The sequence below is a fragment of the Polypterus senegalus genome, chromosome 13, assembly GCF_016835505.1.
Source record: "Polypterus senegalus isolate Bchr_013 chromosome 13, ASM1683550v1, whole genome shotgun sequence".
NCBI classification, from domain to species: domain Eukaryota; kingdom Metazoa; phylum Chordata; class Cladistia; order Polypteriformes; family Polypteridae; genus Polypterus; species Polypterus senegalus.
The window spans coordinates 143,436,428-143,508,516 of record NC_053166.1 but is presented as its reverse complement, the minus strand read 5'-3'; the positions used below and the strand labels follow the sequence as shown (position 1 = coordinate 143,508,516).

General features: G+C 40.9%; 1 protein-coding gene across 1 annotated transcript; it reads left to right on the top strand.

Moving 5' to 3' along the window:
• The first annotated feature begins 23,545 nt into the window (after positions 1 to 23,545).
• On the top strand, positions 23,546 to 62,208 carry atf7ip2 (activating transcription factor 7 interacting protein 2). Its single transcript, XM_039775046.1, has 11 exons — positions 23,546 to 23,740; positions 30,374 to 31,044; positions 35,768 to 35,898; positions 37,857 to 37,991; positions 43,364 to 43,468; positions 45,966 to 46,030; positions 51,048 to 51,121; positions 53,089 to 53,156; positions 53,667 to 53,724; positions 59,525 to 59,592; positions 61,731 to 62,208. The coding sequence occupies exons 2-11, from the start codon at positions 30,414 to 30,416 to the stop codon at positions 62,142 to 62,144; spliced, it is 1,749 nt and encodes a 582-aa protein (XP_039630980.1). The 5' UTR covers positions 23,546 to 23,740; positions 30,374 to 30,413; the 3' UTR covers positions 62,145 to 62,208.
• Positions 62,209 to 72,089: the final 9,881 nt, after the last annotated feature.

The following is a 72,089-nucleotide window of genomic DNA, read 5'->3' as shown; positions in this document are numbered from 1 at the left end:
GACATGCCATTCTCCCATAGACAGTCACACAAGTGAACAGGCTGATATACAAGTTGAACAAAAAGAAAGGTACAAAAATGATAATACGAGAAAATGTCTAGCTGTTTTCCACTCCACACACACACACACATCTTCACTCACGTTTGTCCAAGTGAATAATATAAGAAATGAAAAATTAGACATTCAGTTGCCCTGCACAGGACATGCAAACACAAAGTTTTGATAACAGCAGCGACACTCTAAATGAGTAAATGAGTACTGCTATAAGTGAAATACGGGGCCAACACTGTAGCAGAAAATTGCATTTATTTCTGCAGAGTGCATTGGATATGCACAAGTGCCTTTAATTACTTTGGCTATATTTAGGGGAATAAAACAAAAGACCTTTTCTTTTAATTGTAGCTTGAGCAAATCTGTTTGAGGGAAAAGGGATAGATGGGAGCAGGTCTGGAAATAGAATTTTACGCGATCTTGTTTTTGTTTTATTCCCAGCAATGTTTTGACTAGATTAGCCTTTGCAGGCTCATGCAAGATGACATCAATGGCTTGGAAGGGAAATAAAGAGATACTTGGCCCGCTTTTATTTCAGCTTCTAAAAGGGGAACCATTAGAAGGCGGAGTTGCTTTGGAGCGAAGCGGGTGGAATTAACAAAGCCGATTAACGTTCTGAGAAAACAGCTTGCATTTGACATTTTATTTCAATGTTGTGTGCGTGTGTGTCTGTGTGTGTGTGTGAAGGTTTGAGTGCCTTCCTCCTGCATGTTCCTCCTGCATGTACTTCCACCAGAACAAGTTCATCACAATTCTCACCACGTCGAAATGAGGTCCTTGTGAGTAGCCAGACTTTGAAACCCCAGCGTGACACAACACTTATACAAGGGAGCAGACTTCACAGCTTGAATTTCCAAATGGAAAGGATGTGGCCAAAAAGAAACCTTTAGTTTACTGTAACTGCCAAAGGAAGTGATAAGGTCACAGCAAATATGTGGACATAATCCCATTGCTGCTGTTACATAAAGAATCTAATCATCTCGAAAATTAAAACCTCTGGCCCCACTGCTTCCCACTAGCTTCCATTTTTTAATTTTGGTTTATTAGCTCATAGCGCTCATGTAATTTTAGCTGTTCAAGTTTATTAACATGTGCCTATACTATCAACACCTTTGGAATATTGAAAGCAATTATCAACATATTTGTATATTTGTATTTTATGCACTTCAGCCTCTCTGGTAATTAGAATAACAACAGACTCTAAATGCTGTGATCTGCTGTTTGCTCAGCTTCCCGAAGAAATTGAAAACCCATCTGAGACTTTAAAAATTGAAAACAGTGGCAAACTACATTACAACGAGAAGCATTGGAAAGCGCTTCATATGTAGGGAGACCAAGCAATGGACCAATTAATAATAAATGAGCATGGATGGTCCCAGCACACATGGTGTATAGCATGGCTCTTAGTTTCTATGTTATGTTAAGTTGCCGTCTGCTGTCCTGTTTAATGCCATGCCGCCTGCTTTTCTGCCTAATGCCATACCACGATATCTCAGCATTGGAAATGAAGAGTAATCATTGAGGACTCATTCTGGCCCTGATATATTTCCATTACTGCCTGGACTGGGTCCCATCTGTGCTGGGTGGTGGTAGGTAGCTGGATTTACACAGGCTGGAGAAAAGTCTGATTTCCCCTTCAAGTAGGAGTCTAACAGAACGCATTTTATGATGGTGGACGAGACGAGATGCTGCTGGCCACACTAGGCATTGGGAGGTTTTGAAGATGTGCTGTTATAGTCACACAGTGAGCTAGCTACACACTAACACATTGCTCATTGTCTCAACACTTCACTGCAGCCAAGCATTGGTCACATTTTCATCAAATCACTTAACCTGTGGCCTTAGGTAGGGGTCAGTCTCATTTATGGCAACCCAAGGCAGGGTGGAGGCAATTCCTTCAAACTCAGGATCATATAAATATTCAGATAGGGGTCTTTTATTTAAATCTGTATTGTTCATTTTTGTCTAATTGTTTTATATTTTATACATTTGTTGCATTTTATTCTTAGTTTCCAGTAATCTTTCCCTAACTATAATATTTTTACGATAGTTATGAAGTACGTTTAGATGTCCAAAGGCTTGCACACTGTTTGCTACAGGCTGTGATCTTAATTACTAGAAATGTGATGATATTGTGCACACTAGCCCTCTTATTTTAATGTTTAGGGCACTTTAGAGTGTTTTTTTCATGAATGTTTATGGTTTAAGCTATGGAAGCTTGTACCTGTCATTCAAGAAATTGCTCTTCTTCACAAAAGTAATGTTATTTCACAATAATAATTGTAATATTTCACAAAAGAATGATGTCATTTTGCAATATTTATTTCACAATGATATTGCCTGCTCCACTCATTCTGTGACAGCTAGTGAGGGAGAGGTTCAACATCTGCATATTGCACAGTCACATGACAAGAACTGAACAGATGTTATGTTTAATCCTGCATGTGCTGAGGGGTAAATTTAATCCACCAACTTTAGGGTCACACTGAGGCAGTGATTACCACAGCAGCCTTGAGTGTAAGAAAAGAAGCAAACATGGTGGACAATACACCAGCCCTGTGCAGGATTCAATTACTCAGTCAATCAGAAAAAGAGTGCACTGTGTACAGTCTGGTAACAGAGTCCTATAAATAAGTTTAGTTTTAATCAAATTATTTGCAAAAAAGATATTATGACCAGTAGGTGACGCAACTGAGCTACAAGCCCCAAACACACCAACACAGATACAGGTCCTGGGTTTGAATAAACATTTTATCTCTCTATTATATAAAAAAAATCCTGGGACAAGATAAGACTTTTTAGCCTGGGACGAGACGTCACTTTTTTAGAGAGATAATTTCATGACCCGTGAGACAAAACTTGTGCCAAGAGATTAAACCATGCCCGGGGCTGGAAATAAAAGACAAAGAGTAGATGACAAAGTAGAACGTCATAAAGGGGTTCAAAAGCGTTGGTGCGATACACATGCAGAGCAGGTTAGAGATAATGAAAGTACGAAAATATGAAAGTCTCCAAAAAAATTATAGTAAAGATCGGATTAGCGCAAACAAATGGAAATTATTACTCGGTGAAATGTCGGAACAGTGAAAAGAGATTGAGTATATGGACATAGGCATAGGCGGTTTTACACGGGGGCCAACAGGGGCCAGTGCACCTGTAGAAATGGTCCTGGCCCCTGTTATGGCTCCTGTACTGAAGAGATAAAATTTTAATTAATTACTTACAGTGATGTTCTGTGCCCCCATGAGAAAAACATTGGCCCCACCCTGGCTCCCCTGGTAAATCTGGTCTGGAACCGCCACTGGACATAGGTGATATTTCAGAAGTATGTAGATATTGTTTGGATTTAAACTTTAAGTTGAAGACTTGTAGATGGTCTAATTAGTGTTGCCATCAGGGGAAAGTAGTGTTTCTTCCCAAAGAAGAGGCGCATCCGCGAGAATTAAAAGATTTGTTTTTTGGTGAAAGTGAACTCCACATACGTGAGCTGCAGAGATGTGAAGTGGCTGGCACGTAACGCAAGCTGGGAGTTTGGCGAGCGAAGCGAACAGGGGGTGAGGCCCTCTACTTTTCCATAAATACCTCTCACAAGCTTCTCTAAAATATTGCACAATGTGCAAAATCCAAAAAATAATCTTCTCTCCCATTTTTGACATTCCTCCTTTTGTTTTATCCCCCTAAATATAGCCAAAGTAATTAAAGGCACTTGTGCATATCCAAAGCACTCTGCAGAAATTACAGTGTTGGCCCCATATTTCACTTATAGCAGCACTCATTTACTCCAGAGTGTCGCTGCTGTTTGACTCCATGAGTGAAGAGAAGTGGCTTCCTTTGTACCAGGCCGAGGAGTACTTCTGGTGCCACCACACTGCACCCAGGAAGCACTTCCGGGTCAGGCAGAAACTTCCCCAAAAGGTGGAAACCTCCTCCCCACAGCTCCCTCTAGTAGCTCCCAGTAGGCTACGGGTGGCATTCTCCTTTAATCCTTCCATCAAACTGGCCTACCAGCCATGTAATGAACCTTGAACTATCCCAGCCCAGATGCGATTTCATGCTTGGTGTCCGTGACAATACGAAGTTAGACACACAAAAAAATATTTATTGATGAATTATAGCATTCTAAACATTGTCACCTTCTACATACTCCCCCTCCCGATCTCTACACCGCTTCATACGTATCTTCCATTGATTGAAACAGTGCTGGAAGTGTTCTTGCTTGAGGATCTTCAACATGCTTGCCATTTTTGTCTTCACTTCATCCATTGAAGAAAAATGTGTTCCCTTCAGGTCACTTTTGATTTTCGGGAACAAGTAAAAATCACAGGGAGCTAAATCGGCCGAATAGGGAGGATGATCGAGGACAGGAATATTTTTGTCAGTCAAAAACTGCTTTATGAAAAAAGAGAAAATGCACAAGAAATTTGATGTTGATTCACTGTTCGATTTTTTCACCCAACATTATCACGGCAACTCATGTAGCAATTGTTGGGCATTACTGACTGGGCTAATCACAGGGATATACCTATCCGATCGGCGGTTTGAGAGGGCGTGTAGGAGGGGATATAGTTCTATGATTCACGTCCGCTCGACCTCCAGATGGTTTTCCAGGAAAGCCCCAAGCTCAGTCCGGTTATTTTTGTGTCTCACCACGTATGCTGAAATAGTGTGATTGTGTTGCATAGTGGCATGTGTTCATACTGTAAATCTTCAGGGGCTCAGGTTGGGGATAAAAAAGGGGATGGATGATAATTACTTTACAACAAATGAAGGACTAAACATATTTTGTTAATTCAGAAGTATTAGTGGCACATTACAACTACTCAAGCAGTCATACACAGTTAAGAATACTCACTTATATGAATCAGTCTATGAATGCGCAGGGAGAACATGCAAACCGCATGCAGACTGCAGCACTGTAAGGCAGGAATGACAACTCTGTGCAGCCACTATGCCATTGTTAAGACACCTGTACTAAGCATCCTAAAATGTAAGCTGATTAAGGCTAAATGTATGCCTATAACTTTTGTTAACTTCTTATCACTTTATTGCAGGCGACACGTGTTCTTAACCTATCCATCAATAGCTGTCACCAGATGACAGAAGCACACATGTGCACAATGATAACAGCAGCAGCAGGCAATATCTTTGTGAAATAACACAATATCTTTGCAAAATACTGCAATACTTCTTGAGTGACAGGAGTAAGTCTCCGTATTAAGTCTCCATAGTATTATGAAAATTATTTTTTGTTTTGCCCATGAAATGTTTAAAATTATCAAGGGAATTAGTACAGTGGATCAAATAAAATGAGTTCATCAAGAACACGGGGACACAGTTGTAAACTTGTCAAGGGTAAATTTTGCACAAACATTAGGAAGTTTTTCTTTACACAAAGAACGATAGACACTTGGAATAAGAGACCAAGTAGTGTGGTAGACAGTAAGACGTTAGGGATTTTAAAGCTCAACTTGATGAAATTAGTGGATAGGACAAACAAGCTTTGTTGGGCTGAATGGCCTGTTCTTCTCCAGATTGTGCTAATGTTCTAATGACATTTTTCTCTTTGTTTTGGGTTGCAATTGCAGCCATTGTGTGTTTCTTATCAGCATCCATGGCTGTTTTTCTTATGACATTGTTGCAGCATGTTCACTGCATGCGATGACATGTGATGTCGTTTACTGACAATTAATTAAGGGCAGTGACAAGTATCGTTCCTTGTCCTTGTTTCTAGGTAAGATCAAAACTTTTTATTGAGACTAAGTAGTAACTTCAGTGAATTCAGACTTTTTTCCCTTTTTTTGGCTTTGATTTTGCTTAGCAATTATTTGATTCCCATCAAGCACACATTTTTCAGAAACCTGATAAAGAAATTTTAAGTAATGCCATCAGTGACTATTATTTTTCATTTATGCTATATACTGGGTGTAACAATAAAGGATAATATGGTGCTATTAGATTCCAATTAAATACCTCAGCCATGCATTGTCTAGGACTGAGGACATTTTCAGCTTTTCCCATGACTACTCCTCAGACATACTGTCTATGTTCCTTAAATTATCCACTCCTGCAACTTTGTCTTCATCTTTCCTAACCTGCCACACACAACAAAGTAAATTGCAGTGCTATTAGCCTTCAGATGTTTGCCAACTATACTGACCATAATTGCATTCAAGATCAGCAGCCAACTTGCAGTATGTGGGAGGGTTAAGCAGTTCCAAAAAAACTACACAGGCCAGCAAAATCAGGCGCAAGCATTGTGTAATCTGCTAGACAGCCCAGGTACACTTTATTATCCGGGAAAGAATACAAATATAAGTGACTAGCTGCTAGTGAGACCCTACATGGGCAATTTGTCTTTTATTCCATTTCATGTTTGATTTTGCACACATGCACTAGGGAGATGGTCCATGGGCTCAAATAGTGTTATTTCTCAGTCGGACCAGAGGTTGGCGCTGTCATCTGATCCTCTCTCCTGTTGGTCATCTGAAGACCAGGTGAAGACCATGCCCCCCAATGATGTCACCTCCCGCCCACCCTCTGATGACTCATCTCCGATATCCAGAACCCACCTACTGAAGACATCACTTCCTGTTCTGGCCTCCCTGATTCCACCTCTTCCTGCCATATATATAAGACCAGACTCACACTGTTAGTTCAGTTCTGTATAGACGTGTTTTCTTTTGCTCTGCATTTTTTCAGTACAGTGGAACCTCGGTTCACGAACGTCTCTGAACACGTACAAATCGGGTTACGACCAAAAAGTTCGCCAAACTTTTGCATCTGTTCACGACCACACACTCGGTATACGAACAAGCCAGCTTCCCTTTCGGTTTATGTATGCTGATGATTTCCGCACGTGTTCAGTCTATCCCTGTGCATTCCATGTTCAGTGAGCAAGAGAGAGAGCGAGAGCGACACACACAGGCAGACGCGAGAGACACACAAACACACACAAGAGACATACACACACACACGAGAGAGAGAGCGAGAGCAACACGCACAGACAGACGCGAGAGACACACAAACACACACAAGAGACATACACACACACACACGAGAGAGAGAGAGCGAGAGCGACACACACAGACAGACGCGAGAGACACACAAACACACAGACACACACAAGAGACATACACACACACACACGAGAGAGAGAGCGAGAGCGACACACACAGACAGACGCGAGAGACACACAAACACACAGACACACACAAGAGACATACACACACACACACACGAGAGAGAGAGCGAGAGCGACACACACAGACAGATGTGAGAGACACACAAATACACACAAGAGACATACACACACACACGAGAGAGAGAGAGAGCGAGAGCGACACGCACAGACAGACGCGAGAGACACACAAACACATAGACACACACAAGAGACATACACACACACACACGAGAGAGAGAGCGAGAGCGACACACACAGACAGACGCGAGAGACACACAAACACACACAAGAGAGAGAGAGAGCGAGCGAGAGAGAGAGAGGGCTGGCCGTATAAGGTCATGAAGGCAGTTAAAGAATGCACTGGCTTGTGTTTAAAGAGACAGATTCAAGCATTGTTTTAACCTCGTTGTATTTAATGAGGACTTTTTTCTATTGGATTTTAACCTCCACTTCACTTCTGTTTACAGCAATCGGTTTGTAGCGTGCATTTTTGCAATGTTACTTTTCTTGGCAGTTTATTAAATTACAGATTTTTCAAATGTTAATTTTTTTCCCTTTGCTTAAAACTCATTAAAAAAAGTGTTTTTAGTGAGTGGTTCGTAGCGCTATAGCGCAAACTCTTGCAATGTTAGTTTTCTCTGTTGTTCCAGGTTTTCTCAATGATATTCAATGTTTTTGCATTTAGTTTACTATGACGCTGTGCATTCTATGGTATGATTAACTATATTTGTGCTTAAAAATCTTAAAAAAATATATATTTACACACAGTTCGTACGGTCCGGAACGGATTAATTGTATTTACATACAATCCTTTGGGGGAAATTATTTCGGGTCACAACCAGAGTTTTGGAACGAATTACGGTCGTGACCCGGGGTTCCACTGTATGTGGGGTGGTGATCCCCAAACCTTTTTACATCTACTGCCTTTGCTTTTACGATGTATATATTTTTTTGATTGCCTTTTTATATTTATTGATACCTCTATTATAATAGTTCTCTTAAACCAGAATGACATGAACATCAAAGTTACAAAAAAATGATGAATTTTAGCCACACTGCCCATTTTGTATCAGGTCATACATTTCTCCTTTTATCATGCTTTACTGAGACATCCAGCGATGTAAAAACTATCTTGCTATCTTCTTGCTCTGAAAGGAACCTTGGGACGATGCATACTGTTATTGGAGCTATTAGAACATTAGAAATATTACGACAAGAACAAGCCATTCAACCCCACAAACGTGTCAATCCTGTTCACCTAAATTGTCCAAGTTAACTCCAAGTCGAGATATGAAGGTCCCTAAAATCCTAGCAAATTTATGGTCTTTTGCATGAAGTAAAACTTTCTAAAATTTGCATAAAATCTACCTTTAACAAGAACAATACAGTATAAGAAAGATTGAATAGTAGAGTGCAATGAGTATTCTATTATAATGCCTTTTATTGTTGCTGAACATAATGTTCTGCTGGCGTGTACTACTGTATATTGTGCTGTCTAGTTAGTGTTATTTGTGAAAGATAGGGGGCATCACTGAGCCTCAAATCTTGGACACAACTGGCACAGATAAAGTCACAGGTTCAAATACAATGATTTCATTCTATAAAACACACCACAACAATAAAGATTTCTCCTTTTTCTCCGCCCTACTCCTCATCCTCCAAGCAAGTGTTGTGCTTTTCCCCTCCAAACTATGACTTGCCTGGGTGAGGTCAAGTGGATTCTTTTATTTATGACCCAGGAGCACTTCAGGTGGTTCGAGCATAGCCCACTGGAAGCACTTCTGGGTCAAACGGAAGTCCCAGTTTAACAATCCCAGCAGCTCCCCATGGCAACCCCTATGGAACCCCACAGGGCTGCCCCTCATAGGACAGGTGTCCATGTGGGAATTCTAATTCAGGGATGCTGCCATCTAACATAATCCAAACATGTGCCGCGCCAGCCCGCTCGCTAACATCCCTTAACAATCGCTTTCTTTACCTTCGTTACCGTCTCTTCCTTCATTAGCAATTATGCGTCTTGCTTGCCATGGTCTTAGTGAATTATATATATAGATAAAATCACTGCACTGACTGAAATTACGTCCACAAACACATGTATCTGGGCTCTGACTGACGCTTACGAACGCTCTCGGCTGTTTGTTTACAATCACACAAGCAGATACACGTGACTGCATTGTGTCCATGTGGGAATTCTAATCATCTGATCTAACATAATCCAAACATTATTGTCTCCCCGGCCCTTTCTATTATATTTGCCTCACTGCTGGGTAAGGATTCCTCTTCTTTCCTGGCTGGAAAGCAAGTCTGTCAATTTTCCTTTATTTTAACTACCAGCCAGGCAAGGAATCATCCCCCACTCACTTCAGGATGCCTATCCATCCACTGTGGTACACACACACTTTTGTGAAGTTTATGGCTGCAACATGAAGTCAAGTTCTTGGACAATATGTTTCCGTACAATCCCATTTTAAACTAATTTCACCGTGCTGCTCACTAAGCATCACATGTATTTAAACAGATTTATAAAACATGCATTTATCCATTTTCTGAAGTTACTTAATTCTGTTTATTGTAGGAGTAGGTGCACAGGGTCTGATTTATATATGATGCGTCTAAAAACAACCATGAATGAATTTGGTTTAAACGTGGGTGCAGATAATTAGCCCATTCACTGAGTGTGACATTTCTAAACCAATCCAACCCCTCATGAGGGTGGAGCTAAAAGTAGGGGAGGTGACATAAACAGCAAGGAGCAGTGGTGTGCTTGTCAGTATCATCTGACTAATAACAAACCATAATCATCTCCTTGTTGAATATGTCAGTGCGCGTCAAGTGTATGGAAACATTCTACATGTGTTAAAAATAACATAACCTGCTGCAAAGGGAAAAATCATTCATCTTTTAAGCCAAATTATATTTTGGCATTCAAAGACATCACTGAACTAGTGGTGAAATTGAACAATGCATTGCCAACTGCCAATTGTCTTCTCTCTTACAGTTACTACAATACAGGTAGAAATAAATGGAAGCCATATATGGGAAAAGATGAACTATCGACTGCACATGTGAGCTAAACACTGTTCTTTTGTACCCAGTTAAAAGGTAGTGAAAAGAACTCCCATTACACAAGGTCTTTTTGCAATTGATAATGTAGTACAGAAGCAGCCAGCAACCATACCACCGGCACTTTAGAACAGGTCATCTACTTGAAGCTAAGCATGTTTAGGCCTGGCCACCACTTGGATGGGAGCCCATCTAGGAAAAGCTTTGTTGCTGTTGGAAGCGGTGCTGCTGAATCCAGCAAGGGGGGGGCTTACCCTGTGGTCTGTGTATGAATCCCAACGCCCCAGAGCAGTGATGGGGACACTGTGTTGTGAAAAATGGTACCATTCTTCAGATGAGATGTAACACAGAAGTCCTGACGTTCTGTGAGCATTAAAGATCCCTGGCATCTTCTGAAAAGTGAAGGGTGTTTCCTAATTAAATTACCCATCATAGCGTTGTAAATTCTGCCCCATAATCATCTCTAATTGGCTAACTATCTCTCTTACCTCTTCACCACCTAACAGGTAATATGTGGTGAGCATACTGGCACAAAATGGCTGCTGTTGCATCTTCTAGGTGGATAGTACATACTGGTGGTTGAAGAGGCTCCCCATTGTCTTTGAGCAACTAGCAAAGAGCTAAATGAAGTTTAATAATTATTGTATTTAATAGTGCCACAGATTTATGTAGTATTTAATACACCCGAAACAGTAAATGCAGCAAAAGATACCACCAGTACTACAGACGAGGCAAGTATCCAATTTCTCAGTGCATGTCTGACCAAATTTATAAATCAAGTTTAAATTACTGCCTACTTGAAAATGCCAAAAATACCATAACAAAATAATATAGACGACAATAATAAATTGAATGTTATTAAGATATCCATTTTGAATTGTTACTATTAATGTTGCCTTAGCAAAGTGAGGACATTTTGCTAGCCATCAAGAGGTTGTTTCACTTGTGTTTTTAGTTTTTCCATGAGTGTATGAACTGGAAGAAATCCAGGATGGGCTTTTAGAAAGAACCCCTGTGGATATAGCCGTTTCATTCAGCAGCTTTCACTGCTATCCACTAACAAGATTTTAGTGAGTTTTCCCAAGACAGTTCTCTTTCTGAAGATCACGTCTGGCCCTGAGGGACTAAGGGTTGCAGAAGATGAAGCTCATTCTAAAAGTAAAATTGGATTAACTGCAGCTTGAGGAAAGAAAGTCAAGTATGTAGCTGGCAGGGGCATATCTACCATCAGGACATTCTGGATGCACACCCATGGCCTGTGATAGCAAGGGGCCTTTTTGCCTAAAACAACCTACCCGCAATGATACCCCCCAAGGAACTCAGTGACACGACATAATATCCGTAGGCTCAAAAGATCAAGGAGAGATAGATGAAACAATCCTGTAACTGTGAGTCGAAATGACCAAGGGGTGTGAGAGGGGGCCATGAACTGATCAAATCTAATGCAGAAATCAAGAGTGTGAAATGCCGTCCTGCATTAAACAACCCAGCATCTGCATACTGCATTGTTGAAAGTACAGTCGACCCTTGATATACGACCGGCCTGACATGCGAACAACTTGATTTACGACCAAAATTTTAGTTTTGATTTACGACCAACATCTTGCGTTACGACCCGAATGCAGTCACGTGTAAACAAACAGCCGAGAGCGTTCGTAAGCGTCAGTCAGCGCCCAGATACATGTGTTTGTGGACGTAATTTCAGTCAGTGCAGTGATTTTATCTATATATATAATTCACTAAGACCATGGCAAGCAAGACGCATAATTGCTAATGAAGGAAGAGACGGTAACGAAGGTAAAGAAAGCGATTGTTAAGGGATGTTAGCGAGCGGGCTGGCGCAGCACATGTTTGGATTATGTTAGATGGCAGCATCCCTGAATTAGAATTCCCACATGGACACCTGTCCTATGAGGGGCAGCCCTGTGGGGTTCCATAGGGGTTGCCATGGGGAGCTGCTGGGATTATTAAACTGGGACTTCCGTTTGACCCAGAAGTGCTTCCAGTGGGCTATGCTCTACCACCTGAAGTGCTCCTGGGTCATAAATAAAAGAATCCACTTGACCTCACCCAGGCAAGTCATAGTTTGGAGGGGGGAAGCATGAGACTGAGGCTGCTTTGGAGTGTATTATTACAGCAGTTCACAACACAACCAGCTTTGAACTGAGTGCTCGACTACTGTCATTATTAACTTGAGAAACAACGATCACAATCGAAACGAAGAAGGAAATTGTGCGGAAATATGAGAGTGGTGTTCGTGTGACCGATCTCGCTAATATGTACCATCTCGACAATTTTACAAAGAAAAGATTTGCATAAGGAGGCTCCTTCTAAACAATAACCACCTTCCGTTTCATTCTCCACCTCCTCCCTTCCTGCAGCCCAAAGATGTCAAATTAAATGGCAGGTACAGTGTGAAATTGTTGATTCTGGTAGGCTACGCACTTTTTATAACTTTTTGGTTAGTACATTAGAAAAAATTATTGGTGTTTTGGTAAAGTATGCACATTATACAACCCTTTTTTATTATGAAAAGGTTAAGTAAGTGTTGCAGTGGGAGGTTCGGAGTGCATTATGGGTATTTCCATTATTTCTTATGGGAAAAATAGTCTTGACTTACAACCAACTTGAGTTACAACCAGCCCTCGCGAACGAATTGAGTTCGTACGTCAAGGGTCCACTGTATGATTAACTGTCTGTAAGTCACACGGGGGCCTGTTGGGGCCTTAATCCAGCCTTGGGAGCTTGAACAAGGCACACAAGCAGAACCATTTCTAATAAGTGGGCTAAGATTTGACCCAAGTCTGCTGAGACTGAGAGACAGCAATAGTAAGCACTGAGCCACCCTCATGCACTCACATACATTTATTGAATGATTAACGCACTGTTCATTCAAGAAGACCCAGAGCATATTTTGGAAACAGGAAATGTAAGGAACAAAACGATTTCAATGGCCGAGTCCGAACCGACTCATTACCAGTGTGTTGTCTGAGGCCTTTAAAGTTGTGTCATTTTGCAGCAGTCACCATCAGTTATACATTAAAAGGCAGTCAAAGCAGAAGAAGTGGATGAGGAAATGGTGAGACTGGGGGACAGACAGGAAGTATGAATTAGAATTCAGAGCAAAGGCTCAGATGCATGGATAATAGTGCGAAAGATTTGAACTGTTTGATTGTATGGGGGCGGTTATCCAGAAGAGACAGATTGTATAAAGATGGGTTCGCAAAGACAACAATGTGTCCCTGGCAAGCATGTAATGAGGAGGAGACAATTAGACACGTCTTTAGGGAGTGTGGGTGGATGCAGGATTTATGGGAAGAGATTTGGAGGTCTGCATTTTGATGCAATGGTCCTATGATTTAATACAAAGAGCAAAAGTGACCATTTTTTATATGGTTTCTAATAAGCTGGTGGGTGAAACAGGGAATTTGAAAGGCAAAAGGAGATTTGATTACATTATCCTTTATCTTTCAGCTGCTGTTTTTATCACTATGACTAACTCACACACACAGAGCCATTGATACAAGGGATCAGCATTATATACTCATTGGGGGGCTGTCACTGTCACTACTCAATCTGCACTGCATAGCTACAATTACAGCTTGATGAAAGAAAGTGAAGTATGTAGATGGCAGGGGCATACATGCTTACTCCTGCAGTGAAGGCAATGAATCAATGCAGAACAACAAAATATTTTCATAATATTCTCATTATTGTCATCTTCTATAACTCCGTGATGGCCAATGCAGTTTTCTATGCTGTAGCATGCTGGGCTGGTAACAACACTTCAAGAGGGGCCCACCGAGTCAACAAGCTAATGGAAAGGGCAGGCTAAGTTATGGGACACACTCTGGACCAAAATAGAGAATTAAAACAAAACTGAGTGCCGTTAAGGACAATGCTACACATCCTCTTTTCACACACCAAACTGAGGACTTTCAGCCAACAAATTATTCAGCTGAAGTGTGTGAAGAAAAAAGACTGGGGGTCCTTTACACCAACAATATGACTACATAGTGCTTCACTGTGACTGTGACAGCCAAGTCAGAACTTTTTCTTCTTTTTAATTTTCTTCATTTATAGTTATTCTGGTGAGCATTTGAGCATTCAGACTAAAGTGTGTGTATATGTATTTATTTACTTACTTATCTACCTATTTGTATATTTATTTATTTAAAGAAGCTTCTGTAAAAAGCCAAATTTCTTCCTGAGGACAAATTAAATTCTATGTATCTATTGCATCCCTCAAAACAAATACTGCATTTTTTTTTGTTTTGTGTTAATTTATAAATGCCTTAGGGGGCTCTGCCCCTTGCTCGCTTTGCTCGCCCACCTCCGGGTTTGGTTTACCTGAAATACAATGTAAAGAGGTTGTTATTTTCATGAGAATTGTTACATGTGTATTATTTTCACTTTTAATTTAAAACTTTTGTAAAAACTATATTTGGAATTAACTTTTCTTCAAGATCAAATTGAATCTTAATTCCGTGTTTGGACTTACATCATGACAAAGCAACGTATAACTGCCTGTGAGTGAATATCGTTTCTTTCTCTCTAGTAAATAAAATGACTTTCTCGATTGTTTGTCTTTCCTCTTTCTTCTTCAGTTAGTCATTGAGTTGTCATCTAGAATGTATAAAATTATTGTCCTGATAACATTTATAAGAGGTGAGAGTGCAGGAAGTGTGTCTGACAAAAGCATTCACACGACTGAGGTTAGATGATCGTGGTCTTGTTTGAAAATAATTGCAAGTAGGGCGTGACATGAAAGAATCTCATGTTAAAAGTCTCCCTCTCACAGGACTTCATGTTGCACCAACGTTTTTGTAATCTTGTAATTCTCGCTGGCAAAACAAATTAGATAATCTACAAGTCTTCGACTTAAAGTTTAAATCCGAACAATATATTCAATCTCTTTTTGCTGTTCCGTTATTTCACCGAGTAATAATTTCCATTTGTTTGTGCTAATGCAATCTTTCCTATCATTTTTGTGAAGACTTTGGAATTTTCGTACTTCGATTATCTCTAACCTTCTGTGCATGTGTACCGCGCCAACATTTATGAATTCTTTACGACGCTCTACTTTGTCATCTATTCTTTGTCCTTTATTTCCGTCCATGGGTGTGGTTAAATCTCTTTCTTGCATGACGTATAACATCTGCTGGCTTGCTGCTGCTGGCGAGCTACGTGTTCTGCTTGTCACGCTGCGCATCAATTATTTAAAAGCCTGTAGAGCATTTGTCCTTTTGTCTCACTGCCTTGTCTCGTGGGACATCAAAATGTCTTCCGAGAAGATTGTGTCTTGTCTCCCTTGTCTCCCTCCCAAGATTTTTTTTTATAATAGAGAGATGTGGTGTGCAAATCCATCTGAAGTACCTATCTGGTCGTGACATCATGCATGCATATATATGCATGAAATTATTCACACCAACATAAAGCAGATCAGGTAGTGCTGTAAAGTGTGTCAGGGAAAGTATTGCACATGTGCAATGCAAATCAGGAAGGTAGTACAGATCAGGTAGTGTCATCCCCATCCAACATGGCTGCTACAGCTCTGTGATGTCCTGCTGGCTACATAAAGCATCCCGGAGCTTTGGGAAAAAAAAATTTATCTAAACCAAAGACACAGAAAATCTTCAGGGAAAAATGTGGTTAAGGCCCCCAATGCATTCAACAAGGTCACGTTGACGAACTTTGCCAATCAGCACTACTGGTGACCTTACACTGCCCTTGTAAAAGTCAGTGGACCTAGTAATAAATTGGTTTCATGTAGAGGGTTTGATTTTTTCTTTTGAACTTCTTTAATAAGAACATAAATTAAGGAAAAATTAAGCAATGCAATCTACATTATTTTATACCATTTGTGTCTCCCAACTATACCCTGTTGAAGACATTGTCTTGATTTGTAAACTAGGGTTGATCATTTGTCCCCTGTCCCATACTGACCTTTCAGGGACACCCAAATTTCCTGTATTTAGCTCATTTTCAAATTTTGTAATAAAAATATATTTTTACTACTTTCTTATGGTACTTAGTTGTAACTTTATAAGTAATGTGAAGACTGGCCTCAACCACGAACAGACACCAAGACAGCTATGACCAAAACACACTCTTTTATTGTGTTGTTTTCTTCCAGTACAGCACAATGCACAAATCACTCACAGTTCTTTTTATTTTCTTCTCCTGCCGCCTCCACTCCTCTCTCGTCAAGCTCCGTCACGCTACCTCCCAACTCCGGCTCCCGGAATGGAGTGAGGCAGCCCCTTTTATACAGTACCCGGATGTGCTCCATGTGCTTCCTGACTAGCTTCCTGCAGCACTTCCAGCTGTGGCAAAAGTGCTGCACGAGCACCAGGAAGAACACTGGGTGTATCTGTCTTCGGTCGGTTGGAAGTACTGCAGTCCATGATTCCCAGAGCGTTTGGGTGAACCCTGGCAGTGGCCACGTGCCCCAACAGGGTGAAGCCTCCCAGCTCCAATCTTGTGGCTCCCCTGCGCAACAGGGCGGTAACCCTCTCGTATATTGGCGCTCTCCCGGTCCTTCCACATCCCAGGCATCCCGACTGTACAGCCGTCTATCACAGTAATTATATTTTCTTTTCTCAGATTCTCTTGATGAAAATAACCCAAATGTAATGAGAAAACTCGTGTTTGCTGCCTGTTTGCAACTTGTTCAGTTGCTGTGGTTGGCTGAGGACAGCGACACTCTTACCGTTTTGCTCTCCGCCATGCAGTTCTGTATCAGCATTGCAACATACAGCATCAACAAAATGTGTTGTTACTACTTGCCATGGCCCACTTTTTTCTAACTGCCTGTATTAAATAATAATTCTCCTTTGTCTGTATTAAATAAATATTTTCAAATGATTTCACTTACAGATTTTTTTAGCTTGTATTAAATAATTTTCAAATGTTTTTACTTTTGTTTTCCTCACAACTCATTAAAATCCTTGCTTTATGTTTTTAACTTATGTCTAGGGGGCATGTATAAATTTATATATATATATATATAGTAATATAGAGAGAGATTTTAAGAGGGTCCCATATTTCTATTTTTTTAATCTGGAAACCCTATTATAAACAGAGATGGAATCCATTGACTTTTCTATTCATTCCCACAAAGAAAGTAAACAAAGTAAAGGCAAAGAAACAGACATGACAAGTAGTGAAGGCCATGCTATTACTTATAACAGCTATGACCAACAAAATAAGTAAATGAATAAAAACAGTCATTGTTCATGGTAGACAAGACAAAAGCAAAATGTAGTAAATGAAACCTGACAAATTAAATCCCAACATCCTACATTCGGCGCTGCCGCGAGTGGCAGCCATTCCAGCAGCTCTGTGTATGACTTTATCTATTTACCTTTTTTCTCTATTATTCTCTATTTGACTGATCACTTCTACCACTTTCTTTTATGTGGAATCGCTCCCTGACATGGATTTTTACACACTGAGACTCACCTATTCAAGTTGTCAACTTCAAGCGCTGAGAAGAAATGCCCATCCAGGTGTGATTCCCTATTTACCTGACGAGGTAAGAAGATGATATCGGGGCAGCCGAGCTGGCGCTAAGATAAAAGCCAAGCGGCTTGCGAGAAAGTGGCTCTATAAATCTTCGGTGCCTTCTGTGATCCTGGGAAATGTGAACTCACTACCAAATAAGATTGACGAACTGGATGTACTGGTGAAAAATGTCAGAACCTACAGAGAATGGAGCTTGCTGTGTTTTAGTGAAACTTGGCTAACAACTAACATCCCAGATGCTAACATGGAGCTACCTGGGTTTAGCACAGTTAGAGCGGACAGAAACGCAAATACCTGCGGGAAGAGGAAAGGAGGAGGACTCGCTCTCTATATCAATACAAGATGGTGCAACTCTGGACATGTAAACGTTAAAATCTCCACTTGCTGCAGGGACATCGAACTGTTGGCCATAAGTTTGCGCCCCTATTACTTGCCCAGAGAGTTTGAACACATCATTGTTGTTATTGTTTACATCCCTCCTTGGGAGAACGAGGAGATAGCAAGTGACGTCATCCATTCCGCAGTTGCTAAATTACAAACGCAGCACCCTGAAGCGCTTGTGCTAATCATTGGAGACTTTAACCATGTGACGCTGGACAAAACATTACCTGCCTTCTCCCAGTATGTGGATTGTAACATCCGGGGAAATAGGACTATTGACCTACTGTATGCAAACATTAAAGACGCATACAGCGCCACCCTGCTGCCTGCGCTTGGGAAAGCAGATCATAACCTGGTTCTACTTCAGCCTCACTACAAACCAAGAGTGAAGGCGCTACCTACAACCACACGATCATTCAGGAAGTGGTCCCTGAGGCAGAGCAGGCTCTGAGAGACTGCTTTGGAACTACTGACTGGGATACCCTGCAGGAATCACATAGTGAGAATATTGAAGAGGCTGTTGACTGCACAACTGAATACATCAACTTCTGTATGGACATTGTAGTTCCAGTAAGAACAGTACATTGCTATGCTAACAACAAGCCATGGATTACAAGTGACATCAAGGACCTTTTGAACCAGAAGAAAAGGGTTTTTAAAGGTGGTGATCAGCAGGAGCAGAAGGAACTCCGCGTCCAGCTCAGGGCGGCAAAGGAGCAGTACAGGAGAAAGCTGGAGCAGAAGTTGCAGAACAACAGCATGAAGGAAGTGTGGCATGACATGAAGATCATCACTGGCTGCAGCTGGAAGCAGGGTGCCACCATCAAGAGAGACGTGGAGAGAGCAAACCAAATGAACAACTTCTTTAACAGGTTTGACCACCCTAACCCACTCTCACCTTGGAGTACTGCATCCTCCAACCATCCTTCTGCTGATACCAGCATAGGAGAGACATCCCCACCCACAATTACAGCAGCGCAGGTGAGGAGACTTCGTGCCAGCAAAGCAGCGGGTCCAGATGGAGTATCACCACAACTGCTGAAGGCCTTGTGCGCTGGAGTTGGGGAGTCCTCTACAGTGCATCTTCATCCTGAGCCTGGAACAGGGGAGAGTCCCAAGGCTTTGGAAAACATCTTGTATCACCCCAGTCCCAAAGGTATCACGTCCTAGTGAGCTGAATGACTTCCGGCCTGTTGCTCTGACATCACATGTGATGAAGACCATGGAGCGGCTGCTGCTTCACCACCTGAGGCCACAGGTCCGCCACGCCCTTGACCCTCTGCAGTTTGCATACCAGGAGAAGGTGGGAGCGGAGGATGCCATCATCTATATGCTACACTGATCCCTCTCCCACTTGGACAGAGGCAGTGGTGCTGTAAGAATTATGTTTTGGACTTCTCTAGCACCTTCAACACCATCCAACCTCTGCTCCTTAGAGACAAGCTGACAGAGATGGGAGTAGATTCACACCTGGTGGCATGGATCGTGGACTATCTTACAGACAGACTTCAGTATGTGTGTCTTGGGAACTGCAGGTCTGACATTGTGGTCAGCAACACAGGAGCGCCGCAGGGGACTGTACTTTCTCCTGTCCTGTTCAGCCTATATACATCAGACTTCCAATACACTTTGAGTCCTGCCACATGCAAAAGTTCGCTGATGACACTGCTATTGTGGGCTGCATCAGGAGTGGGCAGGAGGAAGAGTATAGGAAACTAATCAAGGACTATATTAAATGGTGCGACTCAAACCATTTACACCTGAACACCACCAAGACCAAGGAACTGGTGGTGGATTTTAGGAGGCCCAGGCCCCTCATGGACCCTGTGATCATCAGAGGAGACTGTGTGCAGAGGGCAGACCTATAAATACCTGGGAGTGCAGCTGGATGATAAATTGGACTAGACTGCCAATACTGATGCTCTGTGTAAGAAAGGTCAGAGCCGACTATACTTCCTTAGAAGGCTAGCGTCCTTCAACAGCTGCAATAAGATGCTGCAGATGTTCTACCAAACGGTTGTGGCGAGTGCCCTCTTCTATGTAGAGGTGTGCTGGGGAGGCAGCATAAAGAAGGACGCCTCACGCCTGGACAAGCTTGTGAGGAAGGCAGACTCTGTTGTAGGCATGAAGCTGGACAGTTTGACTTCTGTGGCAGAGCGGTGGACGCTGAGCAGGCTCCTGTCAATCATGTAGAATCCACTGCATCCACTGAACAGGATCATCTCCAGACAGATGAGCAGCTTCAGCGACAGACTGCTGTCACCGTCCTGCTCCACTGACAGACTGAGGAGACCCACCACTATGCGACTCTTCAATTCCACCTAGAGGGGTACATTATACAAAGGAGTAAACATTATACAAAGTTATTGTCTGTTTTACATGCATTTTTATTGCTCTTTAATTTTTTATTGTTTTTTGGTTTTGTTATTTAGTTGTTGTTTTTTGTATCAGTATACTGCTGCTGGAGTATGTAAATTTCCCCTTGGGATTAATAAAGTATCTATCTATCTATCTATCTATCTATCTATCTATCTATCTATCTATGTCTAAATATTTAATTTATATTATTAGCATAACACACTGCTACATAAATTAGACTGAGGTTTATGAAAAGGAAACGTTGAAAAAAGGTTTTTCTAATGAAGCTGTTCAAAAAACACAAAAATGAAATCTAATAATTGCACAATACTATCCACAGCAGCCTGTCTCACCACTTTCCCAATTTCCTATTTCAGCAGAGCAGACTCTGGGTGCCTCTGGTATTCCTTCATTTCTTGACCTGCTATAAAGTTTTGGACCGTCTTAGCAGCATGTCCTCTGGGCCACCAAATTTACTTTATCCTTAGGCCTCCCATAAAGTACTGGGCTCATTTCAGCAAAGCACCAGCTGATATCCTGGGGTGTTTCTTCATCCCTGTATAAAATCAAATGTCATAGTGGAATGGTGCAGTGCAAGCTATCCTTCATCCCATCCATCCATCCATTTTCTAACCCGCTGAATCCAAATACAGGGTCACGGGGTCTGCTGGAGCCAATCCCAGCCAGCACAGGGCACAAGGCAGTAACCAATCCTGAGCAGGGTGCCAACCCACCGCAGGACACATACAAACACACCCACACACCAATCACACACTAGGGCTAATTTAGAATCGCCAATCCACCTAATCTGCATGTCTTTGATTGTGGGAGGAAACCCACGCAGACACGGGAGAACATGCAAACTCCACGCAGGGAGGACCGGAAGCGAACCCGGTCTAACAAAGCGCTGTGCTATCCTTCATCCCTTGGCATCCAAAAATGTTCTAAAGCCATTTCAGCTGTCTGTCTGATGGTAGTCTCAAATGTCTTTGCAATTCTACTATATAATTTCTGCTAAAAGAACTAAACAGCCAGTTGACTTCTGGAATGACATAATCTCAAAAAAAGTCAACATAGATTTGCATGTCCTAAAGGTGAAACTCAGTGTTCCCTTGTACCAGCTTGGAGCAGTTGTGCACTTTCTGACAGTGCTTCCATTCACAGGGCACAGAATTCTTTGAGGAGCACACAAAGATAGGAATACGCTAATTAGGCTACATACCATGACAGTCATAAGATACCAACTCAAATGAGCACTCACAGGAATTTATTGAACAATGTCTGAAACACTTTTTCTCAGCAGAGTTTTTCAGTAGAGTTGTAAAAAACACCAAAAGATGGACCTTTCCATGGAAAAATGGTGTTGCATCTCTTCAGAGCAGCTCCAGCACTTATTAAAACTTGGAAGGTGTTCTTGCCAATTGTTGTGGCATCACACCCCTTTACGATAATTTATGTTAAGAGTTTATTTTCTTGAATGTTTGCAGAAGGCTTGTGGAGGATAGGCAGACCTGGTTAGCCCAGGCCATAACCCTCACCAGATCATGCTTGTCTAGTGCAGGGTCTCTGGGGAAGCCCATCTTTAGAGCATCATAAGCCATCGGGCAAAGTAGTGTGCATTGGTACCTGTTTTGATAATAAAAATAACATATATATAAAAAATACTTTTTAAAAACCACACTTATATTAAGTTAAACAGTGTACTAAAAAGTAAAAAATAAGTCTCTCATACATCACTCATAAAATAAAATCGTGGGTGCTTTTCATCAATCAACTTTCAAAAAACACTTCTTAAAATCTTAGCAAAAGTGCCCACCTTTTATTTTACAAGTTTTTAAAAAGTGTTTTTTTTATATATATATATTATTTTCAACTTTTTAGTCTTGGGTTTGTTTTAGTATAATTTTGTAATTAATATTTTAACACTTCCTTTAATATTTCTATTCGTTACTAGCACCATATTTTGGTGAAACTATTCTTCATATGAAAATTTCACTTCTTAATTAACGTAGATTAATTGATCAATTAGTGACACTGATTATTGATTCATGTATTGTCTTTGGTGAGTGAGTAAGTGTACAAAATTTCAAGACATTTGGACAATAGGAAGTGGGTTAAATATCGATTACAAGATTTGTACCCTACAACAAACAGGTGAAGTTAAAAGAAGTGTGTAATAATAATAATAATAATAATAATAATAATAATAATAATAATAAACAGAAACATACTTAGGTATCAGAAACATTCAGTATCCATTCAGCCCATACGTTAAGACGTGCCTGGTTGTGAGGAGCAACGCTGGCTACCCATGATGCTCAATAAACGAATAAATGTCTTTCATGGCAAATATTTCAGTTAAAAACTGAAATTGTATTTTTGTCAGTATTAAAGGTTGTAGGGCTTCTAAAATTTAAAGTGTTAGTACACACATTGTTTTCTATGAAGCTGTTTTGAAATTGGGCACAATTAGGTCAAAGTATTGATTTCATTTTGGGATTTAAGGAAAAAACTATCCTCAGGCTCGTATATTCTGGGGAATTTAAAAGACAACCAAGATTACCAGATCTTTGTGCTTTCAGGTGCATAGTGAATTTGCACACATCTCAGTTTCTTTGTCAAGCTTTTTTATTATTTAAATGAATTATCTGAACGCTAAATGAATACCACATATAGGCTTATTTAAGTACCTGTTTGCGCTGCAGCAGCACTGCACTGACGTGCGCCGCTCTTATTAACTTAATTAAGATGATAATTGTTGATATGAACTAACGGAATTGGTTTGAATTGTTTCTTATAAAATATACTGGATCAAACTTCAGAATACATAGAGTTATTATATAAAATACTTTCATAAAGTACCTTACATTGATAAATTGTGATGCAAGCAACACCTCCAGTCTTGCTGCGTAATTAAGCCCCTTTGAGTTTGCACAAATTGAAAACCGTGGCCAACCCGTGATCCAATTATTAACTTTCTTTTAATGCAAATGACTAACCTGTTGTAGGTTGCACACGTGCCTGATTCTACTGCTTCGCGAAGTCTCCTGTCAGATGGGCAGAACTGTTAACTACCCTGCGCGATACAGCCTCAAACGCTGATTGTGGCCTTATTCTCAGCGTCTTTAACTTCAACCGATGAACGCAAGAAACGGGCGGATTTTTAACATTGCGGCAAAGGTGCGTAGAATGGTTGCGGCAAAGGTGCGTAGAATGGTTGCATTTTTTTAAATGGCTCAAAACAAGAAGAAATATGTTTAGAAGTAGCTCATTGAAACTTTCTTAAAAAAAAAAAAGTATAGTGTTTTTTCTAAAGAAAGTGAACATGGATTACGAATTTAGCTTCGGTTTATACAATCAGCTTTTTTGATACGGTCTGATTTACTCTGCGTTGTCAAGGGCAACCATAGTTTCACAGCGTTTCTGCTTTTGGGCCCGTGGGGTGTGTGTATTATTTTTTTTTTTTTGTGAACTTTTCACATTCAGTAAGTGCCGTGTATCCGGGGGGTTTCCTCTGAAGATGGCCCAAACACTTAAATATGTGTCTGCCGTCGTCTCGGAAGGCACCTGGTCATGGACTGAAGTTCCGACCTGGGATGATTCCTGCGTTTTGGTCTTTTTTGCTTTTTACAGGCAATTTTAAAAGCAACTGCGTCAAGAAAGTGAACGTGTGATGCGATTTGATGCCAAGAGTATGTTTTTTTTTTTTTTTTTTTAAACTGTCAAAATGATTTTCTTCCACCTATATTAATTGATTTCGCTTTCCCTAAACAAATGGTTACCTAATGCTTTCATTAATTTTAATCCTTTTATTTTTTTGCGTTTGTCATGACTGGATCCTGATGTGCATGGGCAAAATTTGACATTTTAAGAGTATTCATCTTATCTCATTTTGGGTCTTAGAAACTTGTTCATAATATGGTACAAGATTTTTAAATTAAAGCAAATCTCGCACTAACAAATTGTAAACTGAAAAAGTACCTTTTACAATATTCAAGTAACAAAACTTTGCTTTAGGGAAATTTAGGCTTAATAATGGTGGGGGGCAAATGTGTGTATACAATATAAGGAACACAAATCTGTACACCATGGTAGGTGCAGGACATGCACATATGCAGAAAGATGAGGACCACTCCAAGTGTGTGGACCACCTATATGTTCCATATTATCTTGTCACTGGTGAGAGACTCTGCTTGTGCCTTCAGCGTGGTTCGTACTTGCACAGGTGGTGTTCCTATTACCTGCATTCTGTTGCCAGTTACCAGTAATTTGGTGTTATTCTGCTAGAACAATGGATTACAATCTTGTGTGCACTATAATAAAAATTATACTGCGAGAAATCTTATGCATTCTCTAATATTTAAACTGTACATTTTCCAAAAATGTCACTCTATTGCATCATTACCAGTGGTCTCCATTAACAACTTTGCACGTACACACAAATTTCCATTTAAATTCATGCCGAGTTCCTGCCAGAATGGCATTACTAATCTGATCAAGAAATGTAATCCTGGTCGCTAGATTCATTAATGGCAGGACCTCTAGAATACTGGGCCTGCTATTTAAAGGGTAGGCGACATACAAGACAGACTTGCTTCAGGTTAGATGATTTTGATTTTTAAATATGTTAATTATTTACATTAGCTGTGACTTTTTTTTTTTTTTTTTTTTTTTTTGTTACACCAATATAGCAGTTGTTGAAGCAGCAAAGCGCAATGGTGGAGTGATGACGTTCGGCAATGTGCAGCTCCAGGACCTGTGCACCTCACAATGTCGGAGTCCACCTTGAACTCGTCGTTGTGGTGCAGTGTTCTAAAGGAATACATGCATCCTTTATCTACATGATCAGTAAAGCTTATCCTACAAACGGGTTCTGCAACAGCGTAATAATCCCAATAATAGAAGTAAATCTGCAGGTGAAAGGTTGTAAAAGAAAAGAATTGAGGCCTTTAGATTGGCCAAGTCATAATCCATACCTCCTGAGGTGCTATGCACCTTAGCGCAGCACAAAAGAAAGCTGAAGCAATATGGTTTGGAGGAATGTGTCAAAATTTCTCCGAAGCCACAGCTGAGACTTCTAACAATCTTTTAAAAAATAATAAATTTGTTGAAGCTAAAGGTGGTTTTATAAGATTCTGAATTACTGGACTGCGGTGGGCTGGCGCCCTGCCCGGGGTTTATTTCCTGCCTTGTGCCCTATGTTGGCTGGGATTGGCTCCCCCCGTGACCCTGTAGTTAGGATATAGCGGGTTGGATGATGGATGGATGGATGGATGTATTTTCTTCACTACTAAATATTTTAAGTCTCCTGTTGACCCAAGACAGAATTAGTATATTTTGTGGTTTTTATTTTTACATTTTTGAACTGACAGTCTACATTTAAAAAAAATAATAATAATAATTTGAAATTGAAAAACTTGTGGAATGAGTGTAGCAACTCCTTTTTAGTACCAGCAAATTACAGGGGGTCCTCGGGTTACGACACAGTTCTGTTCCTACAACAGTGCTGTAACCCGAATTTTGGTGTAAGTCGAAACACACTGTAGTCTAAGTCACTTACCTATCCTAACACATTTGCAAAATCATAATCTAGAACATAAAAACACAACTCAACCACAGAAAAAGGAAAAGGAGATAAATATACTGTACTGTAGTAATAGGAAAAAATAAGTGTAAAAAAATCCTTATCTTTATTCCTTGTCACATCAAGTCTTTATGGGAGTGAGCGTTGTAAACTCGAATCGTTGTATGTTGAGACGTTGTAACCCGAGGACCCCCGTATAAGAATTAGTTCCATTGCCTTCCAGAGCTGGTTAATTAGCCTCCAGTTGTACCGATTTTAGTTCACAACAAATTCAAATATCCGTGGAGAGCGTCTTTACTTTGAAAAAGTTACCATAATTTTAAAAGTCAAATAGAGGTCCTAAAGGGGCACCAGAAGTCCTCTGCCATGAAGCTGTAAACTGGTGCTGGCAATGAACATAAAACATAAGCCCTGCTCTTCCAGTACACACTTCGAACCTATCATAGACGCATCAGTGCAAGGCTGACATTATCATGGGCAGAGCACCCATCTGTCAGAAGACATGTAAAACTTACAAGGTTTTAAATATCCCCTGGAATTTGGCGTGTAGCTTTCTTGGCTATGACTTTGAAAAATGGTCTCCTACATTTTCTGCAAATGTATTTTTCCACATTGTTCTGCAAAGGAAATGAAGAAATTTTAATGTGCATCTTCCACTTCCATATGGTGTGGCTGCGCTTAAGAAAAATAAACATATAGCCTCCTTTTCACAAACTTGCAATTAAAATACAGTAACTAAGACACTAATGGAAATAAACATGCCTCTCAAAAACCCACTTGGACCATTTAAGAGTGATTCAGCCAGAAATGCAATAAAAGAGAAAGACCTCTCCTGTTTGTTCGCACTCCAATAAAATTAATGTAACAACCCCATCAAGCTCATTCAGAATAAAAAGAGCTGGAGTTCCATTAAAAACATTCTCTAAATCGGGAGTTCCTTCTTGAATGTAAGGCCAAGTGTGGAGGACACAGAAAAGAGAGGTCAGTGGGAATCGAATACCTAAGAAACGCCTCCACATTTCCTAACCATATTCTAGGCTCTCTTCGATTGTGAGCTCCAGTCCACCATATACAAAATAAGTTACTACTTCTACAGCTGAAGTTTTTAGTTTCATCTGATGTGTCAAAACCAACACATGATACTTTGAAGCTGTATAGGGAAAAAAATAAAATTCACGGTCTAACACACTATGCCATTTAACTGGTTAAACTGGTGAAATCCCAACATGGCATAATACCCAATGAATGCCATCCCAGCAGAGACGCTGATGGTTTTTAAAACTGAAAGTACATATAGCCAAGTATTGGGATTGAGGAGGAAAGCTTGCTTGACAATGACACTAGGCACACGGCCAAAGGCGCAACTTTGGAGGGTGGAAACGTAAAATGTTTTAGGATTATTTATAGGGAGATGCTCACAGAGAGACAGGCTGCACTTTTATTGCACCCCAAGAGGAAATTTTCTTACTCCTACTACAACATAAACCATGAAATCAAGAGATACTCTTCCAGAGCTGATTTGCCTATTCCAACTACTGTAGAGGCGTTAATATTTTATTTAAAAAAAAAAAAAAGTGCCTTAGTAGTGACTTCTGACTTACTATGGTGTAATGAGCCAGTGCCTAGAAGTGGTCCAGGACAAGAAACGGAGAGAATGGGCAGCATTAGTAATAATGGCTTTTATTTTTGTCATCATCATCCTTTTTTCCTGTTGTTGTCTCCATTACCAGTTGCTTGGTAAAATGTCTACTTTCACCAGTGTATCACAACTTAATCTGTGAGGGCTGCACAATATTGGACCCCAGTTAGGGCAGTATTTATTTATTTAATTTATTATACTTTATTAATCCCGAAGTAAATTACTTGGTTTTTCGCATACCACTTGGGGTCAGAGCGCAGGGTCAGCCCAATGTACAGCGCCCCTGGAGCATTTGAAGGTTAAGGGCCTTGTTCAAGGGCCCAGCAGAGTATTATCTCTTTTGGCAGTGACGGGGATTCGAGCTGGCAACCTTCAGGATTACCAGCGCAGATCCTTAGCCCCAAGAGCCAAAGGTCCAAGTTCTTGACCCTGTCTTCAATTCCATCCATCCATCCATTTTCCAACCCGCTGAATCTGAACACAGGGTCACGGGGGTCTGCTGGAGCCAATCCCAGCTAACACAGGGCACAAGGCAGGAACCAATCGTGGGCATGATGCCAACCCACCGCAGTGTCTTCAATTCAATTTGTAGAATTCCCTTAATACGGTAGTCCACCACCAGAGCTCTAGGAATTTGAGCTTTGGCAGATCTTTTGAGTGGAATTTAGAAACCTTCTCAAATCAAGATGAGCCATGTTATTATGAGAAGCTCATAATGGCTCTAGTGTTTTGAATTTAATGCTTATAGTAAATTTGCAAGCCTCTGTGTTCTGTTTATGAGGAGCCTGAGGGACCAGAGCCCATCCCCACTAGATCAAGTACAAATTAAAGAATAGAAAAATGAAAGACACAATTATAAAACAAAATAAATCAACATTAACATTGAATGAGTAAGGTTCAATGGCCAGGGGACAGAAAAACAAAAACTCCAGGGCTGGAGAAAAAATAAAATCTGTAGGGATTCCAGACCATGATACCGCCCAGTCCCTCTGGGCATTCTACCTATAAATGAAACAGTCCTCTTTGGATTTAGGATTCTCACGCTTGAGATGATGATGTACGTACTTCTTCCTTTTAATCAGTCCATCACATCATGAAGCTTTGAGTAGGTGGAGGTGGCGCAGGCCACCACCACAAAGAAACCGGAAAAAGAAACAGAAGAGAGTAGGGGTCACTTTTAGAGCCATTTTCATTATGATGAATTGAACATACAGAGTATCAGGATTAAGTTAAATTAAGATTAAAATGAAGTTATAAAAGGCTTTCAGCAGTGTTTTAAAGTGCTCTACTGTATTAGACGTTCCTATTGGCAGGCCCAGATTTTAGGTGCATAACATCACCACTTCTTTTAAGTTTTGTTCTTGAATTCTAAGGAGACACTCATTTGAGGATCTGAGGTTACGATTTGGAATATAAGGTGTCAGACATTCCAATATATAAGATGGGAAATTTAAAAACCATAAGCACAATTTTAAAGTCAATTCAATGACACAGGTAACCAGTGTAGTGACGCTAAGACTGGTGTGATGTGTTCTGATTTTCTTTTCCTAGTTAGCTTGCATTCTGCAGTTGCATTTATGTCTTTTGGGTAGTCCAGCATTAGTTCTAGTCGATGAAAACAAACGCGTTAATTTCTCAGCATCTTTCAGTGATATAAGAGGTCTAACTTTACTTATGTTTCTTAGGAAAAAATGCTGTCCTAATGATCTGATTAATATGTGATTTAAAATTCAGATTACAGTCACTAACTTTTTACCTACTTTTAATCCTAATGTATCCAGTTTATTTCCCTCATTGTAAAATGTGAGCCCTGGCTGGGGACTAGGTACCATTCCAACGCAGAATAGTACACTAGCTCACCACCTACACTTGCATTTTCCAAGATATACTTTCCAGTCGACGTAACCTACACATCTTTGGGATCTGGAGAAGAACTGATGCCCTATTAGGGGAAAAAAATGCTTGTTCAGAGAGAACATGCAGAGCTTGCAGATACTTTATTTTAATTGTTAGGCAGCCAAGGAAGACTGGCGTGGCAAGATTAGTTACAATTCCTCTGTGGCTTCTGTGACTTGTTCCTGAAGTCTTACTCATTTCCATTCATTTTTATTGCAATATTTAAAATGGTTTCTGCATGGAGAACATTTCAACAGCCATCATTGTTGGCAAATCTGTGGCCAACATGTTCAATGATTCTTCTCAATGACCACTTATAGGCCAGTCATTCGTCTCTTACACTTGACAGATTGTGTGGCTGTCTGACAAGTTGTCCAGCTTCTCTTGGTGTGCAGTAACCTTTCCAGAGTTACCATGATTGCTTGTAACATTCATTTAATTTCTTTTTCTGTGTTAAATGCGACACCTTGTGGATGTACTTGAGAAAAGTTGTATTTTTTTAAAAATGTAAATTAGATTACTACTTCTGATTGTGACGATTCTTTCATCAATGAGTGCAAAAAGAAAAAGAGTAAAGTTGAAGTGTAGGTTCTTCTGTAATTTAAACCATTACCTTTCAGATTCTGTTGTTGCTCTCTTTCTAATACACTGAGTACGACATAAAGTCTCATTCTTAATTTGTTCTTGATTCTAGTCTTTCAGAACCAGCAAGAAGCTTTCCTTCTTTCTTAAGAATGGAGAATGCCAATGGAATACTAAGAAAGATTTTTAAAGCAAAAAAGACCATGCCCTCATGTAATCGTGAACAATTTAAACATTTAAGTACCAAAAAAAAAAGTGTTGGCATGCAAATGCCTGAAAGAGTAGAGCATGGATCCATTCTGCCCAGAGGAAAGCTCCTTCATGACGGCTCTGCACCTTCTCAATGCTTTTCACCTTATTTTTGTAAGTCCCATATGGAGGAGTTCGGTGACACAATAAATTCACCTGTAGCAAAGAGTGATTTCCCACTGGACAAACCTCTGAAATCGGAAACGGCAGACCCTCTGCCAGTAGACAGAGACAGAGAAGGCAACATGGCCAATGGACAGAAGGAGAATTCCAGCCAAGGTGAAAAAAATCCACTGCAGAAAGATATTTGGAAATGCTCCAAGCTTAGCTCTTTGGGTGACGACATGGATGTAAACTGTAATGTCACTCGTTCTACACATGGCCAAGGCGCTATTAAATTGGACAAGGATGAGGAGGATGGCTTGATGCCGATTTTGTTTAAAATGGCTTTAAAACACGACTTGGGAGACTATGTCTTTGATGGATCACGGGAAGCAGTTTTTGAAAATGTGTCAGAGTACCAAAGAGTGCAAGGTGAGTGGCTTTTGTTTGCCTTCATCCACTGGACTTTAAAGGAATACTCTCTCCAAAAATGATACAGTGCATCCGGAAAGTGTTCACAGCACATCACTTTTTCCACATTTTGTTATGTTACAGCCTTATTCCAAAATAGATACACCTGTGGTAAATTCGGTTGATTGGACATGATTTGGAAAGGCACACACCTGTCTATAGAAGGTCCCACAGTTGACAGTTCATGTCAGAGCACAAACCAAGCATGAAGTCAAAGGAATTGTCTGTAGACCTCCAAGACAGGATTTTCTCGAGGCACAAATCTGGGGAAGGTTACAGAAAGATTTCTGCTGCTTTGAAGGTCCCAATGAGCACAGTGGCCTCCATCATCCATAAGTGGAAGAAGTTTGAAACCACCAGGACTCTTCCTAGAGCTGGCCGGCCATCAAAACTGAGTGAATAGAGGAGAAGGGCCTTAGTCAGGGATGTGACCAAGATCCCGATGGTCACTCTGTCAGAGCTCCAGAGGTCCTCTGTGGATAGAGGAGAACCTTCCAGAAGGACAACCATCTCTGCAGCAATCCACTAATCAGGCCTGTATGGTAGAGTGGCCAGATGAATGCCACTCCTTAGTAAAAAGCACATGGCAGCCCGCCTGGAGTTTGCCAAAAGGCACCTGAACGACTCTCAGACCATGAGAGAGAAAATTCTCTGGTCTGATGAGACAAAGATTGAACTCTTTAGTGTGAATGCCAGGCATCACGTTCGAGGAAACCAGGCACCGCTCATCACCAGGCCAATACCTTCCCTACAGTGAAGCATGGTGGTGGCAGCATCATGCTGTGGGGATGTTTTTCAGCGGTAGGAACTGGGAGACTAGTCAGGATAAAGGGAAAGATGACTGCAGCAATGTACAGAGACATCCTGGATGAAAACCTGCTCCACAGCGCTCTTGACCTCAGACTGGAGCGACAGTTCATCTTTCAGCAGGACAACGACCCTAAGCACACAGCCAAGATATCAAAGGAGTGGCTTCTGGACAACTCTGTGAATGTCCTTGAGTGGCCCAGCCAGAGCCCAGACTTGAATCCGATTGAACATCTCTGGAGAGATCTTAAAATGGCTGTGCACCGACGCTTCCCATCCAACCTGATGGAGCTTCAGAGGTGCTGCAAAGAGGAATGGGCGAAACTGGCCAAGGATAGGTGTGCCAAGCTTGTGGCATCATATTCAAAAAGACTTGAGGCTGTAATTGCTGCCAAAGGTGCATCGACAAAGTATTGAGCAAAGGCTGTGAATACTTACTGTATGTACATGTGATTTCTCAGTTTTATTTTTAGTAAATTTGCAAAAACCTCAAGTAAACTTTTTTTAATGTTGTCATTATGGGGTGTTATGTGTAGAATTCTGAGGAAAAAAATGAATTTAATCCATTTAGGCTGTAACATAACAAAATGTTGAAAAAGTGATGCGCTGTGAATACTTTCCGGATGCACTGTATATGATCCTTACCACATGTAATTTGTAGTGATGGCTAAGAAATAAAATTGTTGTATTTTTTTTGTGGAGAACAGATCTAACATTTCTGTTCAAACAGGAATAAATTATGACCAATGCTGCACAACAGCAACTATTATCAAAAAAGTCCATGAGAACAAACTTGCGTTACTCCTGTGACTTGTGCAATACGTGTCAGAAGACTCTTGACCAATTAATCAGACGGAGAGATGGGTCTTCAATTCAAAAAAAAGCACAAACCTGTGTGAAGGGATTCCTCTTTGTGAACTACTTTGTATTTTGGCTAAGATGTTGTTAAAAATGTTTTACCCTTTGTGAGCAAGCAACTGAATGACTTGATGTGTTGATGATGCGACACGGGTAATGTGAGATATTTTCATGGACGTTTTTGATATTGCTTGCTGTTATCTAGTGACCTCATTGCATCCTGCTCTATCAGGTATTTTTATTATATCCATTCTTTGTCAAAGCATGACATTAAAAGATTTTTCTTGGCCATTGCTACAAAATACACGAGATAAATATATTTAAAACATATCATTTATGGGTGGAGTATCTCTTTAATAATGTGGTAATTACCATTCCAGCAAAAAGTTTAGATTTTTATTTTAAAAATTTGATTTCACTGTTGGGTGGTGATGAGAGTGCAGTTAGGGTGTGGGATAGGCAAAACAATTTTGGAGAAGGACAAAAGTTGGCTATAACAACATCTGATGGCTTTACATGTCACTAAATGTATGGTCTATAATACTAACGTAAGTAACAACAACAACATTTATTTATATAGCACATTTTCATACAAAAAAGTAGCTCAAAGAGCTTTATATAATGAAGAAAAATAAAAGACAATAAGAAATGAAAATAAGACAACATTAGTTAACATAGAAAAAGAGTAAGGTCCGATGGCCAGGGAGGACAGAAAAAAAACTCCAGACGGCTGGAGAAAAAAAAATCTGCAGGGGTTCCAGGCCACGAGACCGCCCAGTCCCCTCTGGGCATTCTACCTAACATAAAGGTAACCCATAAGTAGACCCAAGAGCTTCATGTTTACATGTAGGTGGATTAAGAACCAAGATTTAGTGAAATGAGCAAAGTTCTAAGAGACTAAAAGGTTTTCTATATTAGTTAACCTAACCCTGCCAGGTTCTCTTTGACCTGTGTTGTGTGTCATCTGTTTCATACTCCATTATCTAGATCAGGGGTTGCCAACTTCAGTCCTGGATGACCACTGTGGCTGCAGGTTTTCATTCTAACCCCTTTCTTAATGAGTGACCCGTTTGTGCTGCTAATTAACTTGCTCTTGAAGACTCAGACCCCTTAATTGTTTCTTTTTCCTTAATTAGCAGCCAAACAATAATGAGATACAAAATGAGCCAAAACAACTGGTGTCCATCTTACAATATCTGAAAATAAAGAAAGATGAAGGTCTCAGGAATGTCGATCTGCTCAGGTCCACAAAACATTTTAACGGTGCTCTTAGAAAGTGAAAATCAACAATTTCAGAAATGTCTGCTAATGCACAATGAGAGCAGCAACAAAGAACCAAAATTAAAGAACGGGTTTAATTAACGACAAGAACTGGCACCTCCATTAAGTAGCTGGTTGGAGTGAAATTGGATGGAGTTTGAGGCCCTGACTTAGTTGGTCTTCTGTTGGCTCACTCACTTCACATTTCATTTCTGTTTGGGTGCCATTTTAAGGAAAGAAATGAAGCAATTCAGAGGAATGATGAAGAAATTCAAGGGACAAATCTTAAAAAAAAATTCAATTAAAATGAATTCACAAGAAGTTAATTAGCAGCACAAACAGGGCACTCGTTAAAAAGAAAAAAAAAAAGGGTTGGAATGAAAACCTGCAGCCTTCCAGGACCGGACTTGGCCACCCTTGATTTAGATCAACTGTTTTTCAAATGCAAATGCTCCGCTCTAATAAGTAACTCTGGCTTTGAAACATTTTACTTTGAAATGTTTTACTTCACAATAAGGCAAAGAATTCTCAATATAATAAGCTTGTTTCTTTGCAGAATATCTTTTGATCTTGAACTACAGATGCCTGGGCAGCTGAAGAGATTCAGGAGTCCTAGAATACTTGTAATGTTGTTCAGATGATGCTGATGCCAATGATCATTTGTTCAAGTAACAATCACTAAATGCTTGTTTAAAAGATCATTTGAAATGAAGCCAACGGTATCTTTGCTAATAAAAGACTGTGCTACATGCAAAAATAAAGCTACCCAGGCTGTGTATTTAACAATTTGCTGTCTGGAGAATATGCAATGTAAAAATATTGTTCATAGGGTTAACATTATCACACAGATTTAACCCAAAGTCCAAGTTTCTCACTCAAATGAAGTATAATACCACCGATTTTCAGAATGTGGAATAATCTACAGAATTGTTTTTCTAAGAACCCTGAAGGAATCATTTGGACGTAAATACAAGTTAACTCTTGACCTTGTAGTTTAGTGAATAAGGAAACCTACTTTAAACCACCAGCTTGTGGTGTGAGCAAGCTCCATCTATTGAAATGACACACTTCAGACAGACAACTGTTTACTTCATTCTTGTACGGTGGAAAATGAACTTAATTTAGCACAGCATTGGGATGATTGAAGCTTATCCCAGCTGTAAAGGAGACAAGGCAGACACCTGATCTGGACACTTGCACCAGAATAATTTTCAGAATCGGCAGTTTTTTAAGTATGACAATCATTTAGGATGTCAGACTAATGCCAGAGTTCCTGGAGAAAAATCAGCCGGAAAAGGAATTTTGTGCGATTGTATTTTGAGCAAAGTGGCAGCAATCTAATATGTTTCATTAGCATTTTACACTCATTAAATTAATTAGGGCTATTTTTTGGTCTTTGAATCAAATAGCAAATTGACTGTGTGTTTTCCTACCCATCCCAAAATGTATGTGAATAAAGTGAAATGGTCAGGCGACGTCACAAATGATAATTCCATGAGTTTGTAAATGCAGAATCTAGTCTACCTTGTTGGAACTTTTAATTGCAATGATATGCACTAGAGGTGCCAAGTTAAATGAGGATATGAATGGTTTCTTCTCATTTTTCAACCTACCATATGACCTTTTTAATGTACAGTACTGTAAGGTACCATACCTTAATGTTATGTGCACATAAGAGATCTCTTTAAAGTATGAATAGGCTTGTTATTGCAAGCTAGAAGTTTGGAGAAACTCTGCTAAATTTGACTTTTCTTGTAAGGAGCTCCACATAAAAGGAAATTCAATGTTGATGCAAGTTTGCATAAACATTTGAAGAATTCTTCAAGTGAATCTTGTGAAGTTGATGCCTTAAGTCTCTCATCCAGAATCGGGAAAGAGTGGATGGTTGAGGTAGGTTCTTGAACTGTTTAATTGTGTGATGTGTCCTAATTTTCCCAAATACTACTGGAGTTGTGAAACCTAATCATAGGTTCAAGTAGAAAGGGGAGTATTTCTTTAAGAAAGCCAACTTCATGGCCTCTGTTCATTCTAGTTCAACATCAAACAGATGGCTTCAAGAATGAGTATATGTGTGTGTATATATAATATACAGTGGAACCTCAAGTCACGGACGTCTCGGTACACGTGCAACTCGGTTTACGACCAAAAAGTTCGCCAAACTTTTACCTTGGTTCACGACCACACACTCGGTATACGAACAAGCCAGCTTCCCTTTCGGTTTGTACATGTTCAGTCTCTCCCTGTGCAGCGAGCAAGAGAGAGAGAGTGAGAGAGCGTGACACACACACACACACAGGCAGCGCGAGAGAGACAGACGCACACGCACACACACACAGGCAGCGCGAGAGAGAGACAGACGCACACACACACACACAGGCAGCGAGAGAGACAGACACACACACACACACACACAGGCAGCGCGAGAGAGACAGACACATACACACAGGCAGCACGAGAGAGACAAACGCACACACACACACACACAGGCAGCGCGAGAGAGAGAGACACACACACACACACACACAGACAGACACACACACACACACACACACACAGCGAGAGACAGATGCACAGACACAGACAGCAGACGCACACACACACACACAGAGACAGCGCGAGAGAGACAGACGCACACACACACACACACAGACAGCGCGAGAGAGACAGACGCACACACACACACACACACACACAGAGGCAGCATGCCAGCATTAAGGTAGGAAGGCAGTTAAAGAATACACTGGGCTTGATTTTGTTTTCACTTCTGTTTCCAGTGATCGGTTCGTAGCGTGCATTGTTGCAATGTTATTTTTCTTGGTGGTTTATTAAATTATGGATTTTTTGAAATGTCCATTTTTTCCCTGTGCTTAAAACTCATTAAAAAAGTGCTTTTAGCCAGTGGTTGGTAGCGCTATAGCGCGAACTACTGCATTGTTAGTTTTCTCTGTTGTTCAAGGTTTTCTCCTTGTTATTCAATGTTTTTACATTTAGTTTACTATTACGCTGTGCATTCTATGGTATAATTAACTAAATTTGTGCTTAAAAACTTAAAAAAAATATATATATTTACATACAGTTCGTATGATCTGGAACGAATTAATTTTATTTACATAATCCTATGGGGGAAATTACTTCAGTTCACGACCAAATCGGTTTACGACCAGAGTTTTGGAATGAATTATGGTTATGAACCGAGGTTCCACTAATATATATATATATATATATATATATATATATATATATATTCTTTATTTCGCCTTATACAATTTATTGTATTAGGAATTTGTTAGTTTTCACATACCCCTTGGGGTCAGAGCGCAGGGTCAGCCATTGTACAGCGCCCCTGGAGCAATTACAGGTTAAGGGTCTCGCTCAAGGGCCCAGCAGAGTAGGATCTTTTTTGACAGTGACGGAGATTTGAACCGGATACCAGCGCAGATCCTTGGCCTCAGAGCTAATATGTGTTAGTGGAAGGAATTCCATGGAGTAAAGGTACCCAGGACATGTAATTTGAGTGTTTGGATGTAGGGTTTAATTATTTATATTTTTTCATATATAATATACTGTATATACATGTATACACAGTATATTGTATAAGAAACGCTGACTAAAATAGTTGTTACATTCTTGATCTGTTATATTTGGGGGAACTGTTTTAACTATTTGTATATTTTTATATTTATGGGTTAAATTTCTTCCTTTTTTTAAATCCAATTCAGTTATTGAATTAGTAATGTTTTCTAATGTTACATTTTACATTGCTTTTAAGTGATATTTACCTGAAAATGCCTACACACCACCTACTATTTTACTTAATGTTTGTTATTGAATTGGTCTTTGACATTTAGAGCATCCAGAAATTGATCAAACATGAAAGTGTTGAAATTGGTAAACAATTTGAAAGCAAGTTTGAGGAACTTGGAGACAGAATCAAAAAAATTGAGTGCAACATAAAGCATGAATTAGTCTTATTCAATATCCAGGTAAGTTTGGTTTTTTTTTTAAAAAAAAAACACTTCTGTTCTCTTTTATTAGACACAAATGTAAAATTTCTGGTCACTTTGCATTAGCAAACTGGTTGGCAGGTGGGGTGGCATGTGTAAAGTCTGATCACACTGGCAGTGGTGCAGGAGTTCTGTGGTGGATGTCTCAGTTTGGTGATGACATCTTTAAAATGTGTAAAAGGAGTCTTTGGATGAGCCATTTCTTTTAGGCTCTGTAGAAAGTTCTCATTTTTTTAAGTGTTGTGCTGATGTATGGATGATTTTGTTTACTTAATGTTCCCTAAAATGTGTGTCTGCCACCCAATATTGGTGGTTATATTTTAATGCTTCATTTTTTTTCAATTTACATATTTTTCATTAATTTATCCATCGATCCATTATCCAACCCACTATATCCTAACTACAAGGTCATGGGGGGGTCTGCTGGAGCCAATCCCAGTCAACACAGAGCACATGGCAGGAAACAAATCCCTGGGCAGGGCAGGGCAGGGCACCAGCCCACCGCAGTTTCATTAATTTAAATTTATTAAGTGTTCTACACAATAAAATATAAAGCTGGAGCATAGACAGGAAAGCTTTATGCAAAATATACACATACAGAGTTTTCTTACCCTTATGACCAGAATGAGGTTTTGCCATCCCTCTTGCTTGTTCTGCTTGTTCTTAACCATCTAATTAAATGAGGCTGGTCTCAGGCAGGCGTCCAACTTTCACAATTTCTGCTCCAATGCTCTCTCCCCTTGATGATACAAAGCATGGATGGAGTACGGTCCATAGTACTGCTTGGTCACCCCCACATGCCTATGTGAAACAGAAACTTGGGGGACCCAATTTTTGATGGTTCTGGACTTGATGAAGTTTGGTGGAAAATGAGGTAGTGAGTGTGAAAGCAAGAGCAGAAGACTGAAAGTATGATAGGAGAGTGGATGTGCTGAACGGAAGGAGTGTAGGTGTATGCTTTGTACAGGAGATACGAAGGAAAGGAAGAGGTGTGAGAATGGTCTGTAGGAGTGATGGAAGGTACTAGTTTTTCTGAAAATGGAGAAATGATGGCAAAAAGAAAGTGATAGAGGTGAAAAGTAAGAATGGGTGTGTAGTTGTTTAGATGGTTTGTTCATAAATGATTAAAGAAAGTCTCAGCATTCCTACATAGTAACAGAAGCAGTGGAGAGAAAGATGAGTTTTGGAACAAGTTGATGCCATCTGGGATACCTCAGGGGAAAGTGATTATAATGGATGGAAACTTGAATGAGTATATTGGAGCCATTGTTTATGGTTATGTGGCCTTACCTACAGTACCAGGAATGTTAAGGGTGAGAGGATTCTGGACTATGGTGATGTAATGGAAATGGTTGTGTGCAACATCACCATGTTTAAGAAGGAGGGAAACAGATTTGTGATATATGAAGCTAGTGATGTAAGGAACACAATAGGCTCTTTGCTGGTGAAGTTCATTAGGTCGTGGTGAAAAACATGGAGGTGATCCTTGGAACAGGTTGTGTGACAAGAACATGCCTGCTTATAGGAGATCTTTCAGTCAAAAGCAGTGGTGTCCAACTCTGGTCCTGGTTTTTTCTAATTAACCTCCTTTTTCTTAATTGTACTTGACTTGAACAATTCAGGGATTGGAGTCCTTTTCTTTAATTTGGACTGAGGGGACTGGGCGGTCTCATGGTCTGGAATCCCTACAGATTTTATTTTTTTCTCCAGCCGTCTGGAGTTTGTTTTTTCTGTCCACCCTGGCCATTGGACCTTACTCTTTATTCTATGTTAATTAGTGTTGACTTATTTTATTTTCTTACTGTGTCTTTTATTTTTCTATTCTTCATTATGTAAAGCACTTTGAGCTACTGTTTGTATGAACGTGTGCTATATAAATAAATGTTGTTGTAATTTTCAGCCAAACAATAATAAGACACAAAATGAGCCAACACATGACCAGCTCACCTGTGCCCATCACACAATATCTGAAAATTAAAGAAAGGTGAAGATCTCAGTAAAGTTGATCTGCTCGGGTCACCAAAACACTTTGACAGTGTTCTTAGAAAAAACTGAAAACCAACAGTTTTGGAAATGTCCGCTGTGGCCAAATAACAGCAGCAGCAAGTCCTGGAATTAAACAACTGGTTTAATTAACAGCAAGAATTGGCTTCTCATTAAGTAATTGGTTGGACTGTGGTCATGTTAGTTTGCTTCATAGCTCACTTCTGTTTGGCTGCCGTTTTTAATGAAGAAAAGAATCAATTAAGCGGACCGAATCTTTAAAAACAGGGCTAGTAAAATCAAGAGAAAGATGTTAATTAGCAGAAAAAATGGGTCAATCAGTCCGTCATTTTCAAACCCGCTATATCCTAACACAGGGTCACGCGGGGTCTGCTGGAGCCAATCCCACAGGGTGCAAGGCAGGAACAAATCCCCACTGCAGGATTAGGAAGTGTTAGAAATGAAAACCTGCAGCCACTGTGGCGCCCCAGATTTGGAGCTGGACATCCCTGATCAAAAGCATGAAAGAACAACGAGAGAGAGCTTTTCCTGAGGCTGAAGGACTAGTAGTTGAATGCAACGAGTGTAAGAAGTACAATTTTCTTTTTCTTGAAAATTTGGATGCAAGCATGAATTAAGTCTCAGAATCCTCAAGTCTGAATACCACGTGGGACTTAATAAAGAATGCCTGATTGAAAATGGCCGTCGGCTGCATTTGGACCGAGGGACTGCTAGGTCGCAACAAAACTTGGTATTCGAATAAGGAGGTAGAGATGGCAGTTTAAGAATATGAGATGCTATAAGGAGTGGTGGAAAACAAAAGCAGAACGTGACAGGGTGATCAATAAGAAAGCAAAGTGAAATGTTAGAAAAGGAGTTGGTTGGGTATAAGGAAAAGAAGGCATGGAAGTGAGCTGCAGAATAAGGAAAGAAGGAGAAATATATTCAGGAAGCAGATGGCAAAAGAAAGTGAAGGTGTAGCTTGAGAAAAGAGAGCATCGTAATTAAGGGTACCTGTAAGAAATGTATGGCAAAATAGCTAAAGGAGGAGCATAAATAAGATAAGGATGTTAATCGTAAGGAAATAGGACTGTGCGGCAAGTTTTTTTTTTTTACCTCTTAAAAGGAGACTGTAAAAAATACTACTAAAGTTAAAGACAAGTAAAGCAGTGGACCCAACAAGAATGGTATTGAAAAGGCAGAGGAAGGTCCTGGAGTTGAATGGCTGGCTGATGATTATGTGCAAAGGAAGGATTTCATGAGGATTAAAAATTCCAGTGTACAAAGGAAAGGCTGATCCACTAAAGTGTGGGTCATATAGAGCAATCAAGCTTTTTGGAGCAGGTAATTAAAATGGTTGCTAGAGTGATAATGAAAGGAATTTGAGATTAAGTGAAAGTTAATGAAATGCAGTTTGGTTTTATGCCACGGAGGCCAACAACATATGCAATCTTTGTTGTTGGGCAAATCTAGGAAAAGCATTTGAAGGGAAAGCCACCAGCATTATGTATTTGTAGCCCTGGAGAAATCGCATGACAGGGGGCCATACAAGGTTAGTGAGGTGGGCACTGAGAAAGTTTTTTTGGTGTGGATGAATGGTTTACTGTTTGCGGTGATGTAAATGTATAAGGATGCATGAATGGTGGTAAGGACAGCAGTTGGGGATAGTGGAAATTTGAGGTGAAGGTGAGGGCAACGCCAGAGATCCGAGGTGGTGGCCAAAAACGTGCATGAAAAAGCTCCCATGGAAAACAATTATGCTGATGATAATCTTGCTTTGATGCAAAATTGGAAAATTTGAAAGCTAATTTGGAAGCAAAAGCCCCAAAGGCCAAGGTAATGGATGGAGATGTAGGGGTAGGAAGCATGGAAAGTGGCACATACATGGCCATGAATTGTGTGTATGGTAAAGATGCTGAGAGACAACTAATCTAATGCATGGTTTGTTAAGAATGGGTGCAAAAAAGATGCAGCAGTCTTCAGGGCAAACAGCAGGCTTGACATTTGTAGAAAGTTTGTGTGTGAAGGATGGGGAATGTTAATGTAGTAAGGTGTACATTTAGGTAAGAGGGGCATAGCAGAAATCTGCTTTCACCCATTCTGACTTCTAAAGATGGCTGGCACCGAAGGGTAGTTAAACAAAAATCACATGATGAGAAGTATGCTGTACGGGAGTTGGATATGGCTGATGAAAGAAGACTATGAAGCAAATCTAGAAAGAACAAGAATGAGAATGCTTTGATGGATAGCTGGGGTGTTGCAGAGTAAGAGGAAGATGAATGGAAAGTTAAGAGAGAGGAGATAAGTGTTGTGCCAAACTGGTTTGGATTTATAGAGTGAAAGGCAGAGGATGAGTCCATGAAGATATATGTGCTAAGATGGAGGTGGAGGGGATGAAGAGGAAGGCCAAAGAAGGCATGTGTTGAAGTGCAGTCATCCATCCATCCACTTTCCAACCCGCTGAATCTGAACACAGGGTCACGGGGGTCTGCTGGAGCCAATCCCAGCCAACACAGGGCACAAGGCAGGAACCAATCCCGGGCAGGGTGCCAACCCACCGCAGGACACATACAAACACACCAAGCACACACTAGGGCCAATTTTGAATCACCAATGGACTGTGGGAGGAAACCGGAGCGCCCGGAGGAAACCCACGCAGACACGAGGAGAACATGCAAACACCACGCAGGGAGGGACCCAGGAAGCGATCCCAGGTCTCCTAACTGCGAGGCCAGCATCGCTACCACTGCGCCACCGTGCCGACCGAAGTGCAGTCCGATAATAAGAAAAAATTGGATCACACCACAAAGGATGTCCAGGGCATTGGAGAAAGGAGGAAAAATTTGAGGGGCAACTGACTAACCTGTGCACTTAAATAGGTGACAATGATAGTTCGGATTTCTTAATATTTATTTTTCAACTTTATTTTTTATTGAAAGTTTTGGAGGGAGGGCTGGCCAAAATAACTTTAAAATAGCCAGATTAAGTGTAAGGTTAAAATAAAATATAAACTGAGATCATTTAAACCTTGCACTCAAAACTCCTGTTACTTCGAGTACTTTTCATTGAATGATTTTCAGGTACAGGATACAGTGAACACTGGCAGATTTTTGTAACAAACACAGTTTAAATAAGTTTGTCAGAATATAGAAATGTGTGTATCTTTTGGAAATAAATCCTCGTATCAAGTCTCCGTGATTACTGCAGGTTTATGTAGGGGTCCACTGTTAATAGTGACGTATTTAACTACTGTAGGTTCTGTACAGTTCCCAGACTCTGTTTCAGTGATCAATATGTTCTTAAATATTATGAGGCTGAGTTGTGCATTAACAAATCTTTTTTTGTTGTTGTATATCCATATAATCCAGAAAAAAATTGACAAACTGAAAAGAAGGCTGCAGTCGGCTTTGAGTGTTCAAGAGCAGTCAGCAGTGATGAAAATGAATGATTCATCAGCCATAGCCGTTAACAAGGTACTATCACTAAATCATGAGTATAACACTGAACAAGGTGCACAGTCCTTTCTATATGTGATACTTAATGAGAGTTCCTGTAATTTTGTCAATGATTAGGAGAATGTGGTTGTAAGGAGTTAGAGTGGGGGTAAAGTGGTGTCTTTATTTGAAATTCTTTTGTCATTTGTAAAATTTAATTAATTGAAATGGCATTGAGACAAACCAAGAACCTAATGAGCACTCTATTGATGGGTTAAAACACCTTAAATAATGGAGATTCTTCTATGGCATGCGAATACTGTATTTGTCCGGGTTCTCCTAGTGTGTTTAGTGCAGTTTTGATCTCAACATTAAATCAAAGATACAGCAGCACCTGAGAGAGTCCACAGCAGAGCGACTAGGCTGATAAGAGGACTGAAAGGTTTGAGAGAAGATTGAAGAAGTTAAACCTTTACAGTTTATGCAAACTTAAGATTAAAGCTTAACCTGATAGCAGAGTTTAAAATTAAGAGAATATTTTTAAAATGATTTTCCATCAAGAATAGGGGGAGACAGAAGGAAACATGTAATTCTATCCATCCATCCATCCATTTTCTAACCCGCTGAATCCGAATACAGGGTCACGGGGGTCTGCTGGAGCCAATCCCAGCCAACACAGGGCACAAGGCAGGAACCAATCCTAGGCAGGGTGCCAACCCACCGCAGGACACACACAAACACACCAAGCACACACTAGGGCCAATTTAGAATCACCAATCCACCTAACCTGCATGTCTTTGGATTGTGGAGGAAACCAGAGCAGACCCACGCAGACACGGGAGAACATGCAAACTCCACGAGGGAGGACCCGGGAAGCAAACCCGGGTCTCCTAACTGCGAGGCAGCAGCGCTACCACTGCGCCACCGTGCCGCCCATGTAATTCTATATAAACCTTAAACATTTTCTTCACACAAAGAACTAGAAGCACATAGAATACGTTGCCAAGGCGTGTGGTAGACATTTAGTACTTTAGGGACCTTCAAAATTTAACAATGTAATTATGGAGAAATTTCGAAAGTAGGAATGATTAATTTTCTTGGGCTGAATAGCTTACTACAATTTTGACCAAAATAGTTCCTAAGTGGCATTTCATACTAAAGAACTGGCCTCCAAGTGTATATGTAACATCAATACTTGTAGTTAAAAGCTAAATATGTCACTTGAAGCACTTGAGTGTTTATTTCAAGGAACAAGGCTCAGGTTCACTTCATGGGGGAGCAATTCAATTCTTTACTGTATCTTTATTGTCACATGTACTGTACAAGTACCATGTACAATGAAATGCTTGCTTGCATGTGCCCCAGCAGACCGTGAACATAGACAAAAAAAAAAAAAAAAACACACAATAAATAAATTAATATAAATAAGTAAATAAGTAAAACTAGAATCCTAGGAATAAATAGAGATAGTGGCAGAAGTACAGTATATGTGCAGGTAGCAGTGGAGATGACACAAGGTTACTGATTGTTCATACAGTAAGTCTCATTGTAGTTGGGTAGAAACTGTTCCTGAACCTGGAAGTGTGTGTCCGAATAGACTTTAGTTGCTTCCCAGATGGGAGGAGGGTGAAAAGTGACAGAGTAGGGTGGCTGGGGTCCCACCTGATACGGTTCACTTTCCTGAGAAAGCGTGTAGTGCGGATGTCATGGATCGCAGGGAGCTGTGTGCCCGTGATCTGCTGTGCTGTATTCACCACCTGCTGCAGAGCTTTGCAGCCATGAACTGAGCAGTTACTGTAACAGGATGGATTCCACAGTACACCTGTATTATCTGCACAGGGTTGTGAGGGACATGCAGACCTCACTCAGTCTCCTGAGGAGGAAGAGGCATTGCCGCAGTGCGACTTGACCATTTAAAGTCATCAGTGTGGGTGACTCTGAGGAACCTAAAGCTGCTGATCTGCTCAACAGCCTCGCCTCCGATGTAGATGGGGATGTGCTCTGTTGCCTGTTTGTGGAAATCCACAATCATCTCCTTAATTTTCCTAACGTTGAGGGTGAGGTGGTTGTCCTGACACCATTCTGCCAGGAGTCTGACCTCCTCCCTGTAGGTCGTCTCATTGTCCTTGCTGATCAGTTCTATTACAGTGGTATTGTCAGCAAACTTAAGGATGGTGTTAGAGAGTAGAAGCAAGGGGCTCAGCACGTTGCCCTGCGGGGTGCTAGTGTTGATGGTGATGATGGAGGAGGTATTTCCACCAATATGCACTTGCTGAGTTCTGTCAGTAAGGAAGTCCAGTACCCAGTTGCAAAAGGCTGGCTGTGAGAAAGTTCTGAGCCTACTACCTCAGAGTTAATATACAAGGTATGTGAATTCATCTGTCCAGTATATGCACATGTATTTTCTGTATTTCAGTATACATGATATAGTATATGTAGTGTGTGCATTTATTTTAAAAATGTCATGTTTAACTTACATTATACATAACCATTTGCTAGGTGTCATGAAATACAAAGTAACGCTTCTTTCCTTCAGGACTCTGGTGCTGCAACATCAGGCCGTCAGATGCCTTCCTCCAGCTGTAATGCAGAGGTTTGCAGGTGAATATGAAGCTTTGTTTTTGGTGGGTGCCAGTTTCCTAGACTGTATGGGTTAGTGCATTCAGTTCTAAGTAAGCTGTAGCCATGCACCCATTTTGTAGGAAATACAATGGTGATGAACAACTTTTAAAATAATATTACACTGCTTGAAATTACAAAGTCACGTAAGGACTGAATGGTTCATATCCCACCTATAATGTCTGTTGCTTTATGATGTGCTCCCCTTAGTCCAACAAGTTTTAGTAGCTGCTCACAAAATTTCCTGTTCTTCAATTTCACTGTCCTCAATGTTTTACTTCTGTATTGTGTTAGTTTACGTTAACTTTCTTTTTCCAGATTACTTCTTGTAACACATTACTGATTTCATGTATTCTATTAACTGCAATGAAGCCATTTATAGTGGATTCAGAAAGTATTCGTACTCCTTCACCTCCTATATATTTTAATGTATGTAGATTTAATTTTAAAATTAAAAATTTGCCATTTTTGCCTATCAATCCACACTCAATAACCCATAATGATAAAGAAAAAACATGTTTTTAGAAAGTTTAGTAAATTTATTTAAAAACAAAAAAAAAACGAACCCTGAAATCTCTCATTCATATCCGTATTCAAACTCTTAATTTGCTAATCTTGCAGCATTTCTAGATTTGAATCTTCTTGGGTCAGTCTCTATAAGCTTTGTACACTTGGCAGTTTCCATTTAGATTAGATGGGATTCATTTGTGAACTGTTATCTTCAGGTCTTTCCACAGATGTTCTATGGGGTCTGGGCTTTGGCTGGGCCATTTAAGGAAAATCACAGACTTGTCTGGAATCCAACCTAGCATTGTCTTGGTTCACCTTTTAGCACGACAATGAGCAGAAGCATACAGCCATCGCATGCATTCTGACTCTGGTGGTCTTCATGTTGCTGTCTGCATTGATCCTTCTTCCAATTCTGATGATTATCATTTCTCTTCTGTTAAGAAGCATCCATATCACATGATGCTGTCACTCCATGCTTCATCGCAGTGAGGGTATTAAGCAGGTGATGAACAGTGCTTTGAGTTCTGCCCAAATAGTTACATTTCTGTGTCACACCAAAGAAACTCTTTCCTCCTTCTCTTCTTCTTCTTCTTTTGGCTGCTCTCGTTAGGGATCGCCACAGCGGATCATCATCTTCCATATCTTTCTGTCTTCTGCATCTTACTCTGTCACACCCATCACCTGCATGTCCTCTCTCACCACATCCATAAACCTTCTCTTATGCCGCCTTCTCTTCCCCTTGCCTGGCAGCTCTATCATTAGCATCCTTCTCCCAATATACTCCGCATCTCTCCTCTGCACATGTCCAAACCAACACAATCTCACCTCTCTGTCTCACCGTCCAACCTGAGCAGACCCGCTAATGTCCTCATTTCTAATCCTATCCATCCTCGTCACTCCCAATGCAAATCTTAGCATCTTTAACTCTGCTACCTCCAGCTCTGTCTCCTGCTTTCTGGTCAGTGGCACCCATATAACACAGCTGGTCTCACTACTGTCCTGTAGACCTTCCCTTTTACTCTTGCTGATATATCCGTCTGTCACAAATCACTCCTGACACTCTTCTCCACCCATTCCACCCTGCCTGCACTTTCTTCTTCACCTCTCTTCCACAATCCCCATTTATTTCCTTCTTCTCTCTATCTATTTAAACTGTCATATGCCTTTTACTTAAGGGTGGCTTTTGGCTAGACACTCTACCATAAACAACCTGAATGATGGAGGGCTGATGAGATGGTTATTTTTCCAACAAGTCTTCCATTCCCAGCATAGAGCTTCTGAAGCTCTGTTAGAGTGACTATTCTGTTCTTGGTCACCAACCTGACCAGCAAAAGGCTATTTCTAGGAAGAGTCCAGGTGGTTCCAAATTTCATCTTATTCATAATTTGTGAGAACACACCGAGCCTTAGAAATGCTCTTATCTTCTTGCCCTGATCCATGTCTCACCACAATGTGTCATGGAAGCCTGCAGAGAGTTACTTGGACTTCATGTTTTGATTTCTGCCCAGGCTTGCAGTGTGAATTGTGGGACCTTCTATACACAAGTTTGTGTCATTCTAAATGATGTCCAATCAATTCAGTTTGCTGCAAGTGAACCCCAATCAAATTCTTTAAAAACGTCTTATGGAAAATTAAAGCAAACAGGATGCACCTGATCAATTTGGAGTGCCACAGCAAAGGGTCGGAATACTTGTATGAATGGAAAATTTCAGATTGTGATATTTAATACATTTGCAAAGCTAGATTGATGGGTTGAAATTGAAAATGTTTCCATTTAAAATTAAATCTGCAATACAGTAGTATGCAGAAAGTAGAGAGGTCTGAATCCATTGTATTTTGAAACTTTCTTGTGTATAAATGGTGCTGGAAAGTGCTGAAGTGTTGGTCAGAAGAATTCTGACATACTGACGGGGCGCGGTGATGTCCTCACCATCATGGAGCATGACGTACACAGGGCACTTCAGTGAGCCAACATCAGGAAATCGCCAGGTCTGGAAACCATCTCTAGGTGCCTGCTGCGTTGACCAGAGTCTTCACCTCCATCTTCAACGAGTCTTTGGCTCAGTCTTTGGTCCCAACTTGCTGTAAAAGTTCCACTATTGTCCCAGTACCAAAGAACAATAAGCCCTCGTGCCTGAATGACTACCAACCTGTTGCACTGACCTCGGTAGTCATGAAGCGGAGAGGCTCAATAAAGTTTTCATCACAGCATTCATCCCCAGCTCCACAGACCTACTCTAGTTCACCTACCACCCCAATAGATCAAATAGATCAACATCTCCTCCATCCTGCATACAACCCTCAGCCACGGGGATATGAAGCATGGGAACTATGTGAGATTGCTGTTCATTGATTACAGTTCAGCTTTCAATACACTTGTCCCTCATAGACTGCTCACCAAGCTGAGGGACCTGAGACTTAACAGCTGCCTGTGTTCCAGGGTTGTCAACTTCTCACAGAGAAACCCACACTCAATACAGAAGCTCTACAAGGCTGTGTATTCAGCCTTCTCGTCTACGCCCTCTTCACACACGACTGCATGGCCACACATGCCTCCAACTCCATTGTCAAATTTGCTGATCACAGGGTGGTGGTGAGCTTCATCTCCAACAACGAGACAACCTACATGAAGGAGGTAGAGAACCTGGCATTGTGGTGTCTGGAGAACTGCCTCCAACTGAAGCTCCGCAAAACCAAGGAGCTGGTGGTGGACTTTGGTAGGAGACAGCAGTGGACCTACATCAACCACCAACCCCCCACACACTAACAACAACGGGATCACAGTGGAGAAGGTGAGCAGCTTCAAATATCTGGACTTTTACATCACAGAGGATTTGACACGGACTGAGCATATTCAAGCCCACGCAAAAAAAAGTGAGGGAGCATCTTTATCATCTGAGACAGTTGAAGTTTCAGGTCTCTCCAGTGATCCTAAGGACTTTTTACTCTGGTGCTGTAGAAAGTGTCTTGACTCTGAACATCATCTCCTGGTTTGGGAACAGCTGTGTACAGGACATTAAGGAACTACAGTGAGTGATTCGGGTGGTGGAACACTGCACCAGATCTGATCTACCATCTATATAGGATATTTATACCAGGAGATACAGGACCAGAGCAACTAGGATTATCAGATACTCATCTCATCCCGGAAACTATCTGTTCGACCTGCTGAAATCGGGCAAATGCTTTATGAATATTATGGCCAGAACAGCAAGGTTCAGGAGGAGCTTCTATCAACATGCCATAAGATAGCTTAACCTGAACATGCCACCACAAATTCTTTCAACCGTTCATTAACACAAAATTAATTCTCTACCTCACTTCATCTCAGCCGCCGCCATGTTAATGAAGTCTTTGACATTAACCAGCAAACTAGCACACTGCACTTTACGGTACACAGATATTCTATTCTATTCTATTATAATTGCACACAGTTCAGATCTTGTTTGAAATTGTAATGCTGATTTGGATATATAGCACTTTCTATATATTGTATCACCTTAGTTCTACCCTTTTTAAATCTTTTTAAAATTTATTTTAAACTTTTTTTTTAATCTAGCTTAATTTTCATCTATTTAACCTTTTTGCAACGGCCCAAGTCCAATTAGGGCACATTCCACTACATGTTGTATTTGTATTACTGTGTGTGTGTGTGACAAAGAGGTGGAGTGGTGGCTCTGAGGCTAGGGCTCTACACTGGCAATCGGAAGGTTGCTGGTTTGAATCCCATAAATGCCAAAAGAGACTCTGCTCTGTTGGGCCCTTGAGCAAGGCCCTTAACCTGCAATTGCTGAGCGCTTTGAGTAGTGAGAAGAGCACTATATAAATGCAAAGAATTATTAAATACAGAATTTGGAAATCTCGGTGGCAATGCTACTGTTACTACTATTATGTTGACATGTATAGCGGGTGGTCTGATCAGCTTCCAGACAAGGGAAATTGGGGGCTGTGGCAGGGCAGTGGTAATGCATACACTAGTGACAGTGACACAAGTTTGCATCCATTTTGACTGGCTTTGAACATATGAAATCATGCATTTGTTATCAGTTTTGTTGGCTTTATGTAGATGTTATGCCACAGTTTGTCCACTAGGACAATACACTGCCTTCTTGTTGTATTCAGGCTTATATACATTTTGTGTAAATCTGAATAACATAACAATGAAAATGGTTCCACACATTTTGATTTAAGAAATATTGATTTTTCACAGAATTTGATAAACTAAATTAAATGGCATCTACATTTGTCTGAATTATCTTTAATTTGCAACACTCTGTCAAATCAGATTGAAAACAGTCTAGTAAATGGCTTTATTAATAATTTCTTTTTGGCAAAGCATAATTCCCAGTACATTAATACTGTTTTGCCCCAAATAGATGTGAATTCCCATGCAAAATGAGGTGGAGTGGGATTCGAGTGGCTTATTTATGTGTTTTAACTTTGCTTTCCTGTCAGTGTTTAAGTGTGGTTTCATTCTTTTTATATTGAGATATCATAAAGGCTATTCAGCTACAAAGAATAATGAAAAGCACTCTTCGTGTCTATCAAGCATTGAATTTGCAGGTATGCTTTCTTCCACTTACTATTACTTCTTGAAAAAAATAGTAGCTATCCAACTTCATGCCCACTTATCTCATAATAATCTATATGAAAAGTTTGGTTTGGTTTTCGCCCCCTTCATGGTACGGAAACAGCACTTGTTAAAATTACCAATGACCTTCTTATGGCTGCTGACTCCGGTCTAATTACTATTCTCATCCTCCTTGATCTGAGTGCGGCCTTTGATTTTATTTGTCATACCACTCTCCTAAATCGATTATCTTTGATTGGCATTACCCACATTCCAATTGATTGGTTTAGATCCTGCCTCTCAGGCCGCACTCAGTTCATACAGCTTAAAACCTTCACATCCCAACCCACCGCTGTTACTTCAGGTGTGCCCCAGGGCTCTGTCCTGGGGCCTCTTCTTTTTATTATTTACCTTCTTCCCCTTGGCAATATTTTCCGTAAGTATAACATTAATTTTCACTGTTATGCCGATAACACCCAGCTCTACCTTGCTAGTAAACCCACCTCCTCTTTTCCACCACCTTTGCTTATTGACTGCATTGCTGAAATTACATCCTGGTTCTCTTCAAATTTTCTTAAATTAAACTGTGACAAAACTGAGGTTCTCCTCATTGGTTCAAAATCGTCCTTATCCAAAACCAATAATCTTCCTCTTATTATTGATAACTCTGTTGTTTCCCCATCACCTCAGGTCAAGAGTCTGGGTGTCATCCTCGACAGTACTCTATCCTTCCAATCTCACATTAATAACATCACCCGATCTGCTTATTTCCACCTACGTAATATTATTCGCATTCGGCCCTCCCTCACTCCTCATACCACTGCCATTCTTGTTCACAGTCTTGTTACTTCTCGGCTGGACTACTGCAATTCACTCCTCTTTGGTCTCCCTAATAAATCTCTCCATAAGCTTCAGTTAGTCCAGAATTCTGCAGCTCGCATCATTACTCAAATCTCATCTATTCACCATATTACTCCGGTTTTGCAGCAGCTCCATTGGCTCCCGATTACGTTTCAAACTGATTTTAAGATTCTGTTATTAACATTTAAGGAAAATTCATAACTTCACCCCTCCATATCTGTCTGACCTTCTTCATGTTGCCATTCCCTCCCGTAACCTTGGATCCTCTTCCTCCATCCATCTGGCCTTCCCTCTCTCCCTTCTAACCACCATGGGGAGCGGAGCATTCAGCCGTTCTGCTCTCAAGCTCTGGAATTCATTACCTGCCGAGCTTAGAAATATCAAATCATATTCATCCTTCAAATGTGAACTTAAAACGCATTTCTTTATGGTTACAGTGGTTATGTTTGGTTTTAAGTATTTTCTGATGTTTTTAGTTGTTTAAAATTGTGATTTGTATTTATTTATTTATTGTTTGTTCGGTGTCCTTGAGTTTCAGAAAGGCGCCTTGTATAAATGTATTATTAATAATAATAATAATAATATTTAAAGTGCACTTGTTAAAAAGAAAATTAAAATAAAATAAGGTGCCAGGGTCACTGCTGTTAGTTACCCTCTTAGGGATTATACCGAAAATGAAACCTCAAAACTGATGGCCTGGATGTGGAGATCAGGAGCTGTAGAATTCATTTTCACATTTACAAAAGCCTCAGACGTTTCCTAAATGCCTAATGCCACAGTTCTGTGTTAAGTTAGACTATTAAAATGGATGGAGATTTGGAGCTGTAGTTGAAAAGAGAAGCAGGCTTTATCACTGCTTCATGAGGATCCAGGTGTGACTTCTGCCATTGGATTCTCTGGGATGTTCTGTGAAGTTTCTCAGCTTTGACAAAAACAGTGGAGAAGGATAGTGCTGCTCTTAGTCGAGTCCTGCTTGCATTTTGTGAGCAAAAAAAAGAGTTTTAAAAACTGTCATGAAAGAAACCATGCAATGTTAATTGTGTCTGTTGTGCATTTTTATTCCAAAAATTCTGTGTTAAAGTTGGTTTATCTTTTACAGATGAAGTGATTTTTTGTGGAATTGTGAAAACAGGAGCTTCAGACAATGACCAAAGAAAATCTGCATGTGTGAGTGTGGTACTGAACATGTTTAAATGAACCTTGCAGGGTGAATATTTCAGATTCTTAAATTGCAATAACTAGATTCATTTCCATTCATTAAGGTACAGAATGGAGAGACCTTTCTATATATTCTTTTGAGCCTTTATTCGGCTAAAGTATATTATTGGCTGTGTTACTCATAGTAGACGGGTTGAATTGTAACTAGTCGATGTAGACCTTAGAGTTAATGTTTGCAGTGCACCTTGCAATGCATGAGTCTCTGTCATAGGCTATTTGGTATGGGATTTGTAAAAGCAGCGTTAATGTTTGTGATGTGCCATTTGTTGGACTGACAACTGCAGTGCATTTTATTAATAAAAATGTTATTTCTGAGCTTACATTATTACAAAAAAAAAATCCAACATTTGGATTTAGGTAAGAGCAAAGACACTTTGCTCTTACATTTTATCACTCTGTTGTGATCTCAAAAGCTTATTGTTATTATTATTATTATTATTAATATTATTATTTTTATAGCCTTCAAGAAATAGATCACATCTTGCTATGATTGATCTCACTGCTGATCAACCTGAAGGTAAAATCCTAATCATTGTTTGAAAACCCTTCTATTGCCAACGGTGCCAGTGCTAGGTTATTTTGCACCCTAGGCCTACTTTAATAGTATGCCTACTGACTGTTCGGTAACTAACCCATGCAGCTGGGAATTCCCCCTTACGATCTGCACCCTAGGCAAATGCCTCAATGGTGGTACCTTCCCTGACTGCCAATCAGAGTGGATATTTTCTTGAAAATTGAAACCAAAATAAACTGAAGACCTGCATGTTAGGTTAACTGGTGTCTACAGACTGGCAGGCTGGGTATCCGTGTGTCTTGCCATAGACTGGCAGTTTTTCCACTGCTGGCTCATGCCATGCTTCCAGGGTTAAGATACAGACTTTGGCTTTCCATGGTCATGAACCGGATATGGGAGTTATAAAATGGATGTATGTTAATTAATGATTTTTAAAGAGAAATTCTCTTGTCAATTTTGAGAAGGAGTCCTTCAGCCTGCTCTTTTACACCTGAACATGCCTTGAGTGCACATTAAGGTGATTCCACTTACTGCTGGCAGTTTCTTAATCTGAGATGCAATTCTTTATTCACATTTAAGCCTTACTTTAGTTGATCTTTTTCTTTTTTCTGAAAGCTTAGATTGTAGAAGTTGTTAAAATTGTTAATCAGTCACAGGGGCAAATGCTTTGGCTTTGCTTTTTACTTATTGATCTTTTCCAAATGTTAAGTTCTCCTCAAGTCTCTCTTAATCCCTTATATGCCACTGATGTTGATTTTAAAACTTCATGTTCTTTCTGGGGGTGGCGCAGTGGTAGCGCTGCTGCCTCGCAGTTGGGAGACCTGGGTTCACTTCCCGGGTCCTCCCTGCATGGAGCTTGCATGTTCTCCCCATGTCTATGTGGGTTTTCTCCCTCAGTCCAAAGACATGCAGTTTAAGTGCATTGGCGATCCTAAATTGTCCCTAGTGTGTGCTGGGTGTGTGTGCCCTGCGGTAGGCCTGCAGACCCCCATGACCCTGTGTTAGGGTATAGGGCAGGGGTCCTCAATTACATTCCTGGAGGGCCACAGTGGCTGCAGGTTTTTGCTCTCACCCGGTTGCTTAATTAGAAAGCAATTCTTGCCAATAATTTAATTTCATGGTTTGTTAGTGCTTTAAGTCTGCTATGTCAGGTAATTCTCATATCCTAGATTGTCTTCCTCTTTCTAAGGAGATCATCCAAATGATTTGAAGGCTAAAATGGAGGAGTAATTCTCAGTCCTTCACTTTTTTCTCTTCAATTTCCTTCCAAGTATTTAATTAAACCCAATAGTGCATGATAAATACACACGGGTGTAAATGGTATCAAGCTAAATGGAGAAATGCTGGTTTCTTTTGTCATCTGCATGTTATTGCTAATAAGGAGCCATTAAAAGCCAAGAATACAGCTGTTTAACACTAAAATAAGCAAAAAGGGTTCAAAATCTTAACAAGCGAGGCAACTAAAGTGAAACAGAAATGTTACTTGAGCAATAGGTGCTTCATATTAAGCAATTGGGTTGAAGCAAAAACCTGCAGCCACTGCGGCCCTCCAGGACCATGATTGAGGACCCCTGATATAGCAGGTTGGATAATGACTGACATAACTGACTGTTCTTTCTACTGTAGGAAAATGTGGTGCCCACCCAGGGACAGCATATTTCATGTAGGGGAAGTGATGTTCCCCTGCATTTCTGTTTGTCCCAGCCAGGGACACCAAATACAGGAAATGGTGTATGGATGTAAATAAAATACTTGATTTGTGTTAACCAGTTAATTATCAGTTTTGCCTTTGGCAGTGTCAGTTATTAAATAATATTGTAAGGCTCCCATTTCATTTCCTTACCTTTCTCTGAAGGAGGAGTTTCTGGCCGTTCGGCGTCTATCAAGGTAGTTGAAGCAAATTCATTTTCCTTCATTGTTTTTCTGGGTGAGGGCTGAGGTGGTGACATGCTGGAATGACCAGTCAACCTATCCTCCATCCATCCATTTTCAAACCCGTTGAATCCGAACACAGGGTCACGGGGTGTCTGCTGCAGCCAATCCCAGCCAACACAGGGTGCAAGGCAGGAACCAATCCCGGCAGGCGCCAACCCACCACAGGGCACACACACCCACACTCGCACACCAAGCACCCAGTAGGGACAATTTAGAATCGCCAATCCACCTAACCTGCATGTCTTTGGACTGTGGAAGGAAACCGAGTACCGGAGGAAACCCATGCAGACACGGGAGAACATGCAAACTCCACACGGGAGGACCCAACCTAGCCTCAGCAATGTTAAATACATTATAGTGTGTGTGTGTATGTGGAGATATATATATATATATATATATATATATATATATATATATATATATATATATATATATATACTCAGCAAAAAAGCGCCCTCTGACTTTCAACTGTTTTACTTTCAGTAAACTTAATGTGTAAATATTTGTATGAACACTAAAAGAGTCAACACCATAAGACATAAACTAAAAATGTTTCACAATTTGTCCCTGAATGAAGGGAGGCTCAAAATCAAAAGTACCAGTCAGTATCTGGTGTGGCCACCAGCTGCTTGAAGTACTGCAGTGCATCTCCTCCTCATGGACTGGGCCAGATTTGTCAGTTCTTGCTCTGAGATGTTACCCCACTCTTCCACCAAGGCACCTGCAAGTTCCTGGACATTTCTGGGGAATGGCCTAGCCCTCATCCTGCGATCCAACAGGTCCCAGGCGTGCTCAATTCCTTCGACGATAAACACGAATCCGTCCATCACCCCTGGTGAGACAAAACCGTGACTCATCAGTGAGGAGCACTTTTGCCACTCCTGTCTGGTCCAGCAAAGGTGGGTTTGTGCCCATAGGTGGCGTTGTTGCTGGTGATGTCTGGTTAGGACCTGCCTTACAACAGGCCTACAAGCCCTCAGTCCAGCCTCTCTCAGCCTATTGCGGACAGTCTGAGCACTGATGGAGGGATTGTGTGTTCCTGGTGTGACTCGGGCAGTTTTGTGGCCATCCTGTACCTGTCACGCAGGTGTGATATTCGGATGTACCGATCCTGTGCAGGTGTTGTTAGACGTGGTCTTCCACTGCGAGGATGATCAGCTGTCCTTCCTGTCTCCCTGTAGCGCTGTCTTAGGCGTCTCACAGTGCGGACATGGCAATTTATTGCCCTAGCCACATCAGCAGTCCTCATGCCTCCCTGCAGCATGCCTAATGCACGTTCACACAGATGAGCAGGGACCCTGGGCATCTTTCACAGGTAGACAAGTCTCTTTAGTGTCCTGCGTTTTAGAACTGTGACCTTAAATGCCTACTTTCTGTAAGCTGTTAAGGTCTTAATGACCATTCCACAGGTGCATGTTAATTAATTGATTATGGTTAATTGAACATGCATGGAAAACATTGTTTAAACCCTTTACAATGAAGATCTGTAAAGTTATTTGGATTTTTAAAACATTATTGTTAAATACACAGTCCTGAAAAAGGGACGTTTCTTTTTTTTGCTGAGTATATACACTCACCTAAAGGATTATTAGGAACACCATACTAATACGGTGTTTGACCCCCTTTCGCCTTCAGAACTGCCTTAATTCTACGTGGCATTGATTCAACAAGGTGCTGAAAGCATTCTTTAGAAATGTTGGCCCATATTGATAGGATAGCATCTTGCAGTTGATGGAGATTTGTGGGATGCACATCCAGGGCATGAAGCTCCCGTTCCACCACATCCCAAAGATGCTCTATTGGGTTGAGATCTGGTGACTTTGGGGGCCATTTTAGTACAGTGAACTCATTGTCATGTTCAAGAAACCAATTTGAAATGATTTGAGCTTTGTGACATGGTGCATTATCCTGCTGGAAGTAGCCATCAGAGGATGGGTACATGGTGGTCATGAAGGGATGGACATGGTCAGAAACAATGCTCAGGTAGCCCGTGGCATTTAAACGATGCCCAATTGGCACAAAGGGCCTAAAGTGTGCCAAGAAAAATCCCCCACACCATTACACCCACCACCACCAGCCTGCACAGTGGTAACAAGGCATGATGGATCCATGTTCTCATTCTGTTTACGCCAAATTCTGACTCTACCATTTGAATGTCTCAACAGAAATCGAGACTCATCAGACCAGGCAACATTTTTCCAGTCTTCAACTGTCCAATTTTGGTGAGCTTGTGCAAATTGTAGCCTCTTTTTCCTATTTGTAGTGGAGATGAGTGGTACCCGGTGGGGTCTTCTGCTGTTGTAGCCCATCCGCCTCAAGATTGTGCGTGTTGGGGCTTCACAAATGCTTTGCTGCATACCTCGGTTGTAACAAGTGGTTATTTCAGTCAAAGTTGCTCTTCTATCAGCTTGAATCAGTCGGCCCATTCTCCTCTGACCTCTAGCATCAACAAGGCATTTTAGCCCACAGGACTGCCGCATACTGGATGTTTTTCCCTTTTCACACCATTCTTTGTAAACCCCAGAAATGGTTGTGCGTGAAAATCCCAGTAACTGAGCAGATTGTGAAATACTCAGACGGCCCGTCTGGCACCAACAACCATGCCATGCTCAAAATTGCTTAAATCACCTTTCTTTCCCATTCTGACATTCAGTTTGGAGTTCAGGAGATTGTCTTGACCAGGACCACACCCCTAAATGCATTGAAGCAACTGCCATGTGATTGGTTGATTAGATAATTGCATTAATGAGAAATTGAACAGGTGTTCCTAATGATCCTTTAGGTGAGTGTGTGTGTGTGTTATATATATATATATATATATATATATATATATATGTGTGTATATATATATATATATATAATATACACACACACACCCAGGCCAGTTAAGATATAATTATCCCCAACAACTTTTCCTGGGTGCTCTCCTGTAGGCTGTATCTGGTACATATCTTTGGAGCACGTCCCACTTACAGGTCCTAACCATTTCAACTGTCTCCTCTAAAACCACAGAGCCAGTGGTTCTATCACATGGTCCACTAATATTCTTCCATCATATTACAACAGAGAGGAAGTCCAGCAACCCAGGAACCCATTGTCAGCCACATGTACCCAGAGCCCATGAGAATGGTGATGTTCAGACTGGGGTGCAGTGCCACTTGGTTGACCACCAATAGCAGGGCAGATCCAGGCATTGATCTCAGATTCTAAATTGGCCTGGTATACGTGAGTAATGCCCTGGCCTCCGATGCTGGCTGGGTTCTTGCTCTGTAATTATACTGCACTGCCTTGGCACAGTCTGTTTTGAAAGCATTGCTCAGTCCTTTTTCTCTTCTCTTTAAGATATACAAGGCTTAATTATTTTGAGAATCCCTAATGGTGCCCATCAATTTTTCTAGAAGCAAACCTATTACTGGAAAAACAGCTGTAGTTTCAAATTTAGAAATTCATGCATTTTGCCTTGAAATCGCATCAAAAGTGGCAGATAACCTCGCAGTATCTGCCCATTTGATACACCCTGGACTAATTAAAACATTCAAAGCTGGATTTCAACATAGTAGGAGTATGGCTGTCCAGTACACCTTCGACAGATCAGCTGTACTGGGGAGAATGCAATAACATACAAGGGGCAGAACCTGTGGCTAACCTTCTGTTTTTAAGATATTTCTATCAAATGTATTAGTGATCTTTATTTGACAGATTTAAATTGTGAAATTCTAAGAATGGATTTTGTGACTGTTGTGTATTTTCAGGAAATTGGAAATCCAGCATTTCATGAGCCTTTAAAATTTAAGAGCTCTCTAACCAGACAGAAAATGGCTTCGTTGAAGTGCTGTAACTGCGTTGTGTTTTTTGTTTTCCTTTCCAGTTGAACATTTATCACCATTAACACCTGCAGCCATTGGATCTGCGGGTGAATCGACTTTTCATCATAAGGTATTGGTCCAGCTGCATTTGCTATTACAGCATTTACTTTTATTACTCCGTCATATTAAATATTTATTTTAATGAATTTCCAGTAGTGCGACATGATGAATTATAAGAGTGCCTCATGTTAGACATCCAAAGTGTTTGCTCATTCTTTTTCTTCTTTTTTCACTGCTTACCCTGTTTTTTTTTTTTTCCTACCTCACAAATGTGTGCATATTAATGTAACAGTCGTGTTTAAACTGGGTTGGTATGATGGACAGGGCAGACACACTAGCACAGTCCGTTAGAGTTGCTTTCTCACGGATCCAGCTTCTCAGTCTGATCTATGTGGAGTTTGCTTATTCTCCCTATGTTCTTATGGGGATTCTGCAGGTACCCATGTCACAGGTTTACATGTTGGGTTAACTGGCCGCTTTATGTGACAAAGAACCCATAATCTTATAAACTGGCCCTGTGTACGGGTCGAGTGAACCCAGTAATGGATTGGTACTCAGTAAAGTGTAGCTCTCTGCCTCATACCCTGTGTTGTGGGCTGTAGCCTCTCCTTCTGATCCTGAACTGCAGTAGGCATCTATGAGAATGTTGTTATATCATGATGGACTGACACCCCTCCACAGCTCTTGCTTTGTGCCCACCATTGCTCTGGCTCTTCATAAGCTGGAGTAATGGATGGATTGATGGATGGATAGTCCACCAAATGAAAGATAGTTTGCCCTCAACAGACTGTTGAGCAAAATGCATCAGCATAGACCACCAAGTAACAACAGTATTGTGACACCAATCAGAAAGTTCGAACACAATGGTCTTCAAAATGTTAAATCTGTGTGTCTTAGGGCTCGTTTATACTTCACGCTCAGAACGCGTACATATACACATCATGGCTGCCACATGTTCCCAGCATTCATTTGACGCATCCTCTGAGTAGGTCCTCAGAAATTAATGTGATGCATGCGCAAGTTGCAGTACCAGCAAAACGTGGGGTCGGGGGCGCAGCATGATAAAAGTCGGAATATGACAGTATACTGCTCAGTATACTGCTGCTGGATTATGTGAATTTCTCCTTGGGATTAATAAAGTATCTGTCTATCTATGACGTCAGAGTCTCTGTTTACTTATCTACATGTGACAGAAAGCCGCTGTGTGGATCCTAGTAGGTTTGATGTGCGCGCTTTGATGTTTGATGAATGGTACATACAGTCGCATTTGTGGTGATTTTATTTTCAAGCGTCGCATATTCCCGATGGTAATGACATGATACATTTTAAAAGTCTTACATACCATCTTCTGTGCCATCTTTTTTTTTCTGGGGCTTCCTCCGGACCTCACAACAGCGGCAAACAGCAATAGATCGCCACACAGAAGACATTAAATTTATGATATTCCAACTCTCTGCACATTTAGAATCCTTTAAATTTATACTTGATATCACTTTCACGATGATGGGCATTAAAGTATGTATGTTACATTTTACAGATAAATCATTAATTTCATTTAAATAATGAATACTGTTAATAATTACACACATGGGGGTGACACGGTGGCAGAACGGTAGCACCGCTGTCTCGCAGGGAGTCACATCGCTGGTGTTACCTGCCTGGAGTTTACATGTTTTCCTGCGGGGTTTCTACAGTGGGCTCCAGTTTCCTTCCAAAGATATGCAGATTTGGTGACACTAAAATGACGCTAGTGTGTATGTGAGTGCTTGTATTCACCTTGCGAGGAGCTGATGTCCCATCTAGGGATTGTTTCTACCTCATGCCCAATGCTTGCTAGAATGGACACATCCCTGGATTGATGGATTTAATCATTAAACATCCTTTTCAGAGATGTTGCTGTAAGGTGTCATCGGAATTTAATGGGTGGTTCTGGCAATTCACAACACAGCGAAGCCGAACCTGTTCTCACCGTGATGATATCTCGCACTGCCACCTGGTTGATTCTTCCAGATTAACGTAAAATATGCGCGCAAGTATAAACAGTAAAATGCTTGCGTAGCAGGAGAGTCAGCTGGAATGTGCGTCACGTCGCGTGAAGTATAAACCCGGCCTTAGTGATCTCAATTTTCTCTCTCTCTCTCTCTCTCTCTCTCTCTCTCTCTCTCTCTCTCATATACACATGTATAAAAAAACACTTTTTATTTTTAGGGTAAGATCAAGTCTATATTCCCAATTCCTCCTCTTCCGGAGATTTCCATTCCATCAAATCTCCCATCCATTGCTGCCATGAGTAATTTGCCTCCGAAGATGCAAATCAGGATTGCTAAAATTAAAAACCCTGACGCCATTGGAGTTCTGTGGGACATAAAATACGTCAATCAAAATGCAGCCCCCATGCAAAGCTACCACTTGTACATCCTGTACGAAGACTGCAATGGCAACATTTCACCATGGAAGAACATCGCATCAGTAAAGGCATTGCCTCTTCCAGCTGCCTGCCAATTCACAGGTTACAGATCCGCCAAAAGGATTTGTTTTTCTATAATTGGAAGAGATGTTTATGGCCGCTTTGGTCCTTATAGTGATGTTCAGTCAATCATATTTAAAAGAAGTTACCAATAGATCTTTTCCTAAAAGCAAATATTAATCCATGTCAGAAATGTAGTTTGCAATAAACACTCTTGGAAATGGGGTGTGTGTGTGTGTGTGTCTGTCTGTTTTTCTTTTGCTTATTTCCAAAATATACTCTTGCTATTTTTGGACTGCAGTACATACTTTGATTTCCCTATGACTACTGAGCCATCTATTCTACTTGGTAAGTCTTTAGAGAATTACTGTTTCATGAGCTCATTCTTGTATCAAATTATTTTTAAAATATTTCCTGTAATATTTATTTTTTTTTTTAAGTAAAACCTAGCTGTCCCCCGCGGTTCCACCCATGTAGTAGTGAAACAGGACAGCGAGGAGGGCCCTGCTCGGCTCCCAACCTCTGACGTCCCACTTCCCCCTCCCCTCAGGCCTCTTGGATTAGCATGAATATATCACTTCTGCAAGCGAACTATAAGTCTTAGCACAATGAGAGAAGTCGCAAAATCAACCAGAATGTTCAAGCAAAATATTTAAAAAAATAACCAATCTAAATCCATTAAGTAGTTCTCTTGTGAAAAGCGGACAGATATATAGACCGACCGATGTTGGATTTTATTTATATTGTGAAAATGACTCGACACACTTAAAAAGGTTTGGGGCTGCCACCTGTATAATAATCCTGCCTGCAAAAGGTTTTTTTGTGTAGCACGGAGATGTTTACAATACTGAGTCCAAAACAGAACTGCTGAGGGTTTGCAAAGATGGCGTCTTTAAAGAATTAAACTGGAAGTGAGGTGTAGGAACCGGAAGTGACTCTCTTCTGACTTCAGTCTGGGCACTGGAACCGGAAGTGACGTCATCAGATCTAAGGACCTCGGTTCACGACCATAATTCGTTCCAAAACCCTGGTCGTAAACCGATTTGGTCGTGAACCGAAGCACCTTCCCCCTAGGATTGTATGTAAATACAATTAATCTGTTCCAGACCATACGAACTGTATGTAAATATATATATTAAGTTTTTAAGCACAAATATAGTCAATTAAACCATAGAATGCACAGCATAATAGTAAACTATATGTAAAAACATTGAATAACACTGAGAAAACCTTGAACAACAGAGAAAACTAACACTGCAATAGTGTGCGCTATAGCGTTACCAACTGCCGGCTAAAAGCACTTTTTAAATGAGATTTAAGCACAGGGAAAAAAAATGAACATTTGAAAAAATCTGTAATTTAATAAACCACCAAGAAAAATAACATTGCAACAATGCACGCTACAAACAGATCGCTGGAAACAGAAGTGAAAACCAAATCAAGCCCAGTGTATTCTTTAACTGCCTTCCTACCTTAAGTGCGTCTAGCTCTCTCTCCCGCTGCCTGTGTGTCTGCATCTCGGGCTGCCTCTGTGTGTGTGTGTGTGTGTGTCTCTCGCTGCCTGTGTGTGTGTCTGCAAGCGCTCTCGCGCTGCCTGTGTGTGTGCACAAACTGAAAGGGAAGCTGGCTTGTTCGTATATCGAGTGTGTGGTCGTGAACCGAGGCAAAAGTTTGGCGAACTTTTTGGTCGTAAACCGAGTTGTACGTGTACCAAGACGTTTGTGAACCGAGGTTCCACTGTATGTTTTCCTACGGTTGGTCTGTAGAGATAATGGGAGAAGGTTTAGTGCAACCTGCCACCCCCTAGCCTAGCGTATAAGTACCCTCGCTTGGTCCATACAACATCCTCCTACTGGCACATGCATGACAATATATAGAGATGACTTAAAAAGAATGGTGAGAATACCAGAAAGGCTTAAAGATGGGGATAGTGTGGAAGGTAACATTAAGTTGGCAGTAAGAGGCTTTGTACAAGTCTGGTCATTTAAAATTGCAGTTTGTGTTTTATCATAGGTTAATTTGTTTAAAATAGCATATCAGCCATTTAGTATTCCCATTATTCTTACTTTATTGAAAGCAGACACAACACCTGACCAATTCTGAAATTGCAAAACCCTTTCATGTTTCAAAATGCTTGTTGAAGAGATACAGGGATAGACATACAAACACATTAATACCAATCTAAAGGCAGAGCGTGTTCCTACTCCTTACTAGAACAGATTCAGTCTTCCTTGGAATGCTGTCATACAAGTCCTGAACTGTGTTTATGTGTGTGCTATTGTACCATGGAAGGCATACAAGTTCATCCTGGTGTTCTTGAAAATACATTAGTTTACTAAGGCATAGTGAGGGCATTTTAGTATCCTGGTTTAGGGGGAACATCCTAAGAGAACGGTGTTTGCACCATAGGGTGCATGTCCTCTTGTAAGCTGCCCTTGTATTCATTGGCTGTTATAGGAACATACAGAGAAATCCTCAGATCTTACCTGCCCATACTGTGTTAAATCCCCCACCATGCGACAAGCAGAATACGCAGCTCGCCAGCAGCAGGAGGCCAGCAGATGATCCAATTGCTTAGTGTACGTTAAGCCCTCAAATTTACATTGCAAGCGGCAGAGACCCGAAGTGGCAAAAGGACAGTTGATGTACAGGCTTTTAAATGCTCGATGTGCAGCGCGCCAAGCAGAACACGCAGCTTGCTAGCAGCAACAAGCCAGCAGATGATCCATCCGCTTCTCCTTAGTGTACATTCAGCTGCCCCCACGCCCCTTCACAACGCGAGCAGTGTTATATGTCCTGCGAGGAAGAGATTTAACCACGAATGGGGCCAGAAATAAAGGACAAGTAATGTTTTTACAAAAGTTTTAAAATAAAAGTAAAAATAATGGCTATGTAACAATTCCCATGAAAATAACAATCTCTTTAAATTGTATATCCGGTCACCCAAACAGGGATGGGCGAGCGAAGCAAGCAGGGGGAAGAGCCCCCTAGTTTTTAATACATAAATATCTTGGATAGGAATATAAACAACCAGCTGGTTAAGTTTGATGATAATAGTGCATTGCCTAATAATCTCGAAACCATTAAATCATTACAGAGGGACTTGTGGCAGGTGAAATGTAAAGCATCAAATATGGGAAGTAAAACCGTTAGATTAGAATTCAATAAAGGGAGGTCTATAACTTGAAAACACACATTATGAGAATTACTTGATAATCATAATGGACTTGTCACTATTAACTTCCAGATAGTGTTCAGAAACCATTAAGGAGGCTAACAAAATATTAGGTTATATAGCACCTTGATAAGCAGAGTACAAGTTAAGAGGTTATGCTTAAGCTTTATAACACACTGGTTAGCCTGCACTTGCAGTACTGTATATGGTTTTGGTCTCGAGGCTATAAAGCAGTGCTAAAAAAATAAGTAAATAAAAGAACGACTAGGCTGATTCCAGGACTGCAGAGGATGAGCTATGAGGACAGATGTACTCAGATGAGCCTTTGCAGTTTAAGCAAACTGAGATTAGGAAGTGACACGATTGAAGTCTTCAGAATCATGAAAGGAATTAGTACAGTGGATCAAGACTGTTACTTGAAAATGAGTTCAACAGGGACACAACTGGGAACTTGTTAAGGGTACATTTCTGTCAGACACTAGGAAGTTTTTTCTTTAATCACACCGTGAACTATAGACGCATAGAATAAGTTATTACCAAACAGTATTTTTGAGACATTTTAACACTAAACTTATTTTGCTGGAATTGGGTGGATAAGGTTTGCAGGCTTTGTTGGGTCGAACGGCCTGTTCTCAATGTAACATCTTGTTAGCCAACCTGCAATATTCCACCTGTTATATTTCAGAAGCCACCTTTGGTTGATTTTGGGTTTATTCTATATATGTGCTTTCTAATACCAGTATTATAGAAGCAATTCTAAAATTTAAAGCCAATTACACATACCAATCCTTATAAGGCAACCAGCTGCTCACCAGTCATTCCAGTCTAATGTGTTCTGTATTGGTCGCAGGACCACAACAAGCTCCATATATAATATACTCTGAAGGCTAATGGTAATCGCCTTTCGTTTTAAAGCAATTAGGAGTATTTTTACTGTAAATGTTAATGAAGAATAAATTTATTTTGCATGTCTTGCGTACTTGAAGAAATGTGGTGGATCATACTGCCATCTGCTGGTTATGATGTGCATTGCTTGCCTTTTAATGTGATCATTCTCCGGAGTTTATTTGGCTTTCCATCATAACCGTCTATATAATCTCAAATTTTTTATACTATGTATTTTATTGTATTGCACTTTTTTAACATGTTTTGTTAGAATAACTGAGCTGTATTATAATAATCTAGATTAATCCTAAACAGACAATTAGCAGAAAAGAGGATGATGGCAAACTACAAACTCTTCTCTTGGACTCACTGCTAGGGCTGGAGTAAATATGCATATTGAACTTCAATAAATGGGCTACTTGAAATGAAGATGCCAGCAGCATCTCCAGGGTTTATCAACACGTTTCAAGGAATTAACCCCTTGATGATCTTTGGTAAGAGTCGGCAAAGTCAGTCCTAGAGGGTCATAGTGGTTAATTTTCCAGTTATTTAATGTAAAGTCAGTTCTTGCAGTTGAAACATATTAAGCTTCATTTTACAGTAGTTTAGATTCCCAACCCTTAACTGCCTGCTTTTTTTTTTAAGCCTGCAATAGCTGCGTTCATTATTTTGAATTGATATTTATTAGCAATAAGCTGTAAATGACAAATGAGCCAGCAGTTCTCTATACAACTTGTTTCCACTTGCGTGTATTCATCAAGCAGCATCTTGTTTGATAAAATGTTTGGAAGGAAGTTAAAGGGAAAGAAGTGAAGGGTTGCAAATTCTGCATTTACTTCAGACTACACATCTTTTTGAATAATATCCTTGCAAAGGGGAAAAAAAGATGTATGATGCAAGAATGACCTGACAATGCTTATCAGGCTGATGCTTTTATTCAAGGCGACTTCCAACATTTGAGATACAATGGAGCACAGGACGGTGACGTGACTTGCTCATGGTCACACCGACCACGTCAATAGCAGGCCTTGAACCCATAGCCACAGAGTTTGAAGGCCTTAACCTCTATGCCACACTAAATGCCTGACAAGTCATAAAATTAAATAAGATCTGTTATTGGCATGGTTTGGCTTCCTCATTAAGCAACAGAATTGGAACAAAAAGCTGCAGCCACTATGACCCTCCAGGACCGACTTTGAAGACCCTCTTGTTATAATACAGTTTTCTTTAATATTTAAGGTTAATGTCACTGTGTCTGGAAAACTCTGTTAAAGGATCCATTCACATGTGCATGCTGTTTAGCACACAGGGGCTCAGCATTTAGAATTGCTAGCCAAGCATAGACTAGATAGCCAAAGACAACTAGAGGATTGTATAGTCAGCTTAAAGATAGAATAGTATACTTCTGTCCTCTGTCTGCACAAAATCTTCTTTCCTTGTTGGGTGAATGAGAACTGCATGTAGGCATTGTGCTATTCCTGCATTTGTTGGAGGTAGGGGTTTAAGTTTACTGTCCTTGTTTGGAGACCAGAGAGGGGCATTGTACTATTTCTGAGATGAAACTGAATCCTTACTTTCCTTGTTTGGAGATCAGAGAGGGCCCTGCACGTGGAGAAGACAGTATAAACACATGGAACAAGCAGTCAAACCCTTTGAAGCTGTCGGACGGAAGATCATGTCCTCCGTCCGGAAAACCCTTTCAGTGTGGTGACGAAAAATGTCAGACTGCGTAGATCAAGACTCCAACCTTGATAAAGTCTGTCATAAGCTTCCCGTCTGTAACCGCGTTAAACCGTCAGTGAAGTAAGCTAAAGTATATTTTTCTCATGCGATTCTTATACCGCCATAATCACGATGGGAGGGATATCGCCTTTTCTGTCATACTTCTATCTTTTTCGGTTACTTAGCATGCCGCAATTTCAAAAGACCACATTTCCAGAGAGCTAATGCCGCCTAAGGAAACACCTGTGCTCTTGGAGAAGAGATCCTTTAGTTAAAATTTCAGAAAAGAAATACATTCTAGCTCAAAATGAATCAAGTATGTCATAATTCATCTAAATATTGCCCCTCGTTCACATGTAAAATTATGTATAGCGCTGCTGCACTGCAGTAAAGAGATTGTGGGTTTGCTCCCTGGGTCCTCTCTGCATGGAGGGCGCTCTGTGTAGTGAGAAAAGTGCTATTTAAATGTAAAGAATTATTATTATTATGGGATGGGAGTAAATATTCAGCTGGGGTGGTATGGGTTGGTGGCCTCGGACTCCGTGGGGCTCTGTGATGCTGCTGCTTTGGGCAGTGGCTAGATGGGCTGGGGCCTCCATGCTCCGGGTGGATTTTGGGAGCGGAGGTGCCTATTGGGGCCAGTAGGGGAGCTGGCTCCCTGGAGGGCTCAGGCCCCTCCGCCGTTCCTCCCCATCCTCAGACATTTCCCTCCTCCTGCTCCTTCACATCATCACATAAACATGCACATAGGGCCTTGGGGTGTGGGTATGGATCCCATTTCCGCAGTCCTGTGGCAGCCTACCCCCCAATTTTATTTGCACATTAAACACTTCCACAAACAACACTCCACACAAATGCACACTTAGGGCCTTGGGAGTGAGCACACTCAACGGCATCCGGTGGGGGGAAATTTCAGCCTCACTCCGAGTGCCGGTGCCCACTTCCAATTTTAAACTGCACCTAGTCACGGAGAGTTTTGGGGGGGAAGTGGGGCTGTGTGTTGGCATCAGCTGGTGTAGGCCACATGATGCCGGCACTGCCCGCCCCCCGAACCACAAAATGCACCTTATCAACACACATTAACATTACATTGGAGCCGGCGGAGGGAGACTAGAGGTCTTCTTACACCTCTGTTCTCGGTTAGCTGCCCGGGGTTAGGAGTGGGAGCTGGCCGTCTGCCTGCGCTCTGGAGTGGTGGGTTGTTTTGCTCTGCATTGGACGGGGGTGCCTGCTCATTATTACCCCAGCGGAAAGGGGCTAACTCTGGCGTCCGGGAATGGTTGTGCCTCTGGTATGGCAGCACCGGGACCAGAGTTAGTAGGGTGTGAATGGGGAGTGTGAATGAGTGTCTGGCGTACATCCTTGTAAGTCTTGGGTTGTATGTGTATGTGAGAGCATGAGGGAGGGAGTGTATGACTGTGTTTGTGTGTGTGTGACTGTATATGTCAGGTGGGGTTTTGGACTCCTCCCCTCTCCTGGGACATCTGGCAATACTACAACATCTTCGCCTGCCCTCCCCCTGCCACATTTTTTTTCTTTCTTTTTTCTCTGTCTGGTCGTTCCCGGTGGCTGCCTGATGGCATCTGGGTCCCTGGGCTCTGTTGGGTCCTCGGCGGGGTGGGTCGCTCTTGGGTCCCGGGCTGCTGGGTTCCGGGTCTGGCCGACTCAGGGGTGAGCGGCTGTGGGCGTGCCTAGGGGCTTGCCGTTGATATCTCCCGGGACTCTGCCGGTTGTGGCCCCTCGGGGTGATCCTCTGCACCTCTCGAGGGGGGGTTGGGGCTTCTCTGGTGACGGTCTCCCTGGGGTCTCCGCGCTCTGGGGTGACCTCTGGATCTCTAGGCTTGGAACTCCCTCCATCTTCCGCACGTTTTTGGGGCAGGTCTGTGGCCCTTCACACTCACTATTGGACGCTCCTATAGAGAAACCTTACACATACAAGCATGCGTACGCAAACAGGTGCTCACATGGTGATTTCATAAGTATGACTTGGACATCTTCAGCACATGACCTAAGGCCGTGGTTGGCTCTAAATGCCTTAGTAATTATTACTGTGTGATTGTCAGCAAACATTTTTACTTTTATATACAGTGGTGTGAAAAACTATTTGCCCCCTTCCTGATTTCTTATTCTTTTGCATGTTTGTCACACAAAATGTTTCTGATCATCAAACACATTTAACCATTAGTCAAATATAACACAAGTAAACACAAAATGCAGTTTTTAAATGATGGTTTTTATTATTTAGGGAGAAAAAAAAATCCAAACCTACATGGCCCTGTGTGAAAAAGTAATTGCCCCCTGAACCTAATAACTGGTTGGGCCACCCTTAGCAGCAATAAATGCAATCAAGCGTTTGCGATAACTTGCAATGAGTCTTTTACAGAGCTCTGGAGGAATTTTGGCCCACTCATCTTTGCAGAATTGTTGTAATTCAGCTTTATTTGAGGGTTTTCTAGCATGAACCCCCTTTTTAAGGTCATGCCATAGCATCTCAATTGGATTCAGGTCAGGACTTTGACTAGGCCACTCCAAAGTCTTCATTTTGTTTTTCTTCAGCCATTCAGAGGTGGATTTGCTGGTGTGTTTTGGGTCATTGTCCTGTTGCAGCACCCAAGATCGCTTCAGCTTGAGTTGATGAACAGATGGCGGACATTCTCCTTCAGGATTTTTGGTAGACAGTAGAATTCATGGTTCCATCTATCACAGCAAGCCTTCCAGGTCCTGAAGCAGCAAAACAACCCCAGACCATCACACTACCACCACCATATTTTACTGTTGGTATGATGTTCTTTTCTGAAATGCTGTGTTCCTTTTACGCCAGATGTAACGGACATTTGCCTTCCAAAAGTTCAACTTTTGTCTCATCAGTCCACAAGGTATTTTCCCAAAAGTCTTGGCAATCATTGAGATGTTTCTTAGCAAAATTGAGACGAGCCCTAATGTTCTTTTGCTTAACAGTGGTTTGCGTCTTGGAAATCTGCCATGCAGGCCGTTTTTGCCCAGTCTCTTTCTTATGGTGGAGTCGTGAACACTGACCTTAATTGAGGCAAGTGAGGCCTGCAGTTCTTTAGACGTTGTCCTGGAGTCTTTTGTGACCTCTCGGATGAGTCGTCTCTGCGCTCTTGGGGTAATTTTGGTCAGCCGGCCACTCCTGGGAAGGTTCACCACTGTTCCATGTTTTTGCCATTTGTGGATAATGGCTCTCACTGTGGTTCGCTGGAGTCCCAAAGCTTTAGAAATGGCTTTATAACCTTTACCAGACTGATAGATCTCAATTACTTCTGTTCTCATTTGTTCCTGAATTTCTTTGGATCTTGGCATGATGTCTAGCTTTTGAGGTGCTTTTGGTCTACTTCTCTGTGTCAGGCAGCTCCTATTTAAGTGATTTCTTGATTGAAACGGGTGTGGCAGTAATCAGGCCTGGGGGTGACTACGGAAATTGAACTCAGGTGTGATACACCACAGTTAGGTTATTTTTTTAACAAGGGGGCAATTACTTTTTCACACAGGGCCATGTAGGTTTGGATTTTTTTTCTCCCTAAATAATAAAAGCCATCATTTAAAAACTGCATTTTGTGTTTACTTGTGTTATATTTGACTAATGGTTAAATGTATTTGATGATCAGAAACATTTTGTGTGACAAACATGCAAAAGAATAAGAAATCAGGAAGGGGGCAAATAGTTTTTCACACCACTGTATCTTCATGTAGCTGATGCAGCAATGTTTTTGTCTTGTGGTTGTTGTTTTTTTTTTCTTTTTTTTTTCTTTTGTGTGTCCCCCCTCTCTTTCTGCAGGTCTATTGTTTATTCTATACGAAAACCCCCCCTTCCCCTTTACCTCCATCTCTTCCTTTTCTCTCTTCTTTTTCTTTCACTTTTGTCTCCGTGTCCGGTTCGAATCTTAAAAACATCTGAAAATATTTCTAATAAAGTTTTGGTATCAGGCATGACGTTAGAAGCTGTAATGCTCCACCTGAGAGAAAAACTGTAAGGCTAGTCGGCAGCATTCAGACATCAATTCTGATTGCTTCACAGCCGAACAGGACACGGTAAAAAAAAAGAATTATTATTATTAAAATGCATCCAGGGCAAGACCAAACCAAATGAATGTCCTCAATTGCCTGCATGGCTAGGTCACATTGTTTGAGGATGTTGTACTCTTAAATAATTTTGGGACACAAATTGTGTCGATCAGCCTTGAAACTACAGTATTGCTTTAACAGCAATATGCACCGTAATACTAGATGGAATAAAAGTACGCTATGAACAATCTATTGTGACACTGTTCTCACAAAAGCTCATTTCGCTGAACTAGAA

Excerpts from the sequence above, each read along its gene's own strand:
- atf7ip2 (XM_039775046.1), top strand. The coding sequence starts at position 30,414 with ATGGAGAATGCCAATGGAATACTAAGAAAGATTTTTAAAGCAAAAAAG. Across the intron at positions 35,899-37,856 it reads GGAAAGAGTGGATGGTTGAG|AGCATCCAGAAATTGATCAA; the intron begins GTAGGTTCTTGA and ends TTTGACATTTAG. Across the intron at positions 43,469-45,965 it reads CAGCCATAGCCGTTAACAAG|GACTCTGGTGCTGCAACATC; the intron begins GTACTATCACTA and ends TCTTTCCTTCAG.